At 49.7% G+C, this 69,709-nt stretch overlaps 8 protein-coding genes across 8 annotated transcripts in view; 4 read left to right on the top strand and 4 right to left on the bottom strand.

Annotated features, from left to right (window-relative positions):
* The first annotated feature begins 19,402 nt into the window (after positions 1 to 19,402).
* LOC123087760 (transcription factor PCF2) lies at positions 19,403 to 20,773 on the top strand. Its single transcript, XM_044509860.1, has one exon. The coding sequence runs from the start codon at positions 19,486 to 19,488 to the stop codon at positions 20,527 to 20,529; it is 1,044 nt and encodes a 347-aa protein (XP_044365795.1). The 5' UTR covers positions 19,403 to 19,485; the 3' UTR covers positions 20,530 to 20,773.
* A 7,011-nt stretch (positions 20,774 to 27,784) lies between these two features.
* LOC123087759 (abscisic acid 8'-hydroxylase 3) lies at positions 27,785 to 30,648 on the top strand. Its single transcript, XM_044509858.1, has 3 exons — positions 27,785 to 29,105; positions 29,193 to 29,311; positions 29,395 to 30,648. Exons 1-3 carry the CDS (start codon positions 27,837 to 27,839, stop codon positions 29,486 to 29,488), a joined length of 1,482 nt encoding a protein of 493 aa, XP_044365793.1. The 5' UTR covers positions 27,785 to 27,836; the 3' UTR covers positions 29,489 to 30,648.
* A 57-nt stretch (positions 30,649 to 30,705) lies between these two features.
* On the bottom strand, positions 30,706 to 33,120 carry LOC123087757 (glycine-rich RNA-binding protein RZ1A). The gene is made up of 3 exons (XM_044509856.1): positions 32,881 to 33,120; positions 31,910 to 32,022; positions 30,706 to 31,388 (listed from the first exon to the last, which is right to left on the bottom strand). The coding sequence occupies exons 2-3, from the start codon at positions 32,018 to 32,020 to the stop codon at positions 30,864 to 30,866; spliced, it is 636 nt and encodes a 211-aa protein (XP_044365791.1). The 5' UTR covers positions 32,021 to 32,022; positions 32,881 to 33,120; the 3' UTR covers positions 30,706 to 30,863.
* A 1,609-nt stretch (positions 33,121 to 34,729) lies between these two features.
* On the top strand, positions 34,730 to 37,750 carry LOC123087758 (uncharacterized). The gene is made up of 3 exons (XM_044509857.1): positions 34,730 to 35,034; positions 35,457 to 35,650; positions 37,305 to 37,750. Exons 2-3 carry the CDS (start codon positions 35,489 to 35,491, stop codon positions 37,473 to 37,475), a joined length of 333 nt encoding a protein of 110 aa, XP_044365792.1. The 5' UTR covers positions 34,730 to 35,034; positions 35,457 to 35,488; the 3' UTR covers positions 37,476 to 37,750.
* A 262-nt stretch (positions 37,751 to 38,012) lies between these two features.
* Positions 38,013 to 39,845, bottom strand: LOC123087755 (photosystem II reaction center PSB28 protein, chloroplastic). Its single transcript, XM_044509855.1, has 2 exons — positions 39,624 to 39,845; positions 38,013 to 38,681 (listed from the first exon to the last, which is right to left on the bottom strand). Exons 1-2 carry the CDS (start codon positions 39,826 to 39,828, stop codon positions 38,218 to 38,220), a joined length of 669 nt encoding a protein of 222 aa, XP_044365790.1. The 5' UTR covers positions 39,829 to 39,845; the 3' UTR covers positions 38,013 to 38,217.
* A 5,116-nt stretch (positions 39,846 to 44,961) lies between these two features.
* On the bottom strand, positions 44,962 to 46,112 carry LOC123082756 (uncharacterized). Its single transcript, XM_044505015.1, has one exon. The coding sequence runs from the start codon at positions 45,885 to 45,887 to the stop codon at positions 45,246 to 45,248; it is 642 nt and encodes a 213-aa protein (XP_044360950.1). The 5' UTR covers positions 45,888 to 46,112; the 3' UTR covers positions 44,962 to 45,245.
* A 3,187-nt stretch (positions 46,113 to 49,299) lies between these two features.
* LOC123087754 (uncharacterized) lies at positions 49,300 to 50,579 on the bottom strand. The gene has a single exon (XM_044509854.1). The coding sequence runs from the start codon at positions 50,223 to 50,225 to the stop codon at positions 49,533 to 49,535; it is 693 nt and encodes a 230-aa protein (XP_044365789.1). The 5' UTR covers positions 50,226 to 50,579; the 3' UTR covers positions 49,300 to 49,532.
* Positions 50,580 to 68,872: 18,293 nt separating this feature from the next.
* LOC123087753 (IAA-amino acid hydrolase ILR1-like 4) overlaps positions 68,873 to 69,709 on the top strand; it is a 3,294-nt gene continuing 2,457 nt past the window's right edge. The window contains exon 1 of the mRNA XM_044509853.1: positions 68,873 to 69,331. Within this exon, the coding sequence (XP_044365788.1) occupies positions 69,050 to 69,331 (282 nt within the window). The 5' untranslated portion in view covers positions 68,873 to 69,049. The remainder of the gene's footprint in view (positions 69,332 to 69,709) is intronic.

Here is a 69,709-nt window from a genome sequence, read left to right as displayed (position 1 = left end):
ATATCAACAGTTGCCAACTGGGCCCCACCGCAAGATATCAACGGAGTCCGAAGCTTTCTGGGTCTCGTAGGCTACTGTCGCCGCTTTGTGCGCAATTTCGGAGTGATAGCACGGCCGCTGTTCAATTTGTTGAAGAAAGGCATGCCATTTCAGTGGACATCGATCACAGAGACAACTTTTCAAGTCCTGAAGAAGCACCTAACCTTGGCACCGGTGCTAGCATTGCCGAACTTTGAGCAGCCTTTCACAGTGGAGATGGACGCATGTGACACAGGCATCGGAGCAATCCTGCAGCAACAAGGACACCCTATAGCGTTCATGAGCAAAGCGTTGAGCCCAAGATATCAGGGTCTGTCCACATATGAAAAAGAATATCTGGCAATCATCGTGGCCGTAGATCAATGGCGCCCATATTTGCAACACGCAGAATTTGTCATATATACGGATCAAAAGAGCCTCACTCACCTAGAGGAACAACGTCTGAACACGCCATGGCAACAGAAAGCTTTTACCAAGCTGTTGGGACTCCAGTATCGCATCAAGTACAAGAAAGGTACTGAAAACAACGGCGCGGATGCGCGAGCAGGTCCGCATACGCTGGTCCAACTCCGAGGTGTTGGGAGACACTTGGGAGGACAAGTCTAGTCTCCAGGAGCGCTTCCTGCTCGTGGAGGCTTGGGGACAAGCCTCGTCTCAAGGAGAGGGGGATGTCAACGCCCTTGACAGGAGTGGCCCGCCAGTCAGCAACAACGACCGCGTCGCCTCTGCTCCGCGGACAACCCGGCCCAGGAAGCCCAACCCACGCGTCATCGGGCCGGCCTGGGTTAACTGAGGCCCAGCTGCTCTACTACTTGAGAGGGGAGGAGAAGCTGCACGGGGCATCCAGTGGATCAGGCAACGGCGGCTCAGCTCTTTCCCCTTTCTCATTTCCGTCTCGCGACGAACCCTAGCTACCGCATTCTGTATCTCCCTGTAATCGCCACCTAAACTTGTATCCGCGAGAGATTGTTGCTATTATTCGAGAGATCCCTAGTGTGTCCCTAACAAGAACTAATTATCCCACGAAGCACCATGCCTTGTCACTAAGAAGTAGAAAGTACGGGGGGCAAATAACCAACCGGTACCCCCTAGAAGGGCTCCCAGCGGGAAGGTAGGCATAGTGCACCTAGTCGTTGCCACATGTCACATGTCGGGTGCACCCCGTAGGAGCATAGTGTTTTCTACATGTATTTTTGGTTTTTTCAGGATTGCTAGATGGGTCGCGAGCCCTTAGTGTCGATTACTCTCCAGCCGCTACAGGTTCATCTGTTTTTCTGACTGGTTGACCATTGACTTTAAAAAATTCACTGAATAAAAAATTTCCATAAATTTGGGAAAGTTCATAAAAATCAAAATAAATGAATGAATTCGAAAAAGATCATAACTTGAAAAAATTCATGAAAAAAAATCCATGAATGCAAAAAATGTTTACTAACTCAAAAAATGTTCATGAGTTTTAAAAATTATATGAATTAAAATTAAGTTCGTGGAATTTTAAAAGTGCATGCGTTCAAAAATAGTTCATGGATTTGAATAAATTCATGTTTCTAAAAAAAGTTCACACATTTGAAAAGAAGTTTTCGAAAACAAAAAATAAAAATGAAAAAAGAAACAAAGACGGTCAAAAGCTTCCGGAGGCTTCATAAATCCAGCTGAAAGCTTCTAAAAGCTTCACAAAACCGTGATGGAAAGCTTCTAAACCATGCCATACATGGGCCGGCCCAATTCTACATGGTGCTCGGAGGGTGTGTGCCAAATAGGAACTGTCAGAAGCATGATCATTTTAAGCGGTTGTAGCCAACATGTGTACTCTCTGAAAACGTGCGTCGTTCCCTTAAATAAAGGTAAATGATTCTAATTGGCCGGCCAGTGGAACGCTCGGTTGGTCGCTAGCACGCAGATTAACCACGTTTATTTGTGGGCGCCGCAACCGCTCTCTTTCCCGACATCCTTTATCCCCTCAGAACGTTCTTGTCCACACGCTTTCTTCCACTGAACGCCGCATCGTCTTTCTCCTTCACGGGTCCAATGAGTTGGCTCTCCTTCTTGCAGCAATCTGCCATGGATCCCACAAAATTGAGCCCTCATTTTGCCTGGCTATCGTGGGCCCATGTGCGTGCGTGGCTGCCGTGAGGCTACATCGTACAAGCTCGTGGCGGCGTTGTTGATTAGCACTCGGCGGCGTTGTTGCCATCTGTCGCACGACATCCTCCTGTGCTGCAACCAAAGAACGCAGGAGCTGCACCCCAAGGCACGAGAAGCTGCAACGGGTGTAGCTAGCTTGCATGGGGGTGGGAGGTGCATCACTGGAGCTGTGAGCAGCCACCTCCGATGCTACAATCGGCGACCACGGAAGTTATAACTGGCGACGCCAAGAGTTTCAATTGGATACGGCGGAAGCTAGAACCGACCACTGCGTAATAGCCAAAGCTGCAACCGACGACACTTCGATCGGAGATGACGAAAGCTAGGGCCGGCGACTAGGAAACTGCGATAGTTGCAACCGGTGATAGAAAAGGTTTCAACCAACAACAAAAAAGCTTCAATGGGATTCAGCGAAAAGCTATAGATGATGGCCAAAAAATGCGATCGGCGTTGGAAAATCCTTCAAGATGCTACAAAAAAAGCTTCAATGGGATTCAGCAAAAAGCTATAGATGATGGCGTAAAGTTGCGGTCGGCAATTGAAAACGCTTCAACCGGCGACAAAAATGCTCCAATTGGTGAAAGCTGCGAACAAGGATGACCAATGTTGTAGCCGGTGATGAAAAAAGCATTAGCCGGCAAGCAAAGCTGGCGACGGTGTGAGCGGTGAGGCCGGGAGTCACGACCGATTAACGGTGATGATGTTACCCGTCAGCAGGAGAAGCTGCAACCGACCGATGACCAAGGGCGTGTTTGGTTGCCGAGCGCTACAGTACCCGCATTGCATACACTTCTCCACTCAACCTGGCTATGCAAATGCAGTCTCAAATGCACCATCTGCATGTTGTTTGGTTGCCTGCATGCCCTCTTGCCTGCATGAGCAGAACCACACTGCCTGGTGTTTGGTTGCCAGCATATTAGTAGACAAAACCCAAGGCATGGTGTTTGGTTGTATGCAACGCCTGGTGTGTGGTAACCTCTTTGGCTAGTTGGTGAGGTTACCAGCACACTTCGTCACAACCATGTAGCACACATCATAAGCAGAGCAGAGTATAAACAGAGGGTCAACTACTTAAGAGCATATTTCAGATAAGCAGTACCACACTTCATAACAGTTCTATGCATAAACCATAAACATAAACAGTTCAAAGCAGACTCGATAGTACTTAGGGAGGCCCGGCCCCTACTCCTTGGCGGCGAAGGTTTCGTCGTGCTTCCCGCACTTGTTGACGACCTCAATGCCATCATTGTCGAAGATGATGACCTTGAGGGTGTCGGGAGTGAGGAGCCTGAACGTCACCATGTAGCCGATCTTGATCTGATGAACGGCTGCGTAGGTGGCCCAACCCTGATCCAGGGTCACCCTACCGTTCGTCAGCTTCACCGTCACCTTCTAGGAGTAGTCGGTGTTGTTCCTGAGCTTGAACTCCGTCGGCACTGCGACGAAGTGCTTGGTGAAGTCCAGGGCATGGGGATGCACTCAAGCTTCGGTGTAAGGATGACCTTGTAGAAGTGAGTTGGGTCATCCTCCTGATGGTAGTGGCCGTAATTGCAATGCTTGTTGCTGGGGGGTCCTCCATGCCCTTGTCGTCGCCACCCTCAGGCGTCTTCGAGTCTTTCTCGATGGTGGGCGGCAGCACAACCTCGTCAGGCATTGGGTGAAGGGGCTGCTTGCTCTTGTTGTCAACAGCCGGGAGCACCTCCGTGCCCATCTCATTGCTCTCCTCGATCTGCACACAATTCATGGAGTCAAGCATAACATAGAGTTCATGGCTTATTGAAGAGCATGTAGTTAAAACGGTATGACTATCACTCTTCTCCTCCTCTCCACCCCCTATATTTACTTACCCTGCCCACCACTACTTACCCACCCCTCTCTTCTCTCACTTTCAACCTTCCTCCTCCCCATTGCCATGAGCTCTAGCTCCAGCTCCAATGCCACCCCCTTCCCTTGGGGTATTGGCTGGAAGGCCTTCTTCCTCAGGTGGTCAGCTGGTGACCGCACCAAGTTCGAGAACAGCATGGAGGTGTGCTCGAACTTCGGCTCCATGCCTGACATGCAGAATGAATCTAATGCAGTGCTCATGAAGGCCACTAAAGAAGAGCTAAAGACGCTGATTCCTGACCCAGCGAAGGGCGCGATGGCAGTTGACATCATTCGCTGGGCCATGAATCAGGCCGTCTCCGACGACGCTAAACAGAGGAAGGAGTGGTGCAAGTACAAGACCTACTGGGCTCCTAATGACCGTCGTGCCGCAGTGTACTAGGAGACGACTATCACGCTGCCGGCGGGCATCGGTGGGAGCCTAAGAAGGAGGAAGAAGCGGTACAGATGCCAGCGAGGGAGCCGGAGGCAGGCCGTCGTACCTGGAAGATCGACCTTGACTCCGCCGAGGACGACGACGACGACCCACCGGCCCGCAGGGTGATGAAGAAGAAGATGAAGGTCAGCGGCTCGACCAGCCGCTCCGCACACCGATGACGGCCGCTGCGGACAACCGGTGTCCGTTGTGTACTCCCTATCCCCCTTCTTCATTCCAATCTTGCATCTATGAACTGGTATGAACTAGTATGAACTACACCTATGTTTATTTACCTCTATTTCTCATTCCCCTCCGTCGTGGATCGAATCTATCGACGAATCGTACGGGATAAAGTTTTGCATGTCAAACAGAGAGACGTGCTAACCACCATTGTCGCGGGCCAACTTCTGATCCGCTCGCCGGTGATGGAGTCCGGTGGTCTTCTTGCTCTGCTCCGATCCGCCGCCGCCGGTGAGAGTTGGGAGAGTGGGGAAGAGTGGGGAGAGGGAGCGGTGAGGGGCGGTGAGGCTAATAACTGTCGGCGCTTCGGGAAGCAACGCGGCTTCTCGAGCGTGGCCGCGCGCGTGCAGCAGCCGCCGCCCACGTGCACCGCTCGGGCCTGGCCCTGGAGAAACTGTCGATTCGTGCATTCCCAGGGAGCCAGGCCCAGGAGTGCTTTGGGTGTGTTTGGTTCCCTGCATTGCAGCTGGCTCGCATCCACCGTGCAATATTTGTGTTGTTTGGTATCCTGCATGGGCTCTTTAGCCTGGCCCGGTGGATGCAAAAAGGGCCCTCCCAGCCAGGCTGAGGGGAACGCAGAAATCGAGCGTAGCACGCATGCAGGCTCGTCCGTTCGCTTTTTTCTTATCCCTTCAATCTCGTCAACGCATAGAGCAACACCACAGGCAGGGCATCTCGTCCCCGTAGCCCACGCCACTGTCCTCGAGCAAGCACAGCCGTCGCCGCTGTCCTCGAGCAAGCATCACCGCCGCCGTCCTTGAGCAAGCACCACCGTTGTCGTTGCCTTTGTCAAGCGCCGCCGCCGCCGCCTGGATCCCTCGTCGAGTGCCGCCGCCGTCCCCGAATCCCTCGTCTAGCGCCGCATGTCGCCGCCTGGATCCGTCGTCAAGCGCAGTCGCCGTCCCCTGATCCCTCATCTAGCGCTGCCGCCGTCCCCAGATCCCTCTTCAAGCGCCACATCGTCCTCATCCAAGAGCCGTCCCGTCCCCGGATCCCGTTGCCCCTTACTCTCTGCGTGATCCCTGTTCAGTGACATTCAGCTCCTCATACAGCCATATCATACAAGTTCACCAAACACTCATCTCAACTCACCCTTGCATCATCTCAACCAGGCCACACTCACCTAGGATCTCTCGTGCAATGCAGCTTGAAGCCATCCAAAGAACCAAACACGCCCTTTATGGTTCGTGCCATGCAGACCGCACAGTAAACGCAGACAACCAAATGGGCCACTTCCTTCCCGCGCGGGCCAGGCTGGGCCTAATGCGGGCAACCAAACACGCCCCAAAGCTACAACCCGAATCGTCATCGTTGCGAACAACGAAGCAGCGACACGGCAAGCACGAGCGAACGAGGGAGAGCGTGCGGTGGCACAAGTGGCTGGCGAACGGGGGCAGCCAAATATGTGAGCACAGGTGGCTAGCAAGCGCTGGCAGCTGAGGGCGAACCCATGCGGCCGATGAGACGTGGAATCCTCGTGTGTGTTGAAATGGAGCGATGAGATGTAGAATCCTTCAGACATGTGCGTTGACGAAAAAGCGAACATTAAATGCATCAAACAGTTACATATAGCCCAACCGGATGGCTGTGGGCCGACTGGGCCAAATTTGGGTATGTGTATGCTCTACAAGAAATGTTTGTGTGGTGTTAAAAAAACAATCTTTGTATGCTCTACAAGAAAGCTAACGTGTCTGTATACATTTTCTCAGCGTTATTTTTATTTTTTTTCTCTTTTCTTGTAGGTACAATACAAAACTATATTTTTAAAGATACATGAACACATATGTCATCCAGAAATAAGTAATACCTTTCAACCATGTGAACAATTTTTAAAGATATTTTTTCGAGATACATGAACATTTTTTAGATACAAAATGAACAGGATAGAAAATAATTTAAACATTTTTAATAGATGTTATGAACACGTTTGAAAAGTCTGATGTACGTTTTCAAAAAACATGATCATTTTTTAATACATGATGAACAATTTTAAAAATATATGATTGATGTTTTGAAATTACATGACCAATATTATTTAAAAAAATATAATGATATTTTAAAAAGACAGGATGATTTCTTAAATACCCAACATATATTTTTGGAAATACACAATGACCATTTTTTAAATATGCCATGATTAATTTTTTAATAGCATGATGAATATTATTTACATGCATGGTTAAGATTTTGAAGTATGTGGTAAACATAATTTAACACGTGATGAACATTATTTTAATACCAGACGAAGCTTTAAAAAGTGTGTATTCTTTCCAAAAAGAAACAGAAGGATGACCATGAAAAGGTGAAGAAAATCGAAAAGGGGAAAGGAAAAATAGTATCAACAACAATAAAACTAAAATAAAGTGCAAAAAGTGGAGCAACTTGTTAATACACGATAAAGCATTTTTATATTACATTGTATATAATTTTCAATATATGACAGACATTTATTACTCCCATAAAGTGTTCATGTATCATGCAAAAAATATACATGTATTACTCCCATTAAAATAAATTTAATAGAATGGAGAAAAACAATAAGAAAACTTTGAAAAAGTAACAAAAGAAAATAAGATAGAATAGAAGAAAATAAAATAAAATGCATAAATGAATGGGAAACTTAAAAACTAAAAATTGGAAAGGAAAGAAGAAAAGCACAGGGAAAATAAAGAAAAGGACATAGAACAAAGTAAAGCTATGTACATCTCAGATCTCACAATTTTAACAAACGAATGCATACCGAATACCAAATAAACCGGGATCAGCGCCGCAAAAGGCAGCTGGCGCCCCCGGCACCGCCTGGTGGCCGGCCCACGACCACGTGCGCAAAAATTGTATTATATCGCGAAAAACCACCAATAAAGTGGCCCATATGGGAATCAAACTCGCAACCTTACACTTGTCTTTGAGTTTGGCTAACCGCTACACCTACTAGATGCGATTGACTCACATCAGTGCGGATTATTTTGAGTATCAGAGTAGCTGCGCTATTTATTGTAAAGTAGCTCGTGTAGATTTTTGAATTATTTCAAAACACTATTAGAAAACGTGAATATTTGGGGGGAAATGTGAACAAAATTTGAAAGTTCACGAACATACTTAGAAAAAATTGCCAATGCAAAAAAAGTTCATGTATTCAAATAAGTTCAAGAATTCACAACAATGAAAAATCATAAAATTGAAAAAAAAAGTTCACCAATTTAAGAGAAAAGTTCACAACAATGAAAAATGACCATGAGTTTGAAAAAGTTTCACTGATTTGGAAAAAAAGTTCATCAATTTGTAAACAAATAGAATTTGTTAAAAGTTTATTGATTTTCGAAAAATTATTGATTTTGAAAGAGTTAACAATTTTAAAAAACAAGTTCATCGATTTTTAGAAAAACCACGAATTCAAAAGGTTCATCAATTTTCAAAAAAAAGTTCAAAATTTTTAAAGAAGACCATCATTTAATAAAATGTCACGAATTTAGAAAAGTTTCTGGATATTGGAAAAAGTACGTCACTTTTGGAAAATAGTTCACAGATTTTCAAGAAAAAAGTGCACTAATAAAAACCGGGCAAAAAATCTGAATGTAAAAAAACGAATAAAAACCAGGGTTGCAAGTTGATGTACAAACAAAAGAGAAAAAATAGAGTAGGTGGCTGGATAGGAAATATCTTTGAGCTGACCGTGGTGGGTTTTTGTTTTTTTGACAGATGACCGTGGTGGTTATGGCGACGAAGAAACGGGCGCTCTAGATCCCATGTTCATTGATGTAATAATCGAGGATAATAATAATAATCTGAGTTGGCGCTTGATTGGGATGTATGGTGAATTCAGGTGGGCGAATAAACATCTAACCTGGTCACATATGCGGCAACTCCATCAGGGTCAGTCCTTACCGTGGCTCCTGATTGGCGACCGCAATGAAATTCAGTTTTTCTATGAGAAGGAAGGGGGCAACCCGCGGCCGGTTCAATATATGCAAGCTTTTCAAGAGGCAATTGACGACTGCGAGTTGCACGGCATGGGGTTCCTTGGAGACCATTACTTGGCGCCGTGGAAGGATAAGAGAAAGGCTAGGCAGGGGATTAGTGAATGATGCATGGTCGAACCTCTTCCCCCACGCGGCACTACAGAACCTGGAATTTAACCACTTTGATCACAGGCCGCTGTTGGTGGACACAGAGTATTACATACTACCGGCTACTAACTCGAATAATGTACGTGTGAAGAGATTTGAGGCGCGGTGGTTGAGAGAACAGAGCTTCAACGAGACAGTTGAGGAGGCGTGGAATGAAGCTACAGCCGATCCAACTGCTACAACTATTTATGAGAAGTTGAATAAAATGCACAACCGGTTCCATGATTGGGACCAACGGGTCCTCAGAAAACCCAAAAAGCGGCTCCGTAAAGCTCAAAGAGAACTTGAAAAGGTCATGGTTGGGCCTATGAATGGTGATAGTGAAGAGAAGAGAAGAGAACTCTCAGAGCTAATAGAGTACCTGCTGGAATTAGAGGAGATCCAAGCCAGACAACACTCCAAAGCTGCATGGTTAAAGGCGGGGGATTGCAACACGGCCTTCTTCCAGGCTTTTGCTTCAGCAAGGAGGAAACGGAATTTCATCAAGAGGTTGAAGGACGAAACAGGAAACTGGCTAGAAGGTAGTGCTGAACTAAATGCACATATATTAAACTACTTTACTAACCTGTTCTCCTCTGAAGTACAGCAAACAGATCCTGTTATTTTGGAACGAGTCCAACACAAGGTGTCAGACCAGATGAATAATTTTCTGATGGCCCCATATACAGCAGAAGATGTAAAGAAAGCGATCTCAAGTATTGGCGACATTAAGGCGCCCGGGCCAGATGGGCTGCATGCAATTTTCTTTAAGAAATATTGGCATATAATTGGAGATGAAATTACCCGGGAAGTTTTGTTGGCCATTAACTCAAGAAAGATTCCAGCTGAATGGAATGATACAACCATCGTGATGATCCCTAAAACCGAGTCTCCAGAGTTGGTAACGCAATATAGACCTATCAGTCTGTGCAACATTCTTTACAAAATTATCTCCAAAATGCTAGCTCTACGGCTAAAAAACATTCTCCCGGAAATTATTTCTCCTACCCAAAGTGCTTTTGTTCCTGGGAGAATGATCACAGATAATATCTTGATCGCTTATGAATGTGTGCATAAGATAAAGAGTAAAAGGCTGGCCAATTTGGTTTATGCGCAGTAAAACTTGATATGCATAAGGCCTACGATAGAGTGGAGTGGTCTTTTCTACACGACATGATGATCAAGTTAGGATTTCATGAGCAATGGGTTGCAATGATTATGGAATGTGTGAAATCTGTAACATACAAGGTGAGATTCAATTCACAGGAAACATAAGGTTTTAGCCCGACAAGGGGAATTAGGCAGGGGGACCCCCTCTCCCCCTATATGTTCCTTCTTTGTGCAGAGGGTCTATCCAGTCTTTTGCAGTATGAAGAAGAAGCTGGTGGCATAGAAGGGATTAGAGTGTGCAGAAATGCACTGTCAGTATCACACCTCTTATTCGCTGATGATTCTCTAATTTTTATGAAGGCAGACACGCTAAATGCAGCTTCCTTACAGCATGTTCTGGATACTTATTGCCAAAGCTCGGGGCAAATGGTGAGTGTTGCTAAGTCGAGTATTTTCTTTAGTCCTAATACTCCAGTTGCTTCTAAGGCTGAAATATGTCAATTGTTGCACATTGATACTGAGGCCTTATCTGATAAATATCTTGGACTACCTGCAATGGTGGGAGCGGACAGAAGTGATTGCTTCAAACATTTTGTTGAAAGGATTAAGGAAAGGCTTAAGGAATGGATGGAAAAGCAGCTATCCATGGGGGGAGGGAGATCCTTCTCAAGTCTGTGGCACAAGCTATTCTTGTTTTTGCTATGTTAGTCTTTGGTTTACCTAAAGGAATATGCAAAGAGATAACAGATTTAATTTCCCAGTTCTGGTGGGGGGATGATGAAGAACATAAGAGAATGCATTGGTACACTTGGTGAAAACTTTGCTATCCAAAGAGTGAAGGGGGGATGGGATTCCATGATCTATATTCCTTTAATCTGGCAATGCTCTCTAAGCAATGTTGGAGATTAATAAATAACCCGAAGTCGTTATGTGCAAGAGTACTAAAGGCAAAATATTTCCCTAATGGGAGCTTATTACAGGCCACTCTTAAGAATGGGGCTTCTTTTACATGGCAAAGCATTATGAAGGGCTTAGAGACCTTCAAACTGGGATACATCTAGTGGATTGGGACTGGAGAGCAAGTGAACATCTGGAGGGATCCCTGGATTCCTAACAGTGCAGATAGGAGGGTGATTACCCCGCGTGGACAAACTGTCCTAACCACTGTTAATGACATCATCGACCCCACAAGTGGCAATTGGGACGAAGATTTAATCACTTCTATTTTCAACCCTGTTGATGTCCGTAGAATTCTGGAAATTCCACTTAACTACAACGCCTTTGAGGATTTTATAGCGTGGCATCCAGATCGCAAAGGGATTTTTTTAGTCCGTTCAGCTTATCACACTCAATGGTTTCAAACTTTCTGGCACATGCAAATGGGCTAGCGCAGCCAGGAAGGTCTGGTACCCCAGCTGTTTGGGGTACATTGTGGAAGCTTCAAATCCCACGTAAAATTCAAAATTTTTGTTGGCGGGCACTCCATGAAATTTTACCTCTAAAGTCCATAATCACTAATAGGCATGTCGGTTCAGATGGAGCTTGCCCCATTTGTTACCGAGCGGCTGAAGATGTAAAGAATCTTCTTTTTGAATGTTCCTATGCTACAGAACTTTGGTCACGCCTAGGAATATTGGACTACATCAATGAAGTGAAATTGGTTGACCGTTCTGGGTCGATCGTCTTGGAGTATATCCTCTTAGCTCCAGCAAGACAAGTGCCGCTCAAGCCCAACCTGGATGTAAAGCAACTTATCGCGGTCGGAGGATGGTACCTCTGGTGGATTAGACGTGAGACCACTCACAATGGCTCTCCCCCACCGTCTTTTAAATGGCCAATGTCAATTCTGGCTATAGCTAATAACTTCCAGCAAGCGAATGCAAAGAAAATTGCACCAGTGCAAGATAGATGGAAGAAGCCAGAGTCCAGGTTTGTAAAACTTAATGTTGATGCAGCATTTTATGTGGCAGAAAGAGAAGGAGCTACTGCAGCAGTGATCAGGGATGCGAATGGATCTTTTCTAGCTGCTCGGTGTACTTACGCGCGGGTGTTTCGTAACAAGAGCGCGCCGCCGCCTATCCTGCTCCAAAATATCGTGCTTGAGGCAAAATTATGGGTTACGGCAGGTGCTAAGAAACTAGGGTGTTTTGTTGTACGAGAGTAATTGCCACGCCGTGTTGCAAGGGCGCTTGTAAAAACTCTAAACTCTATTCTCCTCTTATTTAATGGATGAGGCAAATCTTTTGCCTCCGTTTCGAAAAAAAATATCCCTCACACATCCAGCGTGGTGATGACCGAGGCATTGGCAATGCGGGACGGTCTGAATTTTGCAAGCTCGCTAGGCTTCCCGCGGGTAGAAGCGGAGTCGGACTCGTTGATAGTAATTGAATCTTGTGCAGGCGATACAAGATGGTGGGATGACGCTGCGGCAATTTTTGCTGAATGTGTGGATATTTCGTCGTTGATCGGGAAGGTCAAATTCAAGCATTGCTATCGTAGTTCAAACCAAGCGGCGCATGTGCTAACAAATTACAGTTATTGTAATAAACTTTGTAGTCATTGGACGGATGAGCCACCAGGCTGTCTTGTTTCAAACCTTGTGGACGATGTAATTCGTATCTAAGTTAATAAAGCTAGCCATGATGGCCTTTCCTAAAAAAAAAGAAACGGGCGCTTAAGGCACCCGATAGGAAATAGCAAAAAAAAACTACGTAACACCCCTCCGGTCCACGTTTTTTTTGAGCATCAGTACAGACACAAGCGCTCATATACACGCGCATACACTCATCCCTATGAACGCACACACGCACATCCTACCCCTATGAGCACCTCCGAGAGACTGAGCCGGCATATCATCTTGAGATTTATTTTGCAAGCTCGCTAGGCTTCCCGCGGGTAGAAGCGGAGTCGGACTCGTTGATAGTAATTGAATCTTGTGCAGGCGATACAAGATGGTGGGATGACGCTGCGGCAATTTTTGCTGAATGTGTGGATATTTCATCGTTGATCGGGAAGGTCAAATTCAAGCATTGCTATCGTAGTTCAAACCAAGCGGCGCATGTGCTAACAAATTACAGTTATTGTAATAAACTTTGTAGTCATTGGACGGATGAGCCACCAGGCTGTCTTGTTTCAAACCTTGTGGACGATGTAACTCGTATCTAAGTTAATAAAGCTAGCCATGATGGCCTTCCCTAAAAAAAAGAAACGGGCGCTTAAGGCACCCGATAGGAAATAGCAAAAAAAACTACTTAACACCCCTCCGGTCCACGTTTTTTTTGAGCATCAGTACAGACACAAGCGCTCATATACACGCGCATACACTCATCTCTATGAACGCACACACGCACAACCTACCCCTATGAGCACCTCCGAGAGACTGAGCCGGCATATCATCTTGAGATTTACGAAGTCACCGTAGGCGCCTCGTCGTCGACGGGAACGTCTCCTCCCACTGAAAGCGCATCGCCGGAAATCCTGAAATAAATCCAGGAATAATACGAGCACCAGGATTTGAACCCTGATGGGTTGAGAATACCACTGTCCACCTAACCATCTCAACCACAGGTTGGTTTGCCCCTCTGGTCCATGTTACAACGCAATACTATACGTCGCTCGAACCAATTCCAAATCGGAATCGCTAATGGGTGACAACCAGCGGGCCGGCCCATTAGCGTGGTAGCTAGCAGCAGTTAGTTTCACGTTGATTGTTCGCTTTCCTCCACTTTTTTCGGTTTCTTTGTTTCTTTTCTTTTATTTTTTCATCTGTTTTTCTCTTTTCGTCATTTTACTTTGGTTTTTCTTTGTTTCTTCACTGGTTTTTTCTTTGTTCGTTATACTTTGGTTGCTTTTGTTTTCTTCGACTCCCTTTCATTTTCCTCTTGTTTCTTTGTCAGTTTTTATCAATTTATTATTTTAACCCATTCTCTATTTTTGTCAGTGCAAAATGTATATTTTTGGACTATACGTGAAACAGTTTTCTGATACATGTTCGACATTTTTAAAATGTCATGGACAGTTTATTGGAAAATGTGAATATTTACTTAAAAAAGTCATGTACATTTAATAATGGAAATAAACATCTTTTAACCAGCGCGGATCAATTTTATATTGTATATGACTTTTTTTAAATGTCATGATTTTTTTGGAATGCAAGAATATTTTAATAAAATTTCGCATATAGCATGAAACCTTTTAACATCACGCAAGCATGTTTTTTACACTGTATACACATTTAAAAATATCGCATACATTGTTTGAAACACGGGAATATTTCCAGAAGTTTCATGATTCTTTTTAACTTATAAACATTTTTTAAATCACGGTAAGAATGCTTTTATACCCCCAGTGGCCGATTGGTGAGGTAGTCATCTGCCTACAGCAAAGAGGCACATAGGGGTCGCACTATGGGCTCGTTTGGAAGTCCGCTGGCTTCTCCGAAAGCCAGCTTCTCGCGCGAGCTAGTGCTAGCTGGCTTCTCACGGGAGCCAGCGAGCGTTCGGCAGCGACTTGGTACACTGTAGTGAGAGAAAAACGATTCGATGGGGCATTAGCAATAGGAAAACGGTTCGCTGGATGGGCTGTAGCACTTCGGGATGGCATGGAATGTAATATCCGGCAACTCCCGCTTCTCCAGAATCTAGGAGCTGGGGCGGGGCTGCTTCCAGAAATTGCACTGGAGCCGAGTCAGATTCCAAGAGCCAGATTCCAGGAGCCGGGTCGTTCGACTGGCTTCTCGCCAGCTTCTCGAGAAGTTGGATCGTGGAGGAGATCCGAACGGGCTCTATATATGCACAAAGCAACACACAATGAGAGCAACTGACTAAGGGGTGTCCCTTGCGAGAGCCCTCATGGGTTACTTTTGGTGGGTTAAGAGCGGGCTACCTGGCGCGTTCTCGAGCCGCCGCCACGTGTCATGTGCTAGACGCGCCCTTTGGAATTTATTTTCTTATTTTTCTGTACGCGTTTCAGGGTAGATGGGGTTTTCATGTTTTTGGGGGGTTTCGCTTTTTGCCCAGTTTTCCCAATATTTTGGAGAAAAAACACGTTGCTTTTTTCGCTTTCACGAGAGGCACATATTTCCTTCTCGTGCTGACGAAAAGAAAAAACATTTTTTTTGCTTCCGTGGAGGCATAAATTTGCTTCCGCGAGAGCCACAACTATGCCTCTCGGAAAAAAACATGTTTTTTTCTTTAACGAGAGGCACATATTTACTTTTGCGAGAGGCACATAAATGAAAAAAATTGTATTTTTTTCCTTCCATGAGAGGCACGCATTTTTTTTTTATCCGAGACACAAATTTCCTTCTCGTGGAGGCACAAATTTGCTTCAATGAGAAGCATAGTTGTGCCTCTCGGAGGAAAAACACACACAAAAAAAGTGTTTTTGGCTATGATTTTTTATCATATTTTCTGATTTTTTCATTAATATTTTTGACAAAACATATTAACATTGGATCTAGTTTTAAAGGTCTCGGTGCGAGAAATCCAACAGTGAAAATGGTTCATAATTTGGACGCATGGTTTAAGAGATAAAATATTTTGAAAAATGAATCTACGAAAATAGGGAAACTCCCAAGGCCACTTGGCGGCCTCTAAGAAGGTGAAGGTGGCCTTTGTAAGGGTTATTCATTAATTAGTGATTTCTAAAAATACCTATTTCCTTTGCTAGATTTCTTGGGTACAAGTAGTTTATGTGAAGCTAAACTCCCTGTTTTTTTTGGGCACAGTTTTTGTCTTTTATTATTATTAATTTTTCAATGCATATACTTTCTGCAAATTCATGAATTCGTGAACCTTTTTCATATTTGAGGGAAAACAGTGAAGTTTCATGAAATATTCTTAAATTAGCAGAACTCTTTCACATTCGCATTTAAAAAAGCGTGAACATTTTTAGAAATCCTGAATTTTTTTGTATTCATGAATTTTTAAAATTCGTGATTTTTTTAAATTTTGAGATTTTTTGTGAACTTTTCTTGGATTTGTAGAATTTTTTTTCAAATTCACGTTTTTTAATTTTGTGAACATTTCTCAAATTCATGAACCTTTTCCATGTTCACATTTGTTTTTCAAATTTACGAATATTTAAATCCATGGTCATTTATTCATGGGTTTCATAAAAAAATTGAACTCTTTTTGAGTTTATTTTTTTTGCTCCAAAAACAACAACCAATGTTCATGGTCAACGGGCAATGGTCAAAGGCTGATGTAACGGTCTAACAACCTATGGTGAAATGCTTTCGTGGCGACCCATATAGCCTCGCTTGAGCGCCAGCAGCCTAAGGCTGGTCATAGTGGGGAATAACTTATACTAGTGTCATGCATATAACACTAGTCTAAGTTACTACCTCTATAGTGCAAAGTATCTTAGTAGTAGTGTCACAGATTGTTTTATTTATTGCCTTATAGACTCATTTTACCTCGGCAAGCGCTATGTTACAGTAACATATTATGTTACTCTAAACACCTCTCTCCTCATTAAATACTTGCCACATAAGCAAAATTGTCTTGGAGTGTGTTAAGTTACTACCTAAGTTACCCCACTATGGCTAGCCTAACGGGCATTATGAGCGCCAATTAGGAGCTCTCTAGTCTTTTGCGCCTGTGTCCAGTGTTGTGTTTTCTCCAAACCACAACGCAACCTTCTCCCCGTCCCCATGGGACGACAATACAAATTTTTTCTACAATAAGTGTTTCTTAGAAGAAGAAAGAGTATGGTGATCTATTTTTATAAAAACTGCCATACCTCATAGGGGCACTATTGGTATGGAAGAGGTTGTCACATATACCTCGTAGAGTTACAAGGTATACACCTCGGTTCGGCTAAGTTTTTCATCGAAAAAGTCGTTTTTTCAATGACTCTTTAATTGCACTAAGAAATTTCATGTCGGTGTCAATTAACAATATGATTCTTCGCCATTCTTGATAAAGTCAAATCCTTTGACAACTTCATCATAGCGTATATTCCAACTCGTTGATGCTTACTTCAAACCATAAATAGCCCTTTAAACTTGCACACATTACCGACATCCTTAGAATCGACAGAACCTTCAGGTTATGTCATGTATATATCCTTAGGAAAGTTGTTTTGCTCATCTACCATATCTCGTAATTGAAATAATCAACAATTGTCATCATTATCCGTATAGACTTGCATTGATACGGGTGAGAAAGTCTCGTCGTAATCAACTGAATTAGTCGAAACCCGAGTGTGAAGTCTATTTTAAACCTTGAGATTGTAGAGCATGACGCAAATGAACCCTCACATCAAAATTCCTAAAATTGATACCCTATACTACTCAATCCCGGTCAATTTAAACCTTCACTCCGTTTGGCGCACCAAGAAAATAACGATCCCGGCCGAGATCACTCTCCACAGTCAATGACCACCCGGGTCCATATGTCATATTCTTCTTCCATCTCCCAATCTGTATCTCTCTCAGCAGCCAATGCTCGTCGTGTAGCCATCAACTACCCGTTTGTTCCAGGAGAACTGGAGAAGTGATTTGTATACGTGTGTGAGCAGAATCATTCAAGGCTTTGTACGGGTTGAGGGAAGACGAGGTCCTAAGATGTCATGTTGCCAGCGTCCGTGGCCTCGCCGGCGAGCTCCCATTCGCCACGGCTACGACAACGGCTGGCTCCTATGGTGGGCCCCTAGTCCTACTCGAGTTGTGGGTCACGATCCCTGCAGCATCGAGGATGACGGCCGGAGGAATACGGAACGTGGAGCTCGTACACAATCTGGAGCTAGCTCGATCCTTGATTATGTCCAAGCAAGATGCGCACGTACACGACGTAAGCCACCCCTGCCTTGATCGATTCTTTGCTGAAAACAAACAAGCAACGCATGCACCCAAGACGTAATGTGCGCCGACAGCATAGGAGTACTAGCAAGTCCAGCTCGTCCAAGTCGACGGCGAGGCCAACGCGCCCGGCGTACTCGAGAACGGCCCTGATGCGCGCATCACGAACAAGATTCATGATTTGGGCCGACTGACTCGCATGCTGCTGCTGGAGCAGGACGACGCCATGTCCGTGTAGCTGCACCTTTGCTCGCTCTGGGCGCGCTGGCCGAGAGCCGCGCACCGCGGCGGGGGTGGGGCGAGGCGGACGGAGGTCGGAGGGGAGGCCGCGTGCAACCGACGCAGACAAAGGAGGGACGCATAAGCGACCACAAGCTGGGAGGTGACGGCATCTGTCGTGTTCGTCATGCTCGCGCCGAGGTGAAGGCGTGAAGCCACAGGTCAGAGATCTCTTAAAAAAATCAACGGGTGCGCCACATGAAAGGTTTCTAGGGCACAGTCGAGCTCGGGTCCCAGCATTCTACATGCGCAGCTCCACGCGCTGGCCCGGCCGTGCTCGCCGTACATGCTATCCAGTATCCAGGAAGAATATGAACGCTAGGAGAGAGAAGAGGAGATTGAGGAAGAAGATATATTATAACATGTAGGTCCGCGTGGTAAGTGAGAGAAACAACCGAACCCGGTCTGGATTGTCCTTCCAAACAAGTATAGGATTAGTGTAGGGTTTAGATTGGCCGGGATCAAGAAGTATAGGGTACCAATTTCAAGAATTTAAACGTGAGGATTCATTTGCGTCACGCTCTATAATCTTAAGGTTCAAAACAGACTTCACTCGTCGAAACCCCTTTGCCACAAGTTTATTTATAGCCAAAAAACTGACCGTATAATTTCCGAGAAAAAAAAACTCCCATCGTCCAGTGCCGAGCGGAAGGAGAAGGCGCGTGGACGCACGCGCTCTCCGCTCCACGGTGGTATGGTATCTCTGGAGACGCGGGCCCAGATCTCCACCGTAACGGGCGGGTGGTCCCCGCCGTCGGCGTGCTACGGTCCAGCTGGGACCAACGCCAGACCAGCTGCCAGTCCCGCCCCCACCCACCGCCAGCGGGGGCCGCGGTGCCCGAGCCCCACCCCACCCCCACCCCGCCCGGAAGGTGCCTTTTTATTCCAGCGGGTGCTACATTTTGGGTTTCGAAAGGCGCGGGAGCGGTCAGTCACGTGCACGGACGCGGATCGTAAGGCCATCAGCCCCATTAAACCCTAATCCGACGGGCCCACCTCGTAATCACGCGTTAATTACCCCCTTTTATTCGCCCGGATTTGACCCGTACGCACGCACGCACACGCATCCGGGGGCGGTGGGGCCGGAGGTTTCTTAATGGGCGCGGTGGGCCCGGGGCTGATCCGACTGGCTGGCCCAGCGGGCAGCAGGAGGCAGGGGGAAACGACAGCGGCTCCCGGGCCCCCGGATCCGGCAGGATCAGGATCAAATGCGCGCCTGCCCGCGGGGCCCGGGCCCACTACAGCGCGGCGGGGGGAAGGTGGACCCGGTCCCCACCACCAGCGCCGGGACCCGGGATGGGCGGTGGCCCCACGCCGAGTGACACCACACGGGCAGCGGTAGGACCACCACCAAGTAACAACACCCCACCCACCCCCTACCCCCCACCCCACCCCACCATCTCCCGCGACACGCGAAAACACCACCAGCCGCGCCGCGGCGGGGAATTTGCCCGGCCGTGATGGAGTCGGAGGGGCAGGACAGGCCGCCGGGCGAGCGGGACGCGCACGCGCACGCCGGCGGGGTGGCTGAGCCGGGGGCGATGGCGATGGTGCCGGTGCCGGTGCGCGGGGGGTACATGGTGGTGCCCAAGCCGGAGCCGGTGGAGCTCTTCGGGGCCGGCGGGGGCGGGATGGTGGTGCGCAAGCCGCCGCCCAGGAACCGGGACCGGCACACCAAGGTCGAGGGCCGCGGCCGCCGGATCCGCATGCCGGCCGCCTGCGCCGCCAGGATCTTCCAGCTCACCCGCGAGCTAGGGCACAAGTCGGACGGCGAGACCGTGCGCTGGCTGCTGCAGCAGTCCGAGCCGGCCATAGTCGCCGCCACGGGGACCGGCACCGTGCCCGCCATCGCCACCACCGTCGACGGCGTGCTCCGGATCCCCACCCAGTCCTCCTCCTCCGCCTCCTCCGCCGTCGTCGACGACGAGGCCTCCGCCAAGCGCCGCCGCAAGCTGCAGCCCACGCGCGCCGCCGGCCCGCTCCCCACCGTGCCGCCCACCGCCGCCTACTACTCCGTCCTCGCCGACCCCCTCCTGCAGGGCGGCGCCGGGGGCGCGGCCATTTCCGTCGCCAGCGGCCTCGCTCCCATCGGCGGCCAGCAGGGCCTCGTCCCCGTCTTCGCCGTGCCGTCCGCCGCTGCGGCCGCCGGAGGCAACCACATGATCCCGCAGGCCACCGCCGTGTGGATGGTCCCGCAGCCGGCCGGCGCCCCCAACCAGCCCACCCAGTACTGGGCTTTCCAGTCCGCGCCACAGCTCATCAACCTCGCCGGCGCGCAGACCATGCCGGCTGGAGCTGTCTTCCCCAACGTTGCCGCCGACTACCATCAACAGCGGCAGTCTGCCTCTACCGTGGTCCAGAACACCAACTCGGACCACCAGCAGTTCAGCCACCATCTCACCGGCGCCGAGTCGCACGAGCAGCAGCGCCGTGACCACCACCCGGAGGAGGACGACGCCGATGACGACGACGAGCCAGTCTCCGACTCCAGCCCAGAAGACTAACGAAGCAGAGCAAAGCCACGAAAGCACTCCACTGCACGCACTGCAGCCAAAAGTCAATCCAAAGAAGAAACCTTAGGTTCTATTCTAGTGAAATATTTATTCTCCGATTATGTATTAGTCAGTAATGATACCACTGTTGCCCCTACGGAGTGTTTTTTTGGTACCATGACTACTGTTGGTTGTCCCTAATTATTCTTGACCTTCAATCAATAAGAACACGAAACATGGAGAAAAATTTGAGCTTTGTTGATGATTTCCATCAGGGTTGTAAAACCCTGTTCAAAGTTCAAACTTTGGTTGGTTCCCTAACTGGAATGAAGCACTATACTGAACTACAGGGGAGGCGAACACCAGCTTGAAAATTCTGTTAACTCTTCTTTTTCAGGATAATGTATCTGAAGGAAATTGATCTTCCTATTAGAATAATGTACTGCATTACATTATTCTTTACAGAGAAGAAAAGGCATGCTCACATGCAGTGTACTATATTCTTATGTACTCATTTGACTAATTCTTTTGATTTTCACATCGCTTGTTGCTGCTTGGATTGCTGGAATTTCATGAACAAGTTCTGCCCTTTGACCGAATTAATTTCCTATCATTTCTGCTTCTGTAAATAGTGGCTTTTCCACTATTTTCACAGCCACACCAGAACTCTTTAATTCTTCATGCTTTCATGTTAGAACAAAGTCAGTTTTCTGCTACTAGTTTTTTTTTGTACACTTGCAGTTGCAGATCAAATAAACAGGAATTTACTGCACAATCAGGAATTTACAGTGCCATGACAAAATCTTTCCAGCTTTTTTCTGTCTCATCATGTTGCTACAGTCCTGTCTTTATTATTATATTCTATAACTTTGCTTATAGTTCAAGGTTTCTCTAGACTCTGTAACCCAAGACAGTGGGGATGAGTTTTCTTCTAGAGTCCTGTTGCTGGACCTGCACATAAAAGAGCTGACTTGCTTGTCTTTGAATTCATTTTCTCATTTGCAGATGATTAGTTTGCACTTTTTTATTTGTTAATGGTCTCATCATATTAATCTCTTTTGTTCTGAGCTGACCGAGTACATCCTGATCCCTGTACTGCAAATAAACGGTGAAACTAAACACCATTATCTACTGCTTGTTGGAACTTGTACTTGCAAAGCGAAATATGCAAGAAAATTCATCGCATTTTAGAAGACACATGATAAAAAAAATGCAGAGTTTAATTTTAGGATATGTTAAAAAGACGGCGCAGGATTTGCTAAAGCACTGGCTATCCATTTTGATGATTGTCACATCTTCAAAATCCACTATAAATATAAGACACCTGAAGAAGGCTTACTGTGTCTACTGGGAAGGAGGACCTGGTCTCAGGGCAATGCTGCATACAGTTGGTCTAGGTGAGTGAAAGTTACCGTTTTGAATAAGGCAGTCGAATATCCTGGTACAGATGCAGCAATTGTTTCTTAGCTTGTAACTTTGGGATTAGCAACAATACTTGAGTGAATCACAATGCTATAAATTTTCCTGAATTTTCTGAATCTCCTGCAGTGTTACATATAATTTTATAATCAGGGCAAGCTAATGCTAATCCACATAATATGATAATGGCTATTTTTTTTTCTAACATGCATCTGCCTTCGGGTTTGCTTTCGTACTGGTCTTTTGGGAGTAAATTTGGCACCTGCAGATCTTGAGATCTAATTTCTTCTAGAACTCGTTTTACAGATGTGTGTAAGTACTCAAGAGCAATCTTTTCAAAAATTTAAAATGTACTTTTATCAGCAGCATCTTACAACTTTGAGTGTATATTTTGTTTATATCTGCTATCCTGTTATTTTTACTTGGATTTTTATTTCCTTTCATGTAACTAGAATTTTTTGGTGTTAACATGTTGAACTTTGCTGGAATCTTGCAGGTCTTCAGTAAACACAATGTTTGGTCCAAAGGCCGTCTACAAAATCATTGTGCATGACTGAGATCAGGTTGCAGTTTTCTAGAATATGTTTCTGCAATTATTCCTGAAGAGGTCACTATTCCGCCTCACTATGTCGCTCTGTGCGCTATTATGATGCTTACCTCACCGTGATGATGCACGTTTGCAAAATGGTCAGCTATGACAGAATTGTTCAAGGATAAGGCCATCACGGTTGACGTTTGCTTAAAAAAATGGGCTTTTAATAGGTGCTTTATTTGTCGATGCAAAACAAAAGCAAGCAACTAACCGGTTCTCAACATCAAGACTTCAGACTCAGATTGTCATCGACGTCAATAATTCTGTACAATCTAATTGAGCTCTCTTTTTTAAAAGAAAAAATGAACTCCTTTTATAAACACTGTTCTCCTATGCTGTTAATATATGCGAAGAGTCCTCCACTATACGTACCGTGCCTCTCTTCCTTGTTTGAAATATTGGCTACTGAATAATAACACAGGTTAGCAAGATTGACAGAGGCCCTATCTCATACGTTGAGTCTCTTGTTGAGTCTATCATGGTGCATTGCAGGGTTTGATAAACATTCTTGATTAAGGTGGATTTGGCTCATTGGAGATGCAGATAGAGAATTTCTGAGCCTGTATAGATGCTCGGTTCCAAAGTCTTCAGCTTTCGCCGGAGCAAGCAGCTCTACGGCTGAACAACGCAACAAGAGTCGAAGAAGCTGTTCCAGGCTTCTGAGCACCTGGGATGGGAATGAGAGCTATCCTGATAACAGCTCTTCAGTTAAGGTGTCCGTCAATTTGCAACTTCCCATCATCACAATTCAAATACCATTGAATTTGTTCTGGAAGTTGTGTTCCCTTTGGTCTTAATGTCTGCCTTCGTTTCCAGAATAAAATTATCACCTTTGTTATTTATATAAATGTGATGGCAGGTACGAATGTGTCCTTGTTTGACTTGCTTTTTTATACATTCAACAAATTATAATCGTGTACTTATTATCAATTCTCAACAAATTAACCATTCAAAAGTTTTGAAAAGAAAATCTTGGGATACATACAAGTCAAAATATGATTTCAATATTTATGTGCCACTTCAAAATACTACTCCCTCCGTATCTAAACACTCTTATATTTCTTTACAGAGGGAGTACTCCATATTTGTTCTTTCTTCAAAGAAAAAAAAAGCTGCTTGTTCAGCTGTCATCCTCATGCGTTTTGTTCAGTGCGGTGCGGGAAAGTGCATGTCATTGAATTGACAACCAAATTAACCAAGCCAACGAGGGTGCTGTTGCAGGCGGCTGAGTTCAGACAATTCAGACAAGCAAGACTTAGTCACAAGGCATCTTTGTTAAGACTGAATCAATCCGGTAATGATGAATCTTGTAATGTCTTTTTTTAGCATGAATCTTGTAATGTTGTTTGAAAGAATCCGAGAATAAGTGGAACCTAGTCGTTTGGATGCGATGGCATGGGCCAAGAAGACAGGTGGCTTGATATATGGAGTTCCAGTATGAGGCTTATGAACAGTAAGTATGTTACTGATCCCGAGGAATATTTTGGGATTTTCGGGAAGCTACATACCATCTTGCTGATATGCTAGATCGTATATTGGTGGTTTCGCTACCGTAGGATCATAGGTAGGATGTATAGTTTTCTTCTTCAGTCCCAAGTCAACATTTGTATAGATGAGATTGATCTTCATATGATCAATTGAATGTTGATCCGAACGATAAAATACTCCCTATAAATGAAATGCGTGACTGATGCCTACGAAAAACAGTCCAATCACCATATAAATGAAATGGACAGCCCTAGATTATAGAACAAGTCGTGTTGCATTGCACCTGCTCGACACAAGTGGCTAAAATATAACAGTTCGGCTGATCAAGCATGTTGACCAGAATAGATAGTTCATCGCGTGCTTGTTGTCTATTGAAAAAAAAATGGTAGCAAGAGAGATCGAGGTGCTGGCAAAAGTTAGCCGGCGAGCTAGGTCAGTGTTCAGGATGCTGCATCAGCGGCCGCAGTGATGCTTTTGGACGAAGCCCATGATACTCGTTCATGTGCATGTGCTTCGAATGTCCCTGTGGCGGTCGACGGTGGTTGTTGCAGCCTGCAAGGTCTCGATGCTGTGAACCCTGCGCTGCTGTTATCATGATGCTTCTTCTTTATTTTTATTTTTATTTTGTTAGTAGTAAACTTCTTCATGCTAGCAATATAATGTAACCAGACCAATGACCACTCATCTAACATTTGTTGTAAACTTCTGTTTTTTCTTTCTTTCTTTAGAAATGTGTTTTAGAATCTGCTACTACTTATAAAAGCACGAGTTTGGTGAATCCAAATGATATGAGCCATCCAATCACCTATATCCAACATCTCACGCTGCTCCAATGACGTGGCCATCACATCATCAATACATTACAAACATGTTAATTGCATTAATCATAATTTAAAAACAACATTAGTTGCATTAAACATAATTAATCTTAGAATCAACATTAATTGCAGTTTAGCACTGAAAATATAATAAAATTACTGTCAAACTAGACGTGTGTGCACGTACATGATTAGTAGTGTCTGAAAAGTGAGAGTTGTTCTTTAGCCCCTCATTTTTGTGTTTCCACTGTACACCACAATACTCCTTTCATTCAGAGATATTCAATCAGATCTTTTTTGGAGGATTCAAATTCTTGTGAAATTTTCTAGTATTGGTCATTTGATTCACGTGATTAGGACAAATAGGGATTTTCATTTAGCATTCATCTGTGCTCTATTTCGGAGAGAGAGAAATCACTAACGCAAAGCTCTTGGTAGAATTCCTTCGTTTTTCCTGTGTTGTTAGACACTACTCTTTGATGATCCCCACATAAACACATCCTTTGATGCAAATTCACTCTGTTTTCTGATACTATAGGATTGAAGAGGAGATGACACTCATTCGTTTTCTCTATTCCTGTGTTTGGAGAATCCTGCAAATCAAATAGGCCCAAATTTCCACATATATTTTTTTGCGAATATAATGTACTATAAATTTTGTATGTGTGAGGTTTTATTGGATATTTCGAAACTTTAAACATAGTTTGTAAAAAGAAGATATAAACACCGGTTACAATTTAGATGCATACACGAACACACACACACCACACACATTCTCAAAAGCCCAAACAGTCAAACCGATACAAAATGGTGAGGAAATCCTCATACAAGTAGGACAAAAGAAAAATAAACGACATCCGAGTGAGAGCCACAAGTGCTAAAAACGCTACACCGAGCGCGAAAACAGGAGACACCTCACCTAACAAGAGACAACCTAGACTACTGGATATGACCAAAACTACACCACCTACCACTGAACACCGTAGTACCGAACACACCGAGCCATCTCTGGAGCGCATCGACTCCCCATTGTGACTGCCCTCTCACTCTGGGCTGTGAAGCTCCACTCATGCCAGGAGATGGCAAGGGCTGAGAATGAAGACCATGGGCACACGTGTATAATATATATAAGAGATCACCGGGACCACCTCACTCCAGAGTCAGGACACTACATGCGAGGGACAAGGCAAAATCAGAAGCTGCTGGCCAGCGGCAACAAAAGGGACCGAGGATCCACAAACAACGCCCTCGAGAGGGTGATGACACCAGGCTCCATCGTCGTCAAGCCCGAGCAAATGGACTAGGGTTTTCACCTAGGTGCCCAGTCGCCGTGAGGGGATCACAACAATACCCTCAAGAGGGGAGCGACACGCGTGTGCGTCGTTGTCCATGGCGCTGGAGCGCGAAGCTTTCGCTCGGACCCTCACAAGTGCCACTCGACAGAGCAAAGGTTGCTCACCCAACGCATGAGGGAGGGCCCGCTCTCACCAGTGGAAGGCCTCCATATCCAAAACAAGGATTGTCACCACACCAAGATCACCCGCCACCCCTCCCTTGTTATCCACACGGTCAAGAGCAGACACCACCACTACTGCAGTGCTGCTCGCCATCCAGGGTCACCACCCTAGCTTTCAAGAGAGACACCGCCACCAGGAAACCAGGTCGTAGGAAAGCGGGCGCCTTGAGAAAGAAAACACAAGGGCAAAACCGTTGTGTCATAGCACCACCATGGAGAGGGCCGGCAACAATGATGTCGACCACGCACAGAGGACAATCATAGGCCACAGGTGCCAGTCCTAGCTGGTTCCGTCCCCCACCACGGCCGTGAACGGGGATCACCGGCTCTAGCCAGCAACACGTCATAGGAAGACTACTCGCCATGCATCGCGGGGGCAGCACCCGCTCAAGGCATGCCGCTGAGGCAGCAAACCTACATGGGCCAGATCCGGCCATGGAGAAATCTCCAAGAACCGCTGCCGCCCAAACCCTCGATCCTGCCCATCATCACCGCCAGAGCCTCACACACTGCCACCCCATGTCTCATCCTACCCAGGCAAGCCCCACCATATGGAACGGGGAGTCTGCCCGTATCGCCTGAGAGAGTCACCGACGCGTCAAACAGCCGTCTCGTACGCACCCTCCGTCCCGCACCTAGCATCGCAACCCTGACAGTCGACTGCATCCTGCGCCACCGTCGCCGTTGACATAGGCCGAGCTTCGCCCGACAACACCTTCTGGCGACTGAGGTGGAGAGGGGGAGGGGTGAAGGAGGTGGAGGATTGTCCAGCTGTCGTGGGGGCAACACGAACAAGATGAAGGTGTCAACTCGTCAGCCATACACACACATTCATGCAACGGCTAAGATACAACCATCTAGTTAACCATTCAACCATAGGCTGGTTCTCACGCTTCATCAACTTTTGTAAATGAACATAGACCTATACCACAGGTAGGTACCTGTGAGTAGAAAACGAATCCTGCCTACGTGGCTACGTTAACCTCAAGAATAATACGTTTGTGGGCATGTCATAGTTGATAGTCCTTATCAAAGCCTGTCCACGAGCTTCGTGGCACAAGTTAAAACAAAGCTTATCTCCATGCACATGGCCGGCACACTCTTCTACAAGTCACACAAATACTTCTTTGGTTTTGGGAGCCGTTATAACAACTTCTATATAATCTAAGAAAAATGATATGTTCAGTTTACAAGGAAACTGTGTGAACAAGACAAGGGCTAAAGCAGAGCACGTAATCATGGATGTATGCATGGTGTATATAATCTAAAGGAAAAAGGACAACCAAATCGGCACCAAAGACAAAGGCTAAAGCTAGCTGAGCCGATCACAATGGAACTCGAGTGAACCCCTGGCATGGCACCAAATGGCTCCCTCTCGGGCGTAACGACGACGAGGCATCAGAGGACAAGAGACAAGGATATATAAGGCCAAGAATGGCGATGGTGATACGTACGGCTCTGTCAAGCTTTCTCTCGGACACCATCAATGGCGGCCATCTTGGGAATGGGAGCTCCCGTGCTACTGGCCGCTGCCTTGGGGGCGGCCTGCGGGCTCCTGTTCTGGCTCCGGGTGGCCCGGAGGAGGCCGGCCGACGATCCGATGCGTGGCATCCCGGGGAACATGGGGTGGCCGGTGGTGGGCGAGACCTTCGCCTTCATCGCCGCCTTCTCCAACCCGGCCGGCATCCTGAGCTTCATGCGGGAGCGGCAGGCGAGGTACGGCAAGGTGTTCAAGACGTACGTGCTGGGGCGGACGACGGTGTTCATGACGGGGCGGGAGGCAGCCAAGATCCTGCTCTCCGGCAAGGACGGCGTGGTGAGCCTCAACCTCTTCTACACCGGCAAGCAGGTGCTGGGCCCCACCAGCCTGCTCACCACCAACGGCGACGAGCACCGGCGGCTGCGCCGGCTCATCGCGCAGCCCCTCTCCGTGGACGCTTTACGGAAGCACTTCGCCTTCATCGACGGCCTCGCCGTGCAGATCCTCGGCTCCTGGGCCGGCCGCGGCCGCGTGCTCGTCCTCGACGAGGCCTCGCAGTTCACGCTCAAGGTCATCGCCAACATGCTCGTCAGCCTGGAGCCGGAGGGCCCCGAGCAGGAGGAGTTCCGGGCCAACTTCAAGGCCATCTCCTCCTCCTTCGCGTCGCTGCCGCTCAAGCTCCCCGGCACGGCCTTCCACCGCGGCCTCGGCGGCCGGAACCGGATGTACGCCATGCTGGACGAGGTGATCGCGCGCCGCAGGGCCGGCGAGGTCCGCGAGGACTTCCTCCAGACGCTGCTCATGAAGCACGCCCGCGGCCAGCAAGCCGGCGCCGCCGCGGCGTCGGACCCGGCGGAGGAGGAGAAGCTGACGGACGCGCAGCTCAAGGACAACATCCTGACCCTGCTGGTGGCCGGCCACGACACCACCACGGCGGGCCTGACCTGGCTCGTCAAGTTCCTCGGCGAGAACCCCGACGTGCTAGCCAAGCTGAGGGAGGAGCACATGGCGATCCGGGCGGCGCACGACGGCGACGACACACAGCACCTGTGGTGGTCGGACCTGAGCAGCATGCCGTACACGACCAAGGTGATGAACGAGACGCTGCGGCGGGCCACCATCCTGCCGTGGTACTCGCGCAAGGCCGCGCAGGACTTCAGCATCGACGGCTTCGAGGTGGCCAAGGGCGCGTCGGTGAACCTGGACGTCGTGTCCATCCACCACGACGCCGCCGTCTTCGCCGACCCCGAGCGCTTCGACCCAGACAGATTCGATGTGCGTCTCCTTTCTTTCTTCCTTGTCTCCGGCGAGCGGCCCGGCTAGCTGACGACTCGACTGACTTTGTGCAATGCACGTATGCAGGGGTCGCTGAAGCCGTACAGCTTCCTGGGGTTCGGCAGCGGGCCGCGGATGTGCCCCGGGATGAGCCTCGCCAAGCTCGAGATCTTCGTCTTCGCCCACCACCTAGTCTGCACATACGAGTGAGTCGCTGTGCCCCCGCCGGCAAACTCTGCCGCCGGCCACCGTGTCCAATGTCTAGCTCTGACGTTTGTTTTCTGTGCAGCTGGAAGGCGCTGGAGGATGACGCCTCGGTGCAGCCGACGCTGGTGCGCATGCCCAAGAACAAGTACCCCATCCTCGCCACCGCGCTCCCCTGAACCCCAGCTGTTCGCTCTGACCCCAGCTCCGGCGATGGCGAGGTGGCGACATTTGTTTTCAGCATGTGACAGACCGACACGCACTCTACTGATGCTGTCATCGGCATGGTCAGATTATATGGTATCCTGAGGCTACTTGTATTGTATGGACCAACTATATGCAAACTTTACTTGTATTAGCAAGTGAAACCAGCAATCATTTTTCTTAGTACAACAATTCCATACACATGACATGAACAGCTCATGAATTTAAACAAGGAAAAACAAGTAAAGTGAACAAAACATTCTTTAGACACCACCAAACATGTAAAACTTGCAATGCCATGTAAACTTAATTTAAACAAGGAAAAACTCTTTAGATGACCTATCTGATGGCCATGTAAACTTGCAATGCCACACTATAATACACTACATACTAACGGAACCTGCTACTCCGGTGGTGCATTGCCAAAGAAGAATAGCCAGGCAGAGCTCAGCATTACTCTGATGCGCATCTCTCGCGACGAACACGGCCCAATGATGCATCTCTAGCGACCAACGGCACAGCTCAACGAAACAAGGAAGCAACAGCTAGCAAACTCCAGCGACCAGGTAGCAAGGCCGACCAACTGGGACAAACTCCAGTGACCAGGTAGCAAAGCCGAGCAACAGCGGCAAAGGCACAGACCAACATTTTTAGGCAGGCTGCAGAGAAGTAGGGGACCTCCAATGGCTATGGTATACTGGCACAGATTGGAATCAACCAACATGACCTCAGTCATTATTAGACAACAACGGAAGGAAGAACCCAACGAAACCGATCCAGAACAAAATAAGCAACCCAAAAGGGGGCCTGCCAAAACAGAAGATCATTTAAGATTGATAGCTAAACTCAATCTCGAAAACAGAGCATTGAAAGAGATTACCGGTTTGCTTTTCCTTTTACGGACCGATGATTGTCACCTCCCCCTTTTTCTTGCGATGAAATTTTCAAGCAAAGTTTAGCTGACCGTTTCCTTCCCGGTACCACAGGAACAACAACATGGTATGCCTCCCACGTAACCCACGTATCCCGTATGAGCACAACCAACATGATGGAGCATCAACACACAGCAAGCCACCTCTCAACCAAGCAAGAACCACCGAGCAGCGTATCAAGCAAACATGCAGGGCCCAGAGCCAAGCATTATGGCTAAGTCCATGCGACTCACATTAAGCAGGAAGAAATGGTAAGCAGGTCAGTAATATGGTCTGTAATAAAGGATCTGCTTACTCACGGTACAACATCATAGTTCAAATACATGATCACAGAGTTTCAAATACAAGGAAACACACCTCATGATAGTAGATAGGGTTTTCATACCTGGATGAAACACACTTCTCAAGATCTTGGCTATCAGTACGGACCTGATCGGTCACAACTGTAGCGGTCACCCCCACTCCCACCATCTCGGCTACGGCTAGAATATCGGTCACTGCCACGCTCAGATCGATCACCGTCACGGTCAGAACGGTCGCCGCCACGGTCAGAACGGTCGCCACCACGGTCAGATCTACCACCACCATACCTATCATCTCTGCCACCATATCGGTCACCTCTCCCGCCGTCACCATCCGGGCACTCTCTAGCAAAGTGTCCAGGTTTGCCGCACTTGAAGCAGTCCCCACCACCACCACCACCACGCGGCGCACGACCACCGCCATAGTCACGGCCACCACGAGACCCACGGTCACGATCAAAATCACGGTCACCGTTACGATCTCTACCAACCCCTTGAGGCTGAGCTTTATCAACAGTGATGGCCCTCCCTTCCAAGTCCAATCCATTCATGTCCTCGATAGCTTCTTCCATGGCTTTCTTCTCATCAAAGGTCACAAAGGCAAATCCACGTGAACGTCCAGAAAACTTGTCCATAACCACCTGCACATTACCAGAAAACAAACATAAATAAAAGCTCATGATGAATAAACGGCAAAGTGTATATGTGGAACAGTTGTGAAGGTGAAAAGGCATCACTCAGTCAACCAATATAAAGCCAATATTTGTAAAACAATTCAGGAACTAATAACAAGTAAACAAAAAACATTCCACATATAATCAATACTTGGGAATGTATAGATATGCAACCGTATGTCCTAAAGCTCTATTGTATCAAGGCTGGACACAGAACTGAGGTAAAGATTGATCTATGAGACAAAATAAGTAAATAACTAGTGACGAAAAGAGTCCAGTAGCAGGTTGGACACAGAACTGAGGTAAAGATTGATCTCTGAGACAAAATAAGTAAATAACTAGTGACAAAAATAGTCCAGTAGCAGGCATAAAATTGCTTCATCAATGCTCTATCAGACGCTGAGCGTAGGATCAGGAAAATAATGCAAACATATGCAGTTGTTGAATTGTAAACAGAGAATCAATGACCAAGAGATTGTGGAAGTCACCTTTGCCTCGGTAACTTTGCCGTATTTTGAGAATGCATCTTTGAGGCTTTCATCAGTTGTGGACCAGGACAGGTTCCCAACGAAGCATCGGTACTCATCCTCATCAGCCATCACTGGGAGGATAAACAAACGCATCCAACACATGGGCAGGTAAGAAATTGTTAGAGCTTGCGAAAAGAACAAGAGCAATACAGAGATTATATGGCGATCAACAAATATTCTGTTCATTCAACCTCCTAAGCGGTAAGTGCTTCATAGGTACCGCAAAGAGTTGGTACATCTTAGCCAGCTAAAAAAAGGCTGACCATGGCAATTTGTCAATAGGCAGTATCATTAGCTCTTCTAAGCTAAACTGGATATCTTTTTGTGGAGAAGAGGATAGTTTACAGGAAGCAGAAGCAGCGCAGCACAGCAGAAGAGAAGCTGGAACGCCTATGAACATTGGACAGAATAGAAGCTGGACATCAAACATAATGGCATGGCAGATTCGCTGTACTGAGATGCCCCTGGGCCCAGGCTAAATTGCAAAATAAAGGAAAAGCCATTCTGCTGGATCTTCCTTTCTGTGCCCTGTGTTTGGAAATGAATTTTGCAGAAGGCTATAGCTTAATAATTTCTTAACATACACTGTATGCCCTAGAAGCATGCTCAGTTATTCCATCTAGGCGGGGCATGAACTGCCTAACAGCGCTACAGTAAGCTTAAATCTTAGATGTGCCCTGCCGTTGGGGGATTCATAATCCCGGAGGCAGAAGGAGCAGCAACGACGCGGGCATCGGAGTAGCAGGCTATCAAGTATCAACCACCCGACCTGATTCTGCAACGCTCTCTAACCAAAACCAGACGCCTGAGCAAACGCGCGGGCCGCTCGAGCCGGAAACAGGGCCGAAACTCGACCGGAGAGCCACCGCGGGACAGTCTCCCGTTGCAATCGAAACTTGGTCGCTGGAGGAGGTGGCGCGGGACCTCACCTGCGAGGGGGAGGGGGGCGGAGACGAGGGCGGCTTGGGAAGCGGAGGAGGAACTTGGTTGACCGGAGCAGAGATGGGCGGAGGAGAGACCGCGTCCTACAGTACTGGCGCGGGGATTTTATATACCTCCCGTAGTAGAGTAGTAGGAATCCCAGAGTGGAAACGTTGGAACCCTAAATCCCGGCGGCGCGAGATATTTTCCCCGGTGGTGGGCTGACAGGCGGGGCCGGACGTAACCGTAGGAATCTTCGTCGTTGGGCGTGGGATCGGACAGGCCGCCGCGTCTATTCTTCCCTTTCTTTCTCTCGGTTCGGTGGGCTCACAACCTGGTGGATGGGTGGGCCGCCTGTAAAATGCTCCACGGCAGGCCGCACCCTTTTTGGTATGCAAAGTTTTTATTTTGGGCGTGGAGAGGGTTTTTTTCTCTCTCTTGGTATGTAGAGTTTTTCTTTTTGAGATGTCTTGGTATGTAGAGTTTGTTGAGAGTGAAAGCCAGCAGGTTCTTACTGGAAAGAAAGAGAGACAGACAGGCCAACAGGTTCCTATAGAGGGAAAAAGGAGAGTGGAGCCAACCCTGCCCTCGGTACAGCTAAAAAACTATTACGTTCTTCCCTAAAAGGCAATTATGTTTTCGGTAGGAAAAGTAAAACATTACTCCGATCTCTTCCCCTTTTGAGAGAAGGCGGAGGAGGATCGTGTTGACTGACAGTATGGCAACGATTTTCAACCCCCCCCCCCCCCCGGAAGGCTCAATTTTTCGTTTGGTGGCACTTGAGCGGCAAGCGTAGCATCACATGGAGGAAGGCTCGGTTTTCCGTTTGGTGGAACCAGAGTGGCAAGGGTGGCGTCACATGGAATAAGCTGGCCACAGTCTCTTGCTCACCACGGCAACATCAAAGAGTGGGTGGTCTCGCGTGCTTGTTTGTCCACTCGGTGGTGACGTGCTTTTTATTCCCCCCTGGTGTGCATGGTGTTATTGTTTGTCGATCCAACATGACGTCAAAGTGCATGGCTGAAAGTTTGCTTGTGGAGGATTTGATATTCTTTGTCGGTATCGTCGGGGGATCTGGGTATAGGTCAACACGGGAACATTCCCCCAACCGACATGCCGCACCGACAATTGACTCGTTGCTCGCATCGGTTCTGTATGTAGCCTTTCAAAGCCTCACATCCGACGGCAATAGCCTCTGGCAAGCGTCACGGTGGTCCTGAAGGTTGGTGGCGGTTGCAGGATGGGTGTGTGCAGGGAGCTTAAAGGACTTATCTCCAATGATGCTTTCCCTGTGGCGCTTTCGACAAAGTTTTCATTGACACTCGTCATCTCTCGATTTCTTTACCATGTCTCTTGTGCGTTTTGTATACGCACTATGTTTTTTGTTTAGCGCTCATACAAGCATAGTTTTTCATGGGGTAAAACTCTCATGCTTTTAATATTAGTGGAGCTAGATTTGTCCCTCATACTTAGTATGGATACTTTTATTTATTGCCTTAAGTTATGGTGCTACTCCAAAGTCTATTATACACTATCACAAATACTTAAAATGAATAGACAAAAAAAATTAGCATGGCCGACATCAACATGTCGTCCTTCTCAAACTCAACGCAGTAATATGCAACCGGTCCTCAAACACGACGAGCTATACAATGGGTCATCGTGGGAGCTAATATTTAGGTGAAGAATTCTATTAAATATGAATATATAATCACGAACGATAGTTCGCTTCATTTTTGGAATGTCATAATTGACCCCCAAAATTTGTACGTACAATGTTACAGTTTTTTTTTTTTGACAATCTAGAAACACACACGTGCCTTGCAAACGGTTCCGCCCTTTGCTTCACGTCAGCAATGATGCCTCCAAGGTATCGCACACGCATCGCGTCATCGGTTTTTCCAGCCAGCGTTTGGCCGACTGCGCCGCACGAAGGGAGAAGGAAGGGGGCAGGAAAACAGGGGGCGGCGGCGGAACGGAAAGCAGAGGTACGAGAGAGGAAGCAGTCTCAGTTATCGATCTCCGAGGTTGGTGGCGGCGGCTAGGGCTGGCAGCCGGCGGCAGAGGCAGATCAGATCCGCGGCTGTTCGGCGCGGAGAGGAGACTCCCCGGAGCTTTTCGGCCGGACCGGCCACCCGATTGCGCGGCCCGCCTCTGCGATGGTTCGATCTCCGCCCCCCACCCACCCAGCAGTAATTTTATCATCCTCCCTCCTAGGGTTCAAATTCGGGCGAGATCATCGCCGGATCCCCCGGGCAGTTCTCGTGCTGGGACGGCCAGGCCGGTCCTGATCCGTGGGCGCTGCCCGTTCGAGTCAAATTCCCCGTTTCCTCTGTGCTTGAGTTCGTCGCGCCACCACGATCCCTCTAGCCCACAGACTGGACTTCGATAAATACTACTACCTTTTCTAGCCTCTTTGTGTTATTCACTTGTTCCCTGACTCCGTCCCTTTTGGGGGAATTTTTGCAGTACACATGAATAGGCATTAGGCTCGTCTGTGCTGCAGAGATTGTTTCGCGGTTTTGATCCACTGGCGGCCGCCGTGGAGATTGTGACGAGCTGACGGTGGCGTGTGTTTCTGCAGGTCTCTGGCTGCTGCTGTTGCTGACTGCAGCGATGAATTCGAGGCCGATCGTGCTCGTCTTCCTCCTGCTCGTGCTCATCATATCATCGCAGTTCGAGTGGAAGCAGCAGATCGGCGAGGCCGAGGCGAGCCCGGAAGCTACGCGGCGGAGGCAGCAACCGCAGGTTGTAAGGGAAGATGCCGTTAAAGAGAAAGTGAGTGAGCCGCTCTCCTGCCGTTCTTGTCGTTTCTCAAATTGCATTTGCTCTAGGTCGATTTTAGCGCACGCCCTTGGCATTCTATTTGGTGGGAAATTATCTAGTACTATCTTTTTGGAGGCACCCCTATTTATTGCCATTGTTTGTTGTGCTACCGTGTTTTGTACATGTTGCGAAAGAATTGGTGCTGGCATATGGTAGCGTTTATAGAACTTTGAACACACATAGATTGGAAATTTGGAACCACCAACACAAGTGTTCTCTATGAAAACAGATTGAAACCTGTGATTTGTGACCAACCTAGTTCTTTTGGTTGCATTTCATCCTCTCTAGCAGCCAGCTTTTCTTTTCTGATCCTACATAATGTTGATCGAAATAATTAAATTGTATGGCATGATACTAGTAGCTGTCTTCAGAATAATCTGTGTGCATTTATGTCGGAATGTTCTATATTTCCTCTTTTTTCTATCCATTTAATTATATATTTGTCGTTTGTCAAATTGCGCTTGCTCTAATTTGATTTTAGCGCATACCCCTGCCATTATATTTTGCGGGAAAATATTTACGGTGCCATTGCACATAACTTTGAGTATGTAGATTGAAAGTTTGGAACCACCACCAGAAGTATCCTCTGCGAAAACAGATTGAAACCTGTGATGTGTGACAAACTTAGTTCTTTTGCTTGCATTTCGTCCTCTCTAGGAGCCAACTTTTCTTTTCTGATGCTAATATAATGTCGATTGAGATAATTAAATTGTATGGCATGATACTAGTAGCTGTCTTCAGAATAATCTGTGTGCATTTATGTCGGAATGTTCTATATTTTCTCTCCTTTCTTTCCATTTAATTATGATATACTGTAGTTCAGTTCCAAGAAAGTCAGTTTTGAGTTTAGCGCATCCCCTCTCTAAACTTTGACAATATATGCAAGTATTGCTTAGCGAAGAAGTTGAGTGACCTGTGGAAGTTTCATGATCATTTATTATTCACTTTCTGCTATATTTGGAGCATACAGATTTAGCCCTGTTTCTTTGTCATGATCATGGCGCTAATTATTACTCTTTCTCAACGCCTATGCTTTGTGATGGATCTGGCTGTAGAACGGGAACAGCATAAGTTTGTTAATTACGTACTATAGTTCAGTTTCAAGAAAGTCAATTTTGAGTTTAGCGCATCCCAATATATGCAAGTATTGCTTAGTGAAGAAGTTGAGTGACCTGTGGAAGTTTCATGATCATTTATTATTCACTTTCTGCTATATTTGGAGCATACAGATTTAGCCCTGTTCCTTTGTTGTGATGGCGCTAATTGTTACTCTTTCTCAACGCCTATGCTTTGTGATGGATCTGACGGTAGAACGGGAATAGCATAAGTTTGTTATCTGAAGAAAGAGGCAATGGCTTTATTTTTAGAAGGTGTATGCAATCTTCCTCAATTAATTGATACATTATGCAGCTAGGCTTACTGGTATGGTGATTGCTTTACTACGTAAGAACTTTTAGGGAAGTATTGCGCTTCATGCGACAGTTTTTGATAAGCAGGTGTTCAGTACCAGTACCTATGACACACACGGCGGTTTTCTTGTTTCCATCCCTTTTGTGCGGGTTCAAATTAACATTCCACACTCACAAGTTTATGTATCAATCTACAGATAATACTGGCGCAGGAAAAGAACATCCAACAACTCACCGAGCTCATCCAGAGCCTCCAGGTGCAGCTACTGCATTGCCGTGGCAGCAACAGCACTGCTCATGGCGCCTCCTCGAATCAGTCTTCAGCCAGTTACGCCGAAGCGGACAGACATCAGATAATCGATGACTGATCGCCTGTCGACATGCCCAGGTACTTTGCATCACAGTACAAGCGGCTCAAGGACACACACCTGAATGATATATGAAAGGCACCATCGTCGCGCACCACCATGTAGTGCTCTGGAGTCCAAGGAGCTGTCTTAGTGTACTGATGTGTTGTACTATTGACAGCACTATGACCACCCCCCTTCCAATACCTCTTCACCCTTGGCTTGTACAGTGTTATATTGTAACTGTATCATGTAAATTTAGCCCACCTTCCTCATTGAGATTGAAATTTTACTCATATGGATCCCTTCCGTGATCATCGTCGATACTTTCCATCCGCCGCAACATGCGTGCAGCAGTCTGTATTCGGTGGAGCAATTTCTCTGTGATGTTGCGGTCTGCAAGAAAGAGGTAAAGCGGGCACTCTACAACCTACATGAGCTTTTGCAAAGCATGTGTTATTAGTGTTTTAAAAGGTGGCATGGCATCATCCTCAGAATATAAACACGAGGATTGTTCAGAAAAGCATATTATCAAAGAATCAAGGAGAGAAAGCAGCATGAAGAATCAAGCATCTCATGCTTAATGAACAAGGTACGCAGTCACAGAGCACACAAATCAACAGTCACAGTGATGACTGAACTCAATGCAGCTATATATAGCAGCTAGTTTCTGTCAGGAATCCATGAAACAAAAATGAGTAGAAGAAGAAGAATCAAAGATGCATTCATGGATGATGATGATGGACTGGATGGATGAAGATGGCTACTTCTTGAGGAACTGGAGGCCGTTGGCCTGGGAGTAGCGCTCCATGAAGCGCATGAAGCGGTCCCAGTCCCTGGGGGTGCGCATCACGTACTTGGCCTCCACGGCCGCCGGCTTGCCGTTGACGAACTTGGCGCTGACGTCCACGGAGCTCAGCGTGCCCTCCTCGTCGATCATGTAGAACCCCGTGATGTCGCCCAGCTCCGCCGACGAGTCGAACACCGACGGCTGGTCGAAGGTGAAGATGGCCACGCCGTTGCTGCCGTCCCGGGACTTGGTCAGCCGCACGTCCGGGATCGTCTGCTCGTCCGTGCCCTGGATGAACTGGATCGACGGCCGCGACGTCATCGCCATCGCCACCACCGACGACGATCGCCGGGAACTGGTCGTTGGGTGCAATGGCTTCTGCAGCTGCACCGTGACGCCGCTGAAGGAGGTGCTCGTCCTCCTCTGGCACGATGAACCTGAAAATAGGGAATGGTGTCACACATATACTGAAACTTGTTGGAGATTCATAGTGCACGCTACAATGTTGTACATTCTACAACACGATTTGCGATCTTATCGTAGAGAGTTCTGATCCTGTTCATAAACCAAGATGCTGAAACCCTTGGCGTGTCGTCGACTAGCACAGCTTGGGCTCCAGTGTACTGTAATGCTCATGCATAACAGGAACCGAGTGTCTGCAGAGATGGCATGCTTTTTTTTTTTCTTCTTTCTTTCAGACCTAAACTCTTAAGTCTGTTCGTTTTGATCCCGAGTTGGTTCAGAACTCTGCATTTTGCGATCCTATCACGGAGTTTTGAACCGATTACGATTCTCACAACCTTGCCTTCCAATGCAGTATCATGCATAATTGGAACCAAGTATCCATAAGTAAAACCTTGCCTTTTTTCTTGGGAACTACTACAAACATTAAGGTTCTGCTTGTTCTGAAAAACAAAAAATCATAAAGAAAGCTTAAGAAGATTTCATCACCGGAGGCGAGGATATGCGAAGGGCGGGCGGGCCTAAACTAGAGACGGCGACTTTGGAGAACCGCAATGTGACTTTGGGTTTGCTTCAATTTCTTTGGTATGCCATCATAAATGAAAGCAGATTGCTGAAAGAAATATCGTTTCCAAGTACATCCTGCCCTTCCCAGAGGAGAAGAAGGTGGGCAGATCCAGGGACTGGGCAGATCATGTGCCCACGCACCTAGCAGCCACCGATGCACGTAGCACATCACCCACTCTATGGTGCTATAACTGATGTGATGCACCGTGTATCTGTTCTCTGAAGTCTGAATGAACGAATTAGCAGACAGCACTTGATCACACCTGACCACTACATGCACAACAGGGAACTAGAAGAACAAGTTACGGAAATGCAGCTCGATTAGCTGGGCGACTGAGATTTACAAGAACCTGCGGCGAGGCATCGTCGGCGGGGCTGCGGCCGCGCCGCGACCGGCGAGGCGACGGCCAGAGCTTCCATGGCCGGCTGGGCGAGGAAGAGAGGGAGGCTGGCGCAGAGGGAGGATGGAAGGGGGTGTGGTTTTGAGTGGTGCAGAGGAGGGAGATGATGGCAGGAGCGATTGGGTGGCCCCGTGTTCCAACCACAGCCATCCATCACTACCTCTGGCGATCCGTGTGATTGTTTTTCCTTGCCACTCCGGCATCTTTTGGTATTTGCGTGCATGCCCAAGTAGAAAAAATAAAAGTTTGACCAGTGCAAAATAGGCGAAAACTAGTAGGGCAAGCACGATGATCATATAATAATCTCCGTAATGCCATTACCGTTTTCTTCGTGCGCTCTACTGGTTCACATTTCGGCCTACTCCCTCCTTCCATCTATATAGGGCATAATGCATTTTTAAGACCGTCTTTGATTATTGACAAGATTAATAGTACATGACATGCGCAATGTAAAAATTATATCATTAAAAGCTCCTTTCATACACGAATTTAACAGTGTGCTTTGTGTAAGTTGCATGTCATATATTATTGCCCTAGTATTTGGTCAAAGTTAGCCTCGAAAAACGTATCAGACCCTATATAGATGGAAAGAGGGAGTAGTTGCTTTGCACCTATTTTAATATGTGACATTATATTTGAAAAAATGTAGGCAAAAAAAAGAGAGATCGTCTGCAATAAAATAACCCCTCTTATCTGGTTTGTAAGGCACCATAAAATAGCCCCCCGAACACGAGAAAAACGTGGAGGGCTTTGCTGAAATCCGGACACGCGAAACGTTGCTCTCTGCCCTCCCGGCCCACCCAAAAGGAAGGCGGAGCCCGTGCTTTTGTACCATCCCGCACTATTTTTGTGCCAAAATTCCCCACTCTCGTCTTCCATCCCCCGCCGCTCTCCGTCCAATTCCCGCTCTTTTTTCTCACCCTCGCCTTCCTTCCGCCACCGACGCATGGAACCATCGAAGAACATGTCGGGGATGGAACCGACGAAGGTGCCAGAGGATCCGAACATCACGCTCGCCCGGAAGACCAGCTCGGCGACGCGGCAAACTCGTCGCGTCAAATTGAAGGCCGCAAAGGAGGAGAAGCTCAAGAAGTGGTTGGTTGTTGGTGGGCCTGGTGGTGTCGATGGAGGTGGAGGTCGTGGCGGACGAGGCAGTCGGCACGACCGTGGCGAACACCACCAGACGGGCGCGTACACAGTACAGACGGCGTCGTGGCCGGAGCCTTACAAGCCTCCGTACTACTACGTCGCCAAGCAGCTCAGAACCCCCGCCTGTACGGTGCCTTATATCGTCGTCGTTAACTCAACGTCGCTCTTCTCCGAGTATTCTTCGTCGTAGCTCATTCGGGCACGGACGGCGTCTGGGAAGCAGATGGGTGCCCTCACGTTGTTCGCTGCAATGCCTAGAGCGGAGGAGCCATCGTACAACACGGACAGGGAGATGCTCGACATCATCCACGACAGAGGCGAGGGAGGAGGAGTGGGCTATGAGGACGGGCAGGTGGAAGACTCGGATCTCACCCAGTCTGGCAACTACCAGTAGCATCAGTCCTACACCCAAACGACCACGCAACAGTCCTACACCCAGACCAGCGATGGCACACAACGAAAATAGCAGAATTGGGTCGCCCAAGAGCAGCAGCTGGAGGGGAAGGAGGTGGAGGAGGACGACAACGACGATGATCCGGATGATACAGTCGACAATCCGAAGAAGAGGAGAAAGCTTCAACATGCGAAAGGACAAGCTATTGTGCGATAGCTTGGCCACTAGCACTGATCTAATCCATGTCACGGAGCAAAATGGCACAACCTTTTTGAGGAACATTCACATGTAGTTTCATGAACACAAGCATTTCGCGCCCTACTTCGACGCGTTCATCGGCAACCGTGAATGAAAGTCCCTTAACCATCGATGATACACCATCTAAGAGATCGTGTCCAAATATTGTGGGCACCTGAAGCATCTCATCTCACGGTGGCCTAGCGGTGCACAAATCATCGAGGAAGTAAGTTTATCGCTAGCCTGATATGCTTTAGTTTTGTTGATCACTAGCCGGACATGTATTGTTTTGTTGCTCACTAGACGAATATGAATTGTCGACAATGTTTCTCTTTGTAGCCTCCTCACCATCATGCATTGTTGGTTGAAATTGAATGGGCAACCGAAGTAGAACCTTTTCATTGCCAAGACCGCCGCCCAAGCCAACGAGGAAGAAACCGGTGACCTTACCGACCCAACCCAAGAACGCCAAAGAAGATTAGAAGAAATTTATGGGGGAAGAAGTGGGAGGAGGAGAGGCGAAGCGAGAAGGTGCGGCGGCCAAGCTGATGGAGAGATTCGAGGACATCTTGGCGAAGAAGGACGAGGTATGCGTGAGGCACTCAGACATCAAGGAGGAGAAGAAGGTGGGGAGGTTCAAACTATGGAGGCGACGGACAAGAAGTTCAAGCTCGAAGAGAGGAGGACCATGATCGAAAAGAGGAAGGCCGCGCTCGAGGAAGAGAAGTTGAAGATCACCGCTAATGCGGAGGACGCCAAAATGTTGACCTTGAATATGGACTCTCTAAATGCCGGCGCATGAATCATCGTGCAATCCGTCTGCTACTAGATGTTGCAGTGGCAGAAAAATCAGTTGGCGGCCGCGGAGAATGAGGACGTGGCAAAGGCGTACGCGGACACGAGCGCAGAGGCAGAGGCTACCTACGCAGCGGCGATGGCACCTCCTTGATCGGTGAGCAGACGGCTGGGATTGCCGGTCCGGCAGGACAGAAATGCACGGACTGCTGGACTGATGTTCTTTCGAATTCGGCATGTAAAAGCTAAGCATATTTGTCTATTTTTTGGTTGTGATTCGACATGCGATCCAGCGCTGGTGTGGTCTGACGGACTAGGTGGATCGCAGTACATTTAATTTTAAATTTACTAACAGACATATACATGATTACATTGGATGGAGGCTTCCCACATTCGTGTCCATAGACTGGTCCTGCCGCAAAGGGATGCAAGAGAAAATTGCGGGTTGCCTTGGAGATGAACAGGGAAGGGTGTGACCGTCTTTTCTCTCTCTCTACTGTACTGGATGTGTTCTTTAATTTTAGCACGCGTTTTCTGAAGTGCTGTATCATCCGAGTGTTTTCCTAGATAACGCGTTTTTTGTCGTGGTCCCTGTCCGTCTCCGGATGCAGGGGATCAGAATGCTGTCTCTCTGTCAGTTGCCAATCAGGGTCTCAAGACTCTCAACAAGCATGCGTTCAGTTTAGCTGCCTCAACCTTGTGCGTCCGACAGAGCCAACATGCTCCAACAAACCAGTCACTTGGACGATGTTTCGGTGTTTTAAGGCACCTACCTTTGTGTCTATAACATGTGGGTCAAATAAGTGGCTGGCCCACATGTCAGTGACCCAAAGGCAGGTGTCTTTAAGGCACCGAAGGTGCGTTCCAGTCACTTAGGCTGCGTTCAGCAACCATCCAGTCCTCGATCATGGAGCGGAGCGGACGGAGCATCGTTTCAGCCACTTCATAAATTACAACTGGCTGACGCTCCGCTTCGGAACGGAGTTACAGAGCCGGAGGAAATCCGAACAGGCCTTTAGTCAACCTTCAAAGTCATGCCAACTCCTCCCAGCAACATCAACGAAATTGCACTGCACCGCACATTCTATCCATCATCCTACAGTCGTTGCAACCCTCAAAGTCGCCGGTACCGCTGCCGGTCACGGAGGTGCTCGCGGTCTGACTTCCCGCAGTCAGCCCCCTTCATCACCGGCGGCCCTTCCTCTCCCCTGAGCCACGGTGAGGGCTCTCGTGGTTGACGACAAGACTACAGTGATAGTGACAGTCACGAAGCCCCTCAAGGCGGGTACTTGTTGGCGCTGCTCCGCCCCCTGCGACCTTGGACCCTCGTCCCTCCGGTGTTCATGGTTGTCGGCGTCCTCTGTCGGGTGGCTCCGGCCTTGGCGACCCAACAACTGTGTTCCTTCCAGCTCGCGTGGCTCCTCTACGCCCCGACGGTTATGGCCACGACAGCTAGGATCTACGTCTCTCTCGTCCTACCTGCCGGCGTTGCTATTCGCCGTCGCCCAACCCCCTCGTGGTTTGCTTCGCTGCTTGCCCTACCTTGTATGCCTCAAAACCTCACATTTTACCAGATCCAATGCTCGTGGGTTCGGAGGAGGTGCCACCCTTCGACGGCAGATGCAACCCCGCCAACCCCCTTTCGACATGGTGGCTCCGACCGACGTTGGCTTTCTCATCTTCGTTTCCGGAGATGGTGGCTATGGGATTGCTCAGCCTCAGGCTAGGGAGAAATCCCTGCTTGGCTTGCCGATTCTGGCAACGACAACGTCTGTGGATGTCGTTTTCTTCTTGGAGGCGATGTCAAGGCCCGCGATTGCGCCCCTCTTCGAGCTCAGGGGAACCCTAGGTCTGGTTCCTTTGGGCCGGATCGCGACAGCGTCTCGGCGTTTTCTTGCTCGCTCGCGGTGTCCCTTATTTTGGTTCTGGAGATGTTGGTGCTCTTGTTGGTTCAGCTTTGCCGCCCTTGGGTCGGGCATGGCAGGTCTAGCTGTGTTGTATCCTCCATTCGGGCCGAGCATCCCTTGTCTTTCTGCTTCGGGCATCATGTTCATGCCTATCTGCGTTCGTGTCATGTGTTGCACCCTTATTTGTAGTTATAATATTTCTTCTGTCAATGCAATGGTACGCAAGCTTTGTGTGTTGGTGAAATGCTTCAGCGAGCGATTCAAATATTCCGATGCCGGCCGTTCTGTCAGTAACCAGATATCATGTCATTGCAAGAGTAGTGCGATTGTTTTGAATGTTGGCATGAGAGCTACTACCAAATCCTTTGATTACAAAAGGGGTAATGGTGAAGACAGAGAAGGGTGTGACTGTCTGTCTGTCTGTTTCTCTCTCGGTTGTTGTACTCAACGTGTTGTTTAACTTTGCCACGGACGCGCTTTCTGAACGTGTTCTTTGCCGTTACAGCGACGCAAGCATTACATAACTGTTAGAGGTGAAGATGGACAACGCGTTTTTTGTCCTTGTCTCTGTAGTAAGTACTCTAGAATGCTGGCCTCTCCTCTCTGTCATTCCCAATCATGGCCTCAACAACCCCCCCGCGTTCAGTTTAGGTTTAGCTGCCTCCACCTTGTGCGTCCGAGGTCCGACAGAGCCAACATGCCCCCAACAAACCAGTCGCTGGTCAACTCTCAAAGTCATGGCAACTCCTCCTCCTAGCAACATCAACCAAATTAATTACAGTGCACATTCTATCAAGCATCCACATGAATCAGCACAGAGCAAGCAACAAGTTTGATTAATGATCATGACATTGGCATCGAATCTACTCCGTACCAAGCACGTACAGCAACAGCAACCTCTAAATCTAATCGACCACCAACAAATGAAAAATCCCACGTTTCCCATGTGAAAGAGGAGCAGAATTGATGCTTGTTCTGCACCAGCACTAGCGACGAACCCAGCACCCGTCGACAACACACTACATTTTTACAGCACGAAACGAAATCCAAGGAAATTAGCTGGTGGCAAGCAAAGCAATGGGCTGCCGGCTAGCAGCCGGAGATCTTGGCCCGGAGGATGGTGCACTTGGACTTCTGGAAGGAGGTGGCGGCCACGTCCGGGTCCACCAGCTGCAGGCTCACCGGGCAGATGACGGCCAGCGGGCACTTGGTCTTGCGCCCCTTGTACTGCATCACCGTGTCCAGCCGCACCTCCACCTCGAACCTGCCGGCCTCCTTCTGCCTGGCGAACTCCGCCGCGCCGGCGGGCGGCAGCTTCGGCAGCGCCCGGTCGACGCCGCCCACCTTGAGGCGCAGCGTGGTCTCCTTCCGGGCGCCGAGGTCGAAGGCCGCCACGGTGCCGGACTCGTCGAAGCGGGTGCCGTTGAAGGAGAAGGCCACGGCCACTAGCCCGTAGCTGATGGCGTAGTGCAGGTTGGGGTTGCGCGTCGACACAAACGCCGTCGCGTTGTAGGACAGCAGCTGGAGCGGCGACTTGGCGGTGGTGGAGTTGGGCGACGGGGCGAGGTCGAAGCGCGTGAGCAGGGCGTCCTCGGACATGGCCGTCGGCGGCTTGATGACGGCGAAGGCGAGGATGAGGACGACGAGGACGCCCCCGAGCACGAGCAGGATCGCCGCCCAGATGGCGATCTTGGTCCAGTTCCACTCTTCGTACTCCCAGAAGGTGCCCATGGCTTGCCTCGCCTGGCTGGTGGTCGGATGGGGACGGGGAGAGAAGCGTGGAGCTGGAGCGCGAAGTCCGGCGAGGAGGGGGAGGGGCCGGTGACCAGAAGAGAGGCTGGAGCCGGAGACTTATGGCGAGCGGGTCTTGTGGCTGTGGCCAATGGGCATCCAGATTCCAGACGAGAGCAGAGAAAGACCAAGACCAAGGCCAGTGGGGTCGTATAAACAAAGGGTGAAAAATAGAAAGTTACCGTTGGTCACCATCTCAGATGGTAGCTGCTTCGGCCAGTTGGTAGTGCTGGAGCATTCGTGTTTTATGCTCACTTTTTTTTTTCCGTGATTGTTATTTGAAATTGACCGAAAATGGTTCGTGCGTCAGTCAATTCTGCGAATGACACGGTTGGCCGCGGCATCACCGGAGAGGAAATTTTCTTTTCCCCAATTTTTTTTTTAATCTATTCATCAACTTTTATGATAGTACAAAGAACATCGGCGAGAATAATCCTACAAAGGATCGAGCCCTGGAATGAGCCAGAGATAGGACGACATTGTTGGCGCTAGACAAGAGAGGGTTTAGAGCGATGGCCGGTGCGGTCACGAAATGGACGAAAACGCGCTCGGGCATGGTGGGGCGCCATCAACGTCGGCCACGGTTGCCGATGACTCTAAAATGCATCTTGTTTTACCGAAGTTTTCTCCTTGCTTTGCATTTGATTTTTTTTGTTGGTTTTCGTTCTTAACTGCTCATTATATTATGAAATTGGAGAATCTTGATCGTTCACAAATTGACTGCATGGAAAACCAATACCGGAATCGTGAAGAAGAAGAGGAGACCAACAACTTTACGGTTTATTTCATCGAAACCAAGATTTCAATGGAAACCAACACCGAGATTGCACATTCGAGGAGTTGCGCCAGTGTGTCTTCGAGGGAAAGCCGTGCGTCTTTGCCATTCATTCTTGCTTCAGGGTCATCCCACTGGGCTGAACAAGCACTACACTAAGAGTATCTCCAACAGACGCCCTAAACGACGCGCGCGCGGTAAACCAGCTTTTAGCGCGTGCAGGGCGGTTTGCCGCGCTTCAGCGGCCGCGGAAAACAAGCGCGCGCCGGAACGGTTTGCGCGCGCGCGAAAAGGCGCCAGCTCGCGCGCAAGATTTGGCACGCCGCTTCGCGCGCGCCTATAAAGCTGCGCGCCGCTTCGCCACGCGCTTCTCCACACTTCCTCTTCCCCTCTTCCTCTCCCTCTCTGCCACGCGCCGCTCCAGCGCCCCGCCACCGCCGCGCCGCCATGCCGCCGCGCCGCTGAGGAGCGTCCGGCTACCGCGGCGTCCGCCTGCGCCCCAACGGCTGCTACACCGCGGAGATACGCTCCGGCGAACTCCGGCTCGGCCTCGGCACGTACGGGACGGCGCGCGAGGCCGCCCGCGCGTACGACGCGGCGGCGTGGCGCCTAGGCCGCCCGCGCGTACGACGCGGCGGCGTGGCGCCTAGGCCGGCCGCGCGGCCAGATGAACTTTCAAGATGTGTACACGCTCCAGCAAGCGCTCAACCTCACCCCTCTGCCTCGTCTAAACACGGCGAAAGACCGTGCGGAGCACGCCGAGCGGCAACGCCGCCTCCTCGTCGCCCAGGAGGACGAGCGGGTCATGGCGGAGTGGCGCCAGCGCCACCTGGAGAACGTCGCCTACGAGTAGGCCTACTGGGCAAGGCGTCGCGAGGAGGACACGCGAAGGCGCCGCGAGACGCGGTTGGAAAGGCGTCAGCAAAAGGCGTTGGCGAATGCGCAGTCCGACATCGTTGCAGCAGGTGGGCAGTCGTTCTTCGCGCCGAACGATGATCGGTGGCTGGACATCTGGCTAGACACCTCAGACGACACCGTCGAGGATGATAATGGTGATGATGATAGCGACTTAGAGTAGTTTCTATCTAGTCGCGCCGTAGTTTATCTATGCTTTCGAACTATCTATCTAGTTGCACCGATGTAAAATACCTTTGTATCGTTTTTTATTTATGCAATCTATCTAGTTTTTATTTTATCTATGCGTTTGAAAATTAAAAAAAATGTTGTGTGCGCGTTGCTTTTTTGCGCGCTGCATTTTAGCGCGGCTGCTGGAGCGGGCACAGCGCACCGCGCCAAATCAGACGATGGGCGCGCGCTAAAGCTGTTTTTCGCGTGCACCGCGTTGGACGCCTGTTGGAGATGCTCTAACTGAAAGCCTCTTGTTTCTGATGACCTCAAAGGTAAGAAGGCCGAGCAACCTGCTGCTAGGGCTGCTCCTACAGAGGACGGTCCCTCCACCCATGCACCTTCCATAATGATTTCCCCTATGGACAATAAGGAGAAGAGTAGAATATGTTTATCCGCGGTTTCAATTATCTTTTCAAGATGTGCAAGTCTTCTCATGAGCACCATGTCAGAGATGTTCATAGGGAAAGACGTGTGGATGAAGTTGAAGCCTCAGAAGACTGAGGAGATAGGTGTGCCAGCTCCACCAGGGCCTGAGGATATGAACAACATTGCCACTGACTTAAAAACCCTAAACCCCACACCCGACTTAATGGTCAAAACAAACGTTGTTGATTCTTAGTGCCACGTGGTACTGATGCCAGAAATCGGATTAAAATGGTCCAAATCTGTTATTGGTGTTTCTTGATTCTTTTTACCACTAGAGTTGTACTCCCTCCGTTCTGAATTATTTGTCGCAGATATGAGTGTATCTAGATATATTTTAGTTCTAGATACATCAATTTCTGCGACGAGTAATTTGGAACGAAGGGAGTAGATTTTTTGGGCGGCCGGTGAATGCGGTGGCTAATCCAAATATCTGAAGGGAATGTGGTGTTTTTTTTTTGTAATTCACTTACCTTAAGCAAAGAATAAGACCAATTTTGCCTGCCCATGTGCCGAGTTTTCAATTTTCCCATATTTCCCGTATTTATTTATTTCTAACTTTCGCTTCTTAACCTTTCTTTTGTCTTTCATTTTTTTAAAACAGATATCATTCTATTATTAAATGTAATACTTCCTCCATTTCTAAATATAAGTCTTTTTAGAGATTCAATGCGGACTACATACGGATGTATATAGACGTACTTTAGATTGTAGATTCACTCATTTTGCTTCGTATGTAGTTCATAGTGGAATCTCTAGAAAGACATATATTTAGGAACGGGTGGAGTAGATTGGTAGAAAGTAAATACAATGTTCGTAATGTATAAAAAATAACTCATAGAAATATATTCCGCTTTTAGCAAAGAATAAGAGCCACTTTGCCGGCCCATGACCCGAATTTATAAAATTGATCACATTTTTCCGTATTTATTTATTTCTAACATTTGTGTTCTTTTTTTTTACTTTTATTTTGTTTTGTAGTTATTTTTATTTCTATTTATAATCTGGTATTTTCTTTGTGAAAGATAATAGAAATGCTGCTTGTTCTGCAGTAATAGTTCTGCAACCTCTAATCTACCAACAGTTACACCAACTAGGGGACGGAAATTCGTTCTTTGGGTGACACTAGAAGAGCAATTGATGATTGTTCTCCACTAGTACTACTGATGAAGAACAAACACAGAGCAAGAACCGTTTTTTACAGACGGAAATGAAACCAAACCAAATCAAGTGGTGGCAACGGCTGGCGGGCGGGCGGGCTAGCAGCCGGAGATCTTGGCCCTGAGGACGGTGCACTTGGTCTTCTGGAAGGCGGTGGCGGCGACGTCCGGGTCGACGAGCTGCAGCCGGAGCGGGCAGACGATCCCCAGGGGGCACTTGGTCTTGCGGCCCTTGTACTGCATCACCGTGTCCAGCCGCACCTCCACCTCGAACACGCCGGCGTCCTTCTGCCTGGCGAACTCCGCCGCGCCGGCCGCCGTCAGCTTCGGCAGGGCGCGGCCGACGGCGCCGACCCTGAGGCGCACCGCGGCCTCCTTCCGGGCGCCGAGGTCGAGGGTCGGCACGGTGCCGGACTCGTCGAAGCGGGTGCCGTTGAAGGAGAAGGCCGCGGCGACGGCCCCGAAGGTGACGCCGTAGTGCAGGTTGGGATTGCGCAGGGAGACGGTGACCGTGGCGTTGTAGGACAGGAGCTGCAGCGGCGGCCTCGCCGTGGACGTGGAGTTGGGGGCCGGGGCGAGGTCAAAACGCGTGAGGAGGGCGTCGTCGGCGCTGGCCGTGGGCGTGTTGAGGACGGCGAAGGCGAGGACGAGGAGGGCGAGGGCGCCCCCGAGCACGGCCAGGACGACCAGGCAGACGATGGCCGTGGTCCAGCTGCACTCGCAGTCGCAGCAGTCCCGCTGGCGCTGCTTCTCCCACCACTTGCTCCACCAGTCGCGCTCCCAGAAGACCATGGCTGGCTCTGGCGCTGGCTTAGCTCAGCTGGTCGTGGATCTCTCCGGGCGGAGGCTGGGAGGGAGAGGAGCGTGGAGCGGGAGCGCGCACGGCAAGGGTAGAAGAAGAGGGCTGGAACTGGAAGCGGCCGGAGACTTGTGGCGAGGGGGTGGGTCTTCGGACGCGGCCAGATGTGTCCAGAGGAGACCAGGAAGAAGACCTGCCGCTGGCCGGGCCAGTGGGTCGTAGACAAAGGACAAGGTGACCGTTGGCTGTTATCCGTCTCCTCTCCCTCTCAGCCGTGGCAGCGGCATCCATGGCGATGGTGGTTGCCTCACCCAACCCAACCAGAGAGCACACTCTGTACTCTCTACGCGTTTTGTGTTTTTTTTTTCCTTTCCTTTCTTTCAAAAGAAGAGAGCGCGTTGGGAGAGCGTGGTCGAGCTGGGGGCATCAACTGGTGCTGATAATGGCTCCATACTTGGGTTCCTTGATTCCAACGCTTTCTAGTATTATTTTATCTTTTGATTGAACCAAGATCAATGTTAAGCACGGTTTGAACAAATATGGAATTCAAAATTTGAAACTACAATGAAGCTGTTTTACCATGTTTGACTTGTATGATGTCAATTAGGCACATGTTGAGGCCAACTCCACCGCGCGACCCCAAACGGGCGTCCGTTTTGTCCGGATTCTGTCCGTTTGGACAGGGCGATGGGGTCGTGTCCGGGCCTGTCCTGGGATGCGGTGGCCATGCGTCCAGCGCGCGGACGCACTGGCGGAGCTACGTGTTGATAAAATCGGTCGTGGCCCGCCCAGCTCATAGCAATTACAGTGGAGATTTGAGAGTAAACTCAGCAATGAGCTTGAAAATTATGGGTCTTCCTTTGTACCGGCCCGCCCTTGTTTTCTGCCGTAGCTCCGCCACTGCGCGGACGCATCCCCACCGCATCCTGTCCGCGTACATTTTTCTTTGTAAGTCTTTAATCATTCATTTTCGATACATTAAGAATACATCATCATATTTTGACTAGTAAAGTAAGACCAAAGAAAATAAGAACAACAAGAATACATTTTAGAAGGTACCCAACTTCTATAACTGCTCCCTTGAGTTGGGTTAGGGCCTTCTCGATGCACTCATTGTTGATCTGTGGAGGAGGCTCGATCTGGCATCCTCCTTTCTTCTTCAAGCCAGAAGTCGATGTTGCTTCCTCACACCTAGTCTCGTGTCTAGCCTCTAATCTAGCAACAAGTGCACCTCTCTCATCTACAGCCTCTATGCTAACTAAAAGTGCACGAACATGTACTAAATTTCGCTCTATCAATATATCGATGTACTCTTCTTCCCAATACCAAAACTTGCATCCATGCTACACAATAAAATTTGTAGTTAGCACAACTAGTCAAAACAAGAGCACAAACCGAAGCTAAAAAGAGCACATACCCCATCGTTTAAGCCCTTGATGAACACCCATCCGGGATGTTCCGGTGTTGTAGACACGTGGCGCACGACCATCCTTGGGCAGTGGTCGCACTTAATGAGTGGCAACGGTGCGCCAGCGAGGTTTCGGGCAAGCACCGAGCCTGACCGGCCGCCATTCGTGTATCTGCCGGCGGACCACCGACGGTGCAGATTCGAGCGGCTAGAGGAGGAGCCACTGCCTGCATGTGGCCTTGCGGCCCTGTCAGGGCCTTCCGGCGAGGTGCCCGACCAGTCCATGGCGCGGCCCGGCCTCCCACAGCCCTTGACGATGCTCGTTTCACCGCGTCCCATACCACCTCCGGGCAGAAGGGCATGTCGAGGTCGGAGAGGTCGCTCCCTGCGATGAGCTGCGACAGGTCCATCGTGTGGTCACGCTCGGTCGCCGTGCCAAGCAGCGCGTCGTAATGCTTGAAGGCAGCCTCGGCCATCTCGTCGTGATCGGTGAGGAGAATGCCGTTTGCGGAGAGGCGGAAGATGCGATTCTTCTGTCTTCGGAACGAGCATTGGCTGTGGAAGAAGGCAGTGTTGGCGTCGCTGTCTTTGAGGGTGGCAATGCGGGCGTGCTGTCTAGCGATCGTCCGTTCTAGGAAGGAGAGCCCGAGGTATGAGACTTTCAGCTGTTTGCGCAGCCAGTCCTCCGGTGGGGTGAGGATGCGGTCGTCCTGGGCTTTGTCAAAGCGCGTGATGAGCTCTCGAGCGATGGCCAGCTTGGTCTTCACATTGCCCACAACCTTGGCGCTCCAACTCGTCAAGGAGCGCGCCGTGGCCTGGAACCGCAGCATTAGACATCGGAATGGGTCGGGGTCGTGGACGGAGCCCCAAGCCGCAGCCACCGTGTCGTGGAATCCGTCGAGGCGCAACCAGTGTTCCTTGAAGTGGAACCTGCGATGTAGCGTAGGTGCGGGGGCGCAGTCCAGCAGCAAGGGCGTGTGGTCTGACACGACGGATGCCAAGCAAGTCAAGTGGCATTCGCCATGTCCGTCTTCCCAGTCCGACATGCACAGCACACGATCGAGGTGCACTAGGGTCGGTGGTGACTGCTCGTTCGACCATGTGTACCGACGCCCATTGAGGTATACCTCATTAAGCGTGAGATCATTGACCAAGCGACGGAATTTTCCCATCATGCGCCGGTTGAGGTTGCCCGTGTTCTTGTCCTCAGAGCGTAGGATGAGGTTGAAGTCGCCGCATAGCATCCATGGCCCGTGACAGTCCGCCCTGATCTCGCGTAGCTCTTCCAAGAATGCGATCTTGGCAGCGTCGTCTTGTGGCCCGTAAACGACCGTGATCCACCAAGGCGTTCCTCCGATGGTAGCGACGCGGGCCGAGATGGCGTTGCTGGTAAACAGGGGGTCCGAGATGGGCACGACCTTGGTATTCCACGCAAGCAGAATGCCGCCGCGCGTGCCCTGTGCCGGGAGGTACGTGTAATCATCAAACTCCGAGCCAAGCGTGTCGAGAACGACGGACGAGCAGAGCAACTCAATCTTCGTTTCTTGCAAGCATACAATGGAGGCGCCGGTCGTGTCGAGCAGCGTGCGGACGGCGTGGCACCGCGCACGGGCGTTGAGACCGTGGACGTTCCATACAGCTATCTTGAGGCCGTGATCCATAGAGGGTGGATCGACGGTGGGTATCCTCCAGGGAGGCCTAACTCACGCACACCGGGTCGACGTGCGCCGCCGCTATCAGCCGCTCCGCCAAGCTAGCTGGGATCTCGCGATCGACCAGCGCGGCGATGGCCGACAACACGGACATCGGAATGGGTGCCACGAATAGGTTGTCGTATGCCTTCATCTCAGCGACCAAGATCATCTGGTTGGTCCCCATGATTCCCAGCATGCGGAGGACCTGCACTTGTGCGCGCCTGGCAGCTGTGGGAGGAGCAGCGGTTGTGGTAGTGGCAGAGGCAGAACGGCCACGGCGTGGAGCAAAGTCGAGTGGGCGACGGGGCTTCTTCCCAGGCGCCGGCAAGGCCGCGTTGAGCTCTTTGGTGGCAGCGGCGAGAAAATCTCCCAGCGTCCAGGAGCGAGCAGCGGGCAGCCCACGTGAACGTCGCATGATAATGGGCGGGGAGGCGAAACGGCCGCCCCCAGACCCATGCATGCACGGACGTGCCGGCTCGGGGTTGGCCGGGGCAGTCATGGCGGGCCCGGGGGTGACTGGGGCCGCTGGGGTCTGCATGGGCGTCTGTGGGTCTTGCCGCACAGGAGTGTGCGGTTCAGCGTGGGCGGGAGATGTGGCGTGAAGCTCGAGTCCCGCGCTATCCAATCCCTCACGCTCGGGCGTAGTTGGTGGATATGCGACCTGGTCAGCGCGTGGGATTGGCGCCCCCACAGGCTCAGACGTGGGGGATACGCTGCTTTGGCCCAACAAGGTGGGTGTGAGCGCTGGCGGAGCCAGCTGCGAGTCAGGCACTTCGCACAGCACGGCCAGATCCCGACAAGCTGAGGGGGCAGGAGTGGCCGTAGGTGGCCCCGCGGGATCGTCCTCGGGTTGGGAGGCCACCGGATCTAAGGGGGCAGGAGCGACGGATGGTGGCCCAACAGGATCGTTGTGACGCCCGGATATTCAAGCTACAGTAACCCTCCGCTAATGATGCCACGTCACCTCGATTTCTGTTATTAAACTCACGTTAGTTCGAAACGATTCAAATTCAAATTGTAATTAAAGGCAAAAAAATAAAAGTTTTCAAATATAAAAACTAAAATGTTCAAGCTAGGACAAATAAATCCTAAGTAATAAAGGTGGAGAAACCACAGTTGTATAAAATGTGTAAATACTCAAAAATGAATAAAATAGTAGCAAAAACAATTAGTTAAATGATTATAAAATAATAAACAATTACAGACTATTTTGTATTAGGTGCCAAGTTAATTGTGGTAGTGGCATAAGTATTAATAATATTTTAGGTACACCTTGGGTATTTCATAAAAACAAAAATTAAATAAAACAGAAAAGAAGAAATAAAAGAAAATAGAAAATAGAAAACATTAACTAATCTAAAACGAAAGAGAAAACCCTCCCTCCCTCGTTGGGCCTCGACCCAGCTAGCCATCAGGCCACCAGGGGGCCCATCCCGTCCCACCTTATCCCCCCCCCCGAGCAACCGAACCCTAGCCCGCACCCACCACTCGCCCCCACTCACCCCCCACGTTCGTCCTTCCCCGATCCAGATCGGGATCGAGGGGAAGGGTCTGCATCGCCGCACGCCCCATCACGAACCCGCCGACGCCATGACGCCGTCGCCGACCATGGTTGCCGGAGCCGCCCCCCTCGTCTACCTCCACCTCGTCGGGCGCCTCGTCACCCCCCTCCCTCGAGCATCGTCGCCGCCCTGGCTTCGCGGGACGCCGCGCCCGAGGACCCTGCGCTCGCCCCCGACGCGTCCTCGCTGGCGCCTTTCCCCACCGGCCTGCCTCCTCAACCTCCCTCCTACGTGGATCCGGTCGGGGGTAATCGATGCCCCGACGCCCTGCATCGACGCCGGAGCTACCCGCCGTCGTCAGCGCCGCCTCCCCGTCTACGCCGCCCCGTCCACGGTCTCCTCCTCACCGGCCGACCCCGCGCCCACTGCCCCGGCCCCACGAACCCCCTGTGAGGCCTCGCCCCTCTCCACTCCCCTCTGCCCCTCTCCACGAACCCATCGTCGCGCACCCCCCTCACGTGTCCTGGCCGCCAGTGCGCGCGTTCGGTCGCGTCCGTCGCCGCGCCGACCCGTTGCTCCTCGCCCCGTCCGCGCTCACCCCATCTACCGTGGCCGGCACGTTCCCGGCCGCCTCCGCTCGCGACCACCGAGAACCCTAGGCGCGCTCACCCTCGCCTCTCATGGTGTCGGCTGCGAGCCCCCGCACCAGTTAGTCGCGGCCCTCCCCGTGCTCTGCCCGGTCGCAGCCGCCGGAGCTCAACGCCGGCGTGCTGGCGCCCGCGCCCTCCAGCCGCCCCTTGTTGCCCGATTGGGGGCGCCCCCGCGGGCTAGCACCCGTTCGGGCTGAGCCCCTGCGCCCGATCCGCTAAGGCCCCCTGGGGCCACTAACATGGGGGCCCCAGCCCCAGAACGTTTTGTAAAAAAAAGGAATTAAAAAAAAAATATATATTAAATAAATAAATAATAATTAAAATAATTAAAAATAGTAATTAATTAATTAAATAATTAATTAAGTTAATTAAACCTGATTAGATTAACCTAATCACTAATTAAACTAATTAATCTGTTTTAGTTAATCTTAGTCAATGACAGTGGGACCCACATGTCAGGTTGACCAAATCAACTCTGTTGACTGATGATGTCAGCATGACATCATGCTGATGTCATAAAAGCATTTTCGAAATTAATTAAATAATTAATTAAATTCCTGAAATTAATAAAATCTTTTAAAAATCATATCTTTTAATCCGTAATCCGGATTAAAATATTTTCAACATGAAAGTTGCTCAGAACGACGAGACGATCCCGGATACGCAGTCCGTTCGTCCGCCACACCCCTCTAACCTATCGAACCCGCAACTTTCCCCCTCCGGCTCCTCTGCCCGAAAACACGGAACCCCGGGAATACTTCCCGGATGCTTCCCCCCTTCACCGGTATCACCTCCTACCGCGTAGAACACGTCTAGCTCTGCCTGTTATCCTGTTATGCTTGTTTGCTCTGTATTCATTATTTCTTCCCCCTCTTCTCTCCGGTAGACTACGAGACCGACGCTGATGCTGACCCAGTTCGACTACGGAGTTGACGACCCCTCTCTCTTGCCAGAGCAACCAGGCAAGCCCCCCCCCCTTGATCACCAGATATCGCCTATTCTCCTCTATACTGCTTGCATTAGAGTAGTGTAGCATGTTACTGCTTTCGTTAATCCTATTCTGATGCATAGCCTGTCATTGCTGCTACAGTCATTGATACCTTACCTGCAATCCTAAATGCTTAGTATAGGATGCTAGTTTATCATCATTGGCCCTACATCTTGTCAGTCTGCCTTGCTATACTATCGGGCCGTGATCACTTGGGAGGTGATCACGGGTATATACTATACATATACATACTATACAGATGGTGACTAAGTCGGGTCAGCTCATTGAGTACCGCAAGTGATTCTGACGAGGGGGCTGAAAGGACAGGTGGCTCCATCCCGGTAGAGGTGGGCCTGGGTTCCCGACGGCCCTCGACTGTTACTTTGTGGCGGAGCGACAGGGCAGGTTGAGACCACCTAGGAGACAGGTGGGCCTGGCCCTGTTCGGCGTTCGCGGATACTTAACACGCTTAACGAGATCTTGGTATTTGATCTGAGTCTGGCTACGAGCCTATACGCACTAACCATCTACGTGGGAGTAGTTATGGGTATCCCGACGTCGTGGTATCAGCCGAAGCACTTCAGACGTCAGCGACGGAGCGGCGCGCGCCGGATTGGACTGGAACGCCTACTAGGCTAGGTCTGCTTCCGGCCGCCCTCGCAACGTGCAGGTGTGCTCAGGGCGATGGGCCCAGACCCCTGCGCGCTTAGGTTTAGACCGGCGTGCTGGCCTCTCTGTTTTGCCTAGGTGGGGCTGCGACGTGTTGATCTTCCGAGGCCGGGCATGACCCAGGAAAGTGTGTCCGGCCAAATGGGATCGAGCGTGTTGGGCTATGTGGTGCACCCCTGCAGGGAAGTTAATCTATTCGAATAGCCGTGATCTTCGGTAACAGGACGACTTGGAGTTGTACCTTGACCTTATGACAACTAGAACCGGATACTTAATAAAACACACCCTTTCCAAGTGCCAGATACAACCCGGTGATCGCTTTTCCGCAGGGCGACGAGGAGAGGATCGCCGGGTAGGATTATGCTACTCGAGATGTTACTTGGAGATGCTACTTGGAGGACTTCCATCTACTCTCTTCTACATGCTGCAAGACGGAGGCTGCCAGAAGCGTAGTCTTCGATAGGACTAGCTATCCCCCTCTTATTCTGGCATTCTGCAGTTCAGTCCACTGATATGGCCCTTTACACATATACCCATGCATATGTAGTGTAGCTCCTTGCTTGCGAGTACTTTGGATGAGTACTCACGGTTGCTTTCTCCCCCCTTTTTCCCCCTTTCCTTTTCTTTCTGGTTGTCGCAACCAGATGCTGGAGTCCAGGAGCCAGACGCCACCGTCGACGACGACCCCTACTACACCGGAGGTGCCTACTACTACGTGCAGCCCGCTGACGACGACCAGGAGTAGTTTAGGAGGATCCCAGGCAGGAGGCCTGCGCCTCTTTCGATCTGTATCCCAGTTTGTGCTAGCCTTCTTAAGGCAAACTTGTTTAACTTATGTCTGTACTCAGATATTGTTGCTTCCGCTGACTCGTCTATGATCGAGCACTTGTATTCGAGCCCTCGAGGCCCCTGGCTTGTATTATGATGCTTGTATGACGTATTTTATTTGTAGAGTTGTGTTGTGATATCTTCCCGTGAGTCCCTGATCTTGATCGTACACATTTGCGTGCATGATTAGTGTACGATTAAATCGGGGGCGTCACAAGTTGGTATCAGAGCCAACTGCCTGTAGGAATCCCCTTTCCAACTCCTTGGCCGAAGTTGAGTCTAGCCATTGCAAAACTTTTACTAACTTGGCTGTGTGCCTTACGGGCCCACGTCGTCATTGGGTGGTACTAGGATCTTTTACTCCTCGACCTTTACTCTGGGACTCTGAACTCTCTTCTACTCGGGTTAAACGATTTCTACTAAAATCTGACTTTAGGTTCTCGAAAATACTTTCTCCCGGAGAGCCCCTTCAGTCCAGGTGATCGCCGACTGCACCAGAAGATTTCGAAGTTACTCGCCGAAACTCTTTTGAGACTTTGTGTCCGTTGCTTTTGCAATTCCCTACCATCGAAATATCCCTATGGGTAAATACATACACTTGACGTTCTTACTTTTATTCCCAGTTGATCTTGTTATTACAAGATACCCCGAAATTCTCTCTATTGATCCGAGAATATCTTGTGCCTACTGCCTAGCAGTTCTTTGCCACATGAATACCCCTTCAAATAAATCGCCGCACTTGCCGAGTATCCGCTCATCCCCAGTTGTTCATGTGTTTCACAAAAGTCTTCAAAATAATATTCGATCTTCCGAAAATCCTCTAGAGCCTTTGGCTCTTGAAATTCTTGCTTGCTTGCATTATGGTTAATCCCATAAGTCTCGTAGTCTTAATGACATTCCTTGTCATTATCATTTTGAGTCTGTTGACTCAATATGTTTGCGAATACCCGCAGACGTCATTGATCCTTATAAATTACCTTCCGGCTGAGCTGCCATTCTTTTAACTGGAATTGGTTCTCGACCAATCCAATTGTCTTTGATTGTACCCTAAGGCTATTCAATTTATCCAACCCTAATTAGAGCATTGCTTCGGATCCCTTGATTTGGAAATCATAATTCCTTTGCATTTGACAATTGAGTTAGTCAGTTGTTTCTATAATCTGATCTCCTTGCATTCTTCTTCCTCTAGTTGAGTACCGATGCTCACGTCAGAACCCTTTTGGACCACCAGATCCTTTGTTGGATTTTATCTGACAATGCCCTTCATATTCAATAACCTAGTGAGCCTTTCCTCTGATACATAATACCTTTGGTAAATTGTATCCTCTCCTTTTGCCAACCATGCTCTGCTTTTGAGCTGGTGATATCTACTCTTGAAGATTGTGGTATATGTTTCCACGATACCCTAACGGGTTGATCCGATGCCTTCCTTTATATGTGTGAACTCGGAAGTTTTCACGAGTCATACTCATCTGGTATTTCACCAGGTAAAACTTTCAACACTAATGCCTTTATCAAAGCGAATAGTGAATGGAAGGTTATACATTGAAGAAGTGGGAGTCGACCTTGAACCTTGCGTTCATGCCCAGGGACACGATGTATAACTTATCATGGAAGCTGCTCGTAAAAATAATTATTCCTTTGGTATAAGTTCATCTTATATCTAGGATCTGGCCTTTTGCAACCGTGGTTCCGACCATGATTGTTCTTCTTAGATCTCATTTCTCGGACAAGTTAAAACAATTGTCTTCTATGGATCAATACACCAGTCCAACCTTTACTTTGATCTTGTGTCGAGTATTACCCCTCTGGTATCTCGAGATTATCATGGAACTGCATAACTTTTTATGAGTTCTTCATCAAGTGCTACCTTCCCACTGATTCCAATTTTTTCGCGGGCTCTGAGTTATTGAACACTCAAAGACACCGATAACTGAACCGAGTCCGCTTTACGGTTCAACAACTCTTCCGTAAGCTTCTATAAGTACGAGTTTGTACCCAATGGCGTGATCATTTTAACTGTGCTACCCGGTCCTTCTTCTCGGAGCACAATTTTCGACGATGAACTAACCTTACGTCGATCCTCATCGTCATATCATTTCGCCTTGAACAACAAGCTTGAGTTCGAGTTTGTGTCTTACCCATGGTTCCAATAACCTTTCGCTTCATCACCCCTTTCAACTTGATGTCATCGCCGATCGATTACATCTTCATGAGATCTCTTGACAAATGTGTCGTGATCATCATGAGCATTATGAGCTCTTCCAGGATATCGATTGAATTCATGATGAGAAATACCATCCTTACCCTCGGTGATCTGTATTATCATCGACCACTTTATTGACTTCCCTCCAACACAAACTTGTCGTGTTTTGTGTTATACCTTGAGTTCCTTGCTATCCAGCATCTGTTCTTCTTTACCTTGGAGTATTCCCCTTTACATGTCAAGAGTGTGGCAAGAAATTCACCACCCTTAAGAATTCTTGACACAAGGGATACTTATTAACATCACCATTCTTTCCTTGGTCCTCGTGTTGTTTCTAACCGGAAAACCGACAAATGGTCTGTGAGGTGTAAATTCTAAACTTCTAGCAACCCTATTGCTTTGAAGTTTATTACTTATTGAATCATCATTCGAACATTGATCGTGCTACCTAGTCCAGATTCCTGGTTACACCCTTCTATCATTGTTCAGTTGTGTATGTTTCCCTCGAGCATACATCATTACATCGTTTGATCCGCCAAATGATTATCTCCTTGTTCACCTAATTGTGGAAATCCATCTTTTTGGAATTCTCGGTGGATGGTCGCTGAGTCCATCATCCACATCCTCATCTTCTCCTTGGTTAATGATGAACTATTGTTTCGAAACTTGCTTCTATAGTTCATTTCCCGAGAATCTTACAATGTCATCTCGCCAATTGTGTTACACCTTTTCTTCTCAGACATCCTGAGTCTGACATATCCTAACACCAATCAGATCTGAATCTCGGTCAGATATGATGGTTGGGACATGTTTCCAAGAGTTATAACAATGGTCTTTATTCGTGCCTAGCACACCTGACCGGAGGCCCTATTGTTATAGATTCCTTTTAGCAAGGTTATCCATTCATCCATGAGGAAATTGTAAGACTTATTCTACAAGTTATTCTTGATGGATCCTTCGTGTTTCCAAAGTCTGATCTTCACCTGAAGACCATGTCAATGCTACCTCGAAGCATGTCAATGGTACTCCGATTTTCAACAAGAACATTTGAAGCACGATGCTAAATTTTGTTTATCATTTATCCAACACCGTTGTATGGGTAATATCATGAGATTCCTCCCCACCTTACCTAAATGGTTGTCTACTTTATATCCTGTCATGGATATCTTGCTCTGCTGGTCCTTGGGAAGGATATACCCCTGAATTATGTGTTTTAACACATTTTCCTTTCCATTGTTCTGTTTAATCTGATATTCATATTTTCCTTTCCATTGTTGTGTTTGACATTCTTGTGATCTATATAATCTAAGCAGTAAAGATTCACTGCTTATGTAAACACCTCGATGTATAATTGGTCAGTAAGACCCTGTTACGATTGTTGATGATATTCCGGTAACCACCGATGGACGAGAACTTTGCCTATTGGCCCGCCTCGTTCAACGAGCAGGAAAATGGTTCTCTTCGTCCTTCGCCCTTGGTATCGATGTTGTTGCCGACATATCTGACAGGCTACCCTTTGACACGCCTTACTATCATGACCGTGCAAAATGTCGGCCCCCTTCCTACTTTCAACCACATGGTGGGCCCATAACCCACAGTTCCACAGGATCGAAGCCTGACTCTTCTGCACCCCCTCTTCCCAAGGTTGTTCCTCGCGTGTGGCCTCGTATGCAATTCACGGGCCACCGTCCCAAGTGATCTATTTTGGTAACAAACGCAATACTCGATCTCATTGCTTTGGACCCCTATCGCATGTTGTTTCAGACATCGAACAATGGCCTATCCGTTTGAAACTTCTCATGGTACCTTCCTACTTTACTCTCGATATTTTCTTAAGTACAATTCGAGAGTTACTTCCTACCCCATTCCCTGAGTTATGTACCAGATAGTCAACCTGGTAAGGCCCGCCCTTCCCGAGTCTTCCCCCCATATCCTTTTCGTAAGTATGATGAAGATCCCGAAGAAAGGATGATGACTGCATCATTTTGACCTGAAGCAGAAGTATGAAGACATCAATGTAATGGATCGACCTCTTCGAGAAGAGCAACCAAGACCAAGAAGATCCGTTAGATTTTCCGTAACCCAATCCCCCCCCCCTTTACTCCCCTCTTAAATCTCGGGACGAGATTTCTTGTAGTGGAGGAGAATTGTGACGCCCGGATATTCAAGCTACAGTAACCCTCCGCTAATGATGCCACGTCACCTCGATTTCTGTTATTAAACTCACGTTAGTTCGAAACGATTCAAATTCAAATTGTAATTAAAGGCAAAAAAATAAAAGTTTTCAAATATAAAAACTAAAATGTTCAAGCTAGGACAAATAAATCCTAAGTAATAAAGGTGGAGAAACCACAGTTGTATAAAATGTGTAAATACTCAAAAATGAATAAAATAGTAGCAAAAACAATTAGTTAAATGATTATAAAATAATAAACAATTACAGACTATTTTGTATTAGGTGCCAAGTTAATTGTGGTAGTGGCATAAGTATTAATAATATTTTAGGTACACCTTGGGTATTTCATAAAAACAAAAATTAAATAAAACAGAAAAGAAGAAATAAAAGAAAATAGAAAATAGAAAACATTAACTAATCTAAAACGAAAGAGAAAACCCTCCCTCCCTCGTTGGGCCTCGACCCAGCTAGCCATCAGGCCACCAGGGGGCCCATCCCGTCCCACCTTATCCCCCCCCCCCCCGAGCAACCGAACCCTAGCCCGCACCCACCACTCGCCCCCACTCACCCCCCACGTTCGTCCTTCCCCGATCCAGATCGGGATCGAGGGGAAGGGTCTGCATCGCCGCACGCCCCATCACGAACCCGCCGACGCCATGACGCCGTCGCCGACCATGGTTGCCGGAGCCGCCCCCCTCGTCTACCTCCACCTCGTCGGGCGCCTCGTCACCCCCCTCCCCTCGAGCATCGTCGCCGCCCTGGCTTCGCGGGACGCCGCGCCCGAGGACCCTGCGCTCGCCCCCGACGCGTCCTCGCTGGCGCCTTTCCCCACCGGCCTGCCTCCTCAACCTCCCTCCTACGTGGATCCGGTCGGGGGTAATCGATGCCCCCGACGCCCTGCATCGACGCCGGAGCTACCCGCCGTCGTCAGCGCCGCCTCCCCGTCTACGCCGCCCCGTCCACGGTCTCCTCCTCACCGGCCGACCCCGCGCCCACTGCCCCGGCCCCCACGAACCCCCCTGTGAGGCCTCGCCCCTCTCCACTCCCCTCTGCCCCTCTCCACGAACCCGTCGTCGCGCACCCCCCTCACGTGTCCTGGCCGCCCAGTGCGCGCGTTCGGTCGCGTCCGTCGCCGCGCCGACCCGTTGCTCCTCGCCCCGTCCGCGCTCACCCCATCTACCGTGGCCGGCATGTTCCCGGCCGCCTCCGCTCGCGACCACCGAGAACCCCAGGCGCGCTCACCCTCGCCTCTCATGGTGTCGGCTGCGAGCCCCCGCACCAGTTAGTCGCGGCCCTCCCCGTGCTCTGCCCGGTCGCAGCCGCCGGAGCTCAACGCCGGCGTGCTGGCGCCCGCGCCCTCCAGCCGCCCCTTGTTGCCCGATTGGGGGCGCCCCCGCGGGCTAGCACCCGTTCGGGCTGAGCCCCTGCGCCCGATCCGCTAAGGCCCCCTGGGGCCACTGACATGGGGGCCCCAGCCCCAGAACGTTTTGTAAAAAAAAGGAATTAAAAAAAATATATATATATTAAATAAATAAATAATAATTAAAATAATTAAAAATAGTAATTAATTAATTAAATAATTAATTAAGTTAATTAAACCTGATTAGATTAACCTAATCACTAATTAAACTAATTAATCTGTTTTAGTTAATCTTAGTCAATGACAGTGGGACCCACATGTCAGGTTGACCAAATCAACTCTGTTGACTGATGATGTCAGCATGACATCATGCTGATGTCATAAAAGCATTTTCGAAATTAATTAAATAATTAATTAAATTCCTGAAATTAATAAAATCTTTTAAAAATCATATCTTTTAATCCGTAATCCGGATTAAAATATTTTCAACATGAAAGTTGCTCAGAACGACGAGACGATCCCGGATACGCAGTCCGTTCGTCCGCCACACCCCTCTAACCTATCGAACCCGCAACTTTCCCCCTCCGGCTCCTCTGCCCGAAAACACGGAACCCCGGGAATACTTCCCGGATGCTTCCCCCCTTCACCGGTATCACCTCCTACCGCGTAGAACACGTCTAGCTCTGCCTGTTATCCTGTTATGCACTTGCTTGCTATGTATTTACTGTTTCTTCCCCCTCTTCTCTCCGGTAGACTACGAGACCGACGCTGATGTTGACCAGTTCGACTACGGAGTTGACGACCCCTCTCTCTTGCCAGAGCAACCAGGCAAGCCCCCCCCTTGATCACCTGATATCGCCTATTCTACTCTATACTGCTTGCATTAGAGTAGTGTAGCATGTTACTGCTTTCCGTTAATCCTATTCTGATGCATAGCCTGTCATTGCTGCTACAGTCATTGATACCTTACCCGCAATCCTAAATGCTTAGTATAGGATGCTAGTGTTCCATCAGTGGCCCTACACTCTTGTTCGTCTGCCATGCTATACTACTGGGCTGTGATCACTTCGGGAGGTGATCACGGGCATATACTATATACTTTACACTGTTACATTACCTGTGATACTGTTCGGAGTTGGGGGCTGAAAGGACAGGTGGCTCCATCCCGGTAGAGGTGGGCCTGGGTTCCCGACGGCCCCCGACTGTTACTTTGTGGCGGAGCGACAGGGCAGGTTGAGACCACCTAGGAGACAGGTGGGCCTGGCCCTGTTCGGCGTTCGCGGATACTTAACACGTTTAACGAGATCTTGGTATTTGATCTAAGTCTGGCTACGAGCCTATACGCACTAACCATCTACGTGGGAGTAGTTATGGGTATCCCGACGTCGTGGTATCAGCCGAAGCACTTCAGACGTCAGCGACGGAGCGGCGCGCGCCGGATTGGACTGGAACGCCTACTAGGCTAGGTCTGCTTCCGGCCGCCCTCGCAACGTGCAGGTGTGCTCAGGGCGATGGGCCCAGACCCCTGCGCGCTTAGGTTTAGACCGGCGTGCTGGCCTCTCTGTTTTGCCTAGGTGGGGCTGCGACGTGTTGATCTTCCGCGGCCGGACATGACCCAGGAAAGTGTGTTCGGCCAAATGGGATCGAGCGTGTTGGGCTATGTGGTGCACCCCTGCAGGGAAGTTAATCTATTCGAATAGCCGTGATCTTCGGTAACAGGACGACTTGGAGTTGTACCTTGACCTTATGACAACTAGAACCGGATACTTAATAAAACACACCTTTCCAAGTGCCAGATACAACCCGGTGATCGCTTTTCCGCAGGGCGACGAGGAGAGGATCGCCGGGTAGGATTATGCTACTCGAGATGTTACTTGGAGATGCTACTTGGAGGACTTCCATCTACTCTCTTCTACATGCTGCAAGACGGAGGCTGCCAGAAGCGTAGTCTTCGATAGGACTAGCTATCCCCCTCTTATTCTGGCATTCTGCAGTTCAGTCCACTGATATGGCCCTTTACACATATACCCATGCATATGTAGTGTAGCTCCTTGCTTGCGAGTACTTTGGATGAGTACTCACGGTTGCTTTCTCCCCCCCTTTTCCCCCTTTCCTTTTCTTTCTGGTTGTCGCAACCAGATGCTGGAGTCCAGGAGCCAGACGCCACCGTCGACGACGACCCCTACTACACCGGAGGTGCCTACTACTACGTGCAGCCCGCTGACGACGACCAGGAGTAGTTTAGGAGGATCCCAGGCAGGAGGCCTGCGCCTCTTTCGATCTGTATCCCAGTTTGTGCTAGCCTTCTTAAGGCAAACTTGTTTAACTTATGTCTGTACTCAGATATTGTTGCTTCCGCTGACTCGTCTATGATCGAGCACTTGTATTCGAGCCCTCGAGGCCCCTGGCTTGTATTATGATGCTTGTATGACGTATTTTATTTGTAGAGTTGTGTTGTGATATCTTCCCGTGAGTCCCTGATCTTGATCGTACACATTTGCATGCATGATTAGTGTACGATTAAATCGGGGGCGTCACAATCGTCCTCGGGCAGGGAGACCACAGGATTCGAAATGCCATGTGGGAATGAAGCGGCTGCATCCAGTGGCAGGTTGCCAGCTGTCCCTGGTGAGTCTGGCCGCGCAATGACAGTGGCACCGTCAGCACTGCGGCCCTGGCCCACGGGCAAAGTGCACCCCGCTTTCCTTTTACCCTTTCCTTTTCTGGCGTGATGACGACGACGTGGGGCTCCTTGTTGGCCAGGCCACGACAGCATGTCCCTCCGAGCCTGGCTGGCCATACGCGCCGCCGCGCTGGACGGGGCCGGCCAGCTCGCCGCCATGGCCACGCCGTCCGCGCGGGAGGTGAGGTCTCCGATGCGCCATCCAAGGCAGTCCATAGCCATACCGTCAGCGCGGCCGGCGGGCCTTGTCTCCGAGCGCCGGCGCTTGCGGCCGCGTCGGCGGGCGCGGCCTTGGCCGTGGCCTGGCCCATCGTCGTTGCCGTTGCCGGCGCCCTGATCCGGGTCGGGGTCTGGTCCTTCCAATGCGCGGTGAGGCGTGGCTCTGATCATCTCGGCGCGGACGATGTCGATGGAGATCGGGTATGTGAGAATTCTGACGGACGGAGCTTCGGAACTAGAGCACGCTGGAATTTGCTCGACGACCTCCAGGACGGCGGCGCGCCGGATGCCTGCCGGATCGTGCGTGCGACCGGACAGGCGGAATGTGGCGAGGTCGTCGCGGGAGCGGGTGTGGGGGTGAAGACGCTCGATCCAGTAGCTCCTCCGGAGAATGTGCTCAGCGGTAGAGAGGTGCCAGGCTTGGGCAGGGATGCCGCGGAGTTCGAGCTCGACGCGGTACTCAAACCCGCCGAAGCCTGCGTGGGCAAGCTTGCTCCATGGACGCATCGAGAGGGAGAAACGGGGCGAGCGAATGAAGTGCTTGCCGGCGAGTCGATCCATGGCGGCCTGAGAGCCGAAGAGGATCAGGAAATCTTCCGGGTGGTGCGCATGCACGGCGAAGTCCCCCTCGACCAGACCAAAGGCGTCATAGAGCGCCGCAGCGACCTCGTCGCCGGCGACCTGCGGTCGGTTGCCAGTGACAGAAGCCACCAGCGCGCGGGCCAAGACCCGCTCCGCCTCCTCCATCTCCACGGTGTGCGACACAATGACGCGCTCCGGCACGAGCGGGCGGGCGTCAGGCATCGGCACGACCGGAGCGACTCGGGGAGGTGGCGGCAGGATGGTGGCCTGGGAGCGAGGAGGTGCCGCGACGGTCTGCTGGGAGCTGCCGGGTGGGCGGGGACGACGTTCCGCCTCTTGGCGGCTGGCGTCGCAGGAGCGGGAGTCGTGGCCGGAAGTGAGGCAGCGACGGCATCTGATCTCGTTGGTGCAGTCCCGCACGCTGTGGCCGGGGTCCAGGCAGCGGAAGCAGAGTCCGGCCACCTCTTTAGGAGAAGGGCTGCGCGGGCGACGCGGCGGGGAGCGAGGCGCGGCGACCTGCCGCGGGCGTCGGCGTCGGTTCCTGCGCCTGGGCTGCTGGAACCCGTCTGCATCGACCGTGGTGGCGCCGGAGACGCGGTGCACTTCGGAGCGAGGGCCGAGCCAAGTCCTGGCAGGCTGCCTGGGTGGCGCCGCCGCAGGGGGGGGGGGCGGAGGCGCTGGCGACGCAGGTGGAGCCGCAGGGCGTCGCGCGACCTCGCAGTAGGAGTGCGCGGAGGACTCGCTCCCCGAGTCGAGCCAGCGGTCGCCGGAGGACACTCGCTCGTCGAAGAGGGTCACGCCGCGTTCGGCGAGGTCAGCGCTAGAGGACACCATGAGGCTGGGGGACGAGGAGGAAGGTCGGGTCCCGCCACTCAAACCAAGGACATTGTAAACGAAGAGCTCTAGCGAATTTCCCAAGGAGCAACACACTACGCACTTAGATTTCTTCTCTTGTGTAGGTCTTTTAGTGCTCGGTCATCTAGTCTTCTCCGTATGGATATCTCGACTCGATACGTCGGTGTTCATTAGTCTCTGCTACACGTGCTCATTCTTCATCTTGGGTATCGGCTGACTTGCAATCCTTTACGCCATTCGCTGGTTTCCTCGGAGGATCTCAAACGGCTTTTTTACCCGCAAAAAAAAAAAAAAAAAGGATCTCAAACCGCTTTCGGTCGAGGGCGGAGGACTTGGGACACGTTGCGATGCTAGCAACTGTTTTTTGTTTGTTTTTTGAGAATCTCCAGCCAGCAATTGTAGAGCCGTGAAAGGGAAACTCTGGTATCGATCTTTATCTGATTAAGGAAGGTCCAGGTGGTGACTGGCCGACTTGGCTAATGCCAAACATCTTTAAAGTGACTTTCATCACGCTAGCGGCACGATTTTTTTACTTCTTTTTGTGCGGGTGCACTAGCCGCATGGCCGTCATGGAAATTAAAGTGAAAATTGCAAACTTCGAGGAAGTGCGTGTGATGTGAAGCATGAGGCGAGGGAATCAAATTGCGAAGCACACGGTGTATCAAAAGCTGATGCTTCTCTAGACGAACCGTGGTTTTTTCATGGAATAAAACTACTGTAGTTTATTACACCCCTCACAAAAAAAAAGAAGAAGAGAAACATGAGGCGTGTACTGTATGTACGACGAGAGGAGCCCTCGTGGTTGTCGCCGGCGAGAGCGTTGACGCCCACGTCGCGACGCTGGATGCATGCCACACCTCATTAACTCCACTTGAAAGACCTCACATAGCTCTACCTCAGTCTGCTACGTACGCACGCACGCGCCCTTCTGACCATCTCCTCTCCTCTCCTCCTCCACCCTCGTGGAAGCTGCTCTTGTTCGGCCGGCGACCGATCGATGGCGGCCGCGGCGGCGCTGGGACCGGAGCTGCTGGAGGAGGCGCGGGCGCCGGGGTTCGCGGCGTGGATGCTGGGGCTGCGGCGGCAGATCCACCAGCACCCGGAGCTGGCCTTCCAGGAGCACCGCACCTCGGCGCTCGTGCGCGCCGAGCTGGACGCCCTCGCCATCCCCTACGTCTGGCCCGTCGCGCGCACCGGCGTCGTCGCCACCATCTCCGGCGGCGCCGGCCCGGGCCCCGTGTTCGCGCTCCGGGCCGACATGGACGCGCTCCCCATCCAGGTCCGTACACCGACCACGTCCACTAATGATGGAAACAGTAGTACTAGTACTCCCTCCGTCCGGGTGTATAAGTCATTCGCGTAGTTCTAGGTCATCGATTTGAGGAATTAAATATGTGTTATATGTCATGAAAAGTATACCACTAGATTTCCACACGGATGTAGTTTCTAAATATATATTTTTGTCACATATAATACATATTTAGATAGTTAAATTATCAACCTAGAACTACGCGAATGACTTATACACGGGGACGGAGGTAGTAGTATTACCGCGAACACGAACGCCATGTGGTCGATTGATTCTTTCCGACATGGCCCGTACAGATTTTGTCAGCAGACATTTCAATCTCTGCCCCCAACACAAGCTCATCAATTT

The sequence above is a fragment of the Triticum aestivum genome, chromosome 4A (assembly GCF_018294505.1).
Source record: "Triticum aestivum cultivar Chinese Spring chromosome 4A, IWGSC CS RefSeq v2.1, whole genome shotgun sequence".
NCBI lineage: Eukaryota > Viridiplantae > Streptophyta > Magnoliopsida > Poales > Poaceae > Triticum > Triticum aestivum.
This window is presented reverse-complemented; position numbering and strand designations above follow the sequence as displayed.

Bases quoted from the DNA above. Each gene is read 5' to 3' on its own strand.
- LOC123087759 (XM_044509858.1), top strand. From the start codon at position 27,837: ATGGCGGCCATCTTGGGAATGGGAGCTCCCGTGCTACTGGCCGCTGCC. The intron at 29,106-29,192 runs GTGCGTCTCCTT...GCACGTATGCAG, and splicing joins TCGACCCAGACAGATTCGAT to GGGTCGCTGAAGCCGTACAG. The intron at 29,312-29,394 runs GTGAGTCGCTGT...TTTTCTGTGCAG, and splicing joins CACCTAGTCTGCACATACGA to CTGGAAGGCGCTGGAGGATG.
- LOC123087760 (XM_044509860.1), top strand. From the start codon at position 19,486: ATGGAGTCGGAGGGGCAGGACAGGCCGCCGGGCGAGCGGGACGCGCAC.
- LOC123087758 (XM_044509857.1), top strand. From the start codon at position 35,489: ATGAATTCGAGGCCGATCGTGCTCGTCTTCCTCCTGCTCGTGCTCATC. The intron at 35,651-37,304 runs GTGAGTGAGCCG...ATCAATCTACAG, and splicing joins AAGATGCCGTTAAAGAGAAA to ATAATACTGGCGCAGGAAAA.
- LOC123082756 (XM_044505015.1), bottom strand. From the start codon at position 45,887: ATGGGCACCTTCTGGGAGTACGAAGAGTGGAACTGGACCAAGATCGCC.
- LOC123087755 (XM_044509855.1), bottom strand. From the start codon at position 39,828: ATGGATGGCTGTGGTTGGAACACGGGGCCACCCAATCGCTCCTGCCAT. The intron at 38,682-39,623 runs GTTCTTGTAAAT...CCCTATTTTCAG, and splicing joins CCGACGATGCCTCGCCGCAG to GTTCATCGTGCCAGAGGAGG.
- LOC123087757 (XM_044509856.1), bottom strand. From the start codon at position 32,020: ATGGCTGATGAGGATGAGTACCGATGCTTCGTTGGGAACCTGTCCTGG. The intron at 31,389-31,909 runs GTGACTTCCACA...GGTAATGTGCAG, and splicing joins GCAAAGTTACCGAGGCAAAG to GTGGTTATGGACAAGTTTTC.
- LOC123087754 (XM_044509854.1), bottom strand. From the start codon at position 50,225: ATGGTCTTCTGGGAGCGCGACTGGTGGAGCAAGTGGTGGGAGAAGCAG.